Raw genomic sequence first — 72089 nt, forward strand, 5'->3', positions numbered from 1 at the left:
CATCGTGGTGCTGTGAAAAGAGAGAATGGCACCAGGGCACCATCTCCAGCTAATTGTTTCATCAACTTGGAGAGCAACAACTGCTTGCTAAATAAGGCTCTTCTTTTCTGCTTTGCAATTATGCTCTGGTGGCTGCCAAGAAAAGCTCTGACACTAAAGGCTTCTCAGGGCCTCTGCAAGTGTTGCCTTTGGTTTTAGTCCAGAAAGGCAAAAAGCAAAACCAAGGGCTGCAAATCAGAGGAAGAGGTGAAAGCTCAGAGGAGATTTGCCCTGCTCCCACCCACCTAACCAGTAAGAATTGGGTAAAAGGAAAAGAATTAATGAAACTTGTTTGGTGCATTTGCCTCAGAAAATGTTAATGCTCAGCTAAAGACAAGATATTTGAGCATTTCACCAAATAAGTTTATGTTTTCAGTTGCTTCTGGAAAAACAATCAAGTTTGCATATTTTTACCAAAATATTGAAAGTGCTTGAATCTTTCCTATTACAAACCAGGAAGCTGAACCCATTAATTCATTCCTAAAATAAGATTGGAGAAGAAATAAAGGGCTATTTAGAACTAGGTACTACTCTTCATAATGAACTGAACTGGCAAAGATCCTTCTATTTTTTCCAGTTCCTGAGTTATCCAGAAATTGAAACATGTTGCAGGCAACTATTAGTTAAAGTACAAGCTCATGCATGTTGATTTCCCTTGTTTCAGGCTCAGCTCATTTGCAATTGAAAGCATCAACAGTAAAATATTTCTGCACTTAGAGCTTTACCTTTTCACCAGTAAAGCTCCTTCCTGAACACATCTCCTTTCTGTTCTGGCACGACCATTTGTGGGCTGCCTTTAAACTTTGTGTCTTAATTTCTCCTTCCCTCTTCCCAAGCAGGTGACAAGAGAGCGAGCCAGGCCAAATGTCGCTGGGTGCCAAGCTTGGTGTCAGCATTATTGGTCTGTTATCAACAGCACAGGTTCACTGGGTTATGCAGAAGGCTCCAAATCTGGGATTTCAAATTTCTGGAGCAGTTCAGTCAATAAAGTTCACTTGAGGATCAAGGTCTCCTTGCAGACACGGGAGGGAATGAGTAGGCATTTCTCACTTTTGCAAAAATGATGGTTGGGGAGAGAGGCCAGGGCTGCCTCTGAACTGACCATTCTGCTTTAGCAGATCCACTGGTAAGGACAGATGTCCCCTACAGAGTGTGATCAGTGCCTGCATGCCAAGCCAAACCCACCTGCCAGATCAACCATGGGCATGGGACAAGCCAGCCATGGCAGGGAATTCCTCTGCTTCCTCTTGTGATTGACAAGAGAAGCAATAAGGAGATAGGAGCTGAAGAGCTGTTTGCAGTAACCTTTCCCTTTGTCAGAAATGTCAAAGCAATTCCTAACAGCTCACTTCAAAATGCATTTTCCATCCTCTTTTTGACATCTACCCGACCTCCCCAACATTGCCAGAAGATACAAATTCACCCTGACAGTCAGGAGAGGAAGGGAAAACAAGAAAGGAAATAAAATAAAAACCAATCTCTGAACTCTTTCTAACCATCATAGAGGACAAGAGTTAGTATCATGCACTTACTGACAGACCAAGCTTGAACCACCTTCTCCCCACAAAAAATCAGCATAATAAGGCAGGAATGAGGTTACTTATTCTAGCAGGACCCAGTGATTATTGTCTTATTTCCCTGATAAACATTGATAGCATTTGTAATATAGCTCTAACAGGTTCTTGGGTTTTTAATTTCTTTTCTCCTCTCACAAATTTTCCCCATTCCTTTTCTCTGTTTTGTTGACTTACAGAACCTGACATCTTTGCACAAGGAAAGGTTATTAATTGCTGCTGATGAAGATGCATATCACAAACAAAACAAACAAACAAAAAAACCCAAAAACAAGATAAAAACCCAAAACCAACCAAATAAACAAAACCAATAAAACATAATAAATAGGAAAATAAGAGGTTTTACTGACAAAACTCTCACATTTGGGAGTAAGACTCCCTCTTACAAAATTTATAGCTCTAAATAATTAGGTATCTGGTTTCATTAGCCATCCAGGCTTCTACTATCCACAGTGAGCAGAGAAAGGGGAAGTCAGGAGAATGATTCACCATACCTTCTTTAGAAAGCTATTTTGGGATTGACTAAATCATTCTTTGGAGATTGGACAATTAGTACAGACTGGATGTCCAACTCCTACACAGCTCCAGGGTAAGATGTGTGACTGTCAGCACACCAGGAAGGATGGGTCCAAAGACTAAAAGCTGCTCACAGACATCAGTGACAATTAGTTGGTTTTAAAACCCCTGGGAAGGAGCAGATCCAGGGAGAGAAAACATTTGTTCAAGGTCACAGAGAAGGTCACTAGAATCACTTGTGTCTCTTGAGTGCACTTCAATGTCCTGAATAAAACATTAATTTATCCTGCAAGGAATGGTGTTGAGGAAATGAAAGTTCAAATGCCAAATGCAAAGAAAAATAATCAGAAGAAAAAGCATGACCTTCCATTGCATATGTTTAACTGGAGTTTCATTTACATGAGCAGTAGCACACCAGTTCCCTCAAGCTTCTGAGGAAATTAGTAGCAGGAAAACACAATTCTGTGCATTTTCAGGAACTGCTTCCATTAACAAAAAGCCAAGGCACAGGAATATATCAACCACTGCATAACCTCACCAAACTAAACCAAAAGTGCAATCTAAATAGAACAGGGGCAAAAGCTGAAGGCAATAGAAGGACTTTGCACTGCACAAAGTTAATGAAGTTAATGCTGGCTCTGGACTAAATTATGTGAAATACCTTGAAAAGGAATTGGAGACAGCAGCTAGACACCCATCTGGGGGTGTCCAGTGATGTGGGACTGACATATGTGAAGCCAGTAGTGACCAGAATGTGGAAAAGAGGATTTGTCTCTCCCATGTTCAACCTACACCAATAGGAGACCACAGGAACCTGAGAGATCTAAGGATCTCTGGCTAAAAGGAAGCCATAAAATACTTGGAGTGACTGAAGTATGAAAAACAAATATCCCTGACAACGGACTGGCACATAAAATGCCCACTGCAGTGTGCTCAAGACAGCAGCCAGTGTTTAAAAATGCCTCTTGTAATGTCCGTGCAGAACAGCCTGCATAGGACTGGAGGATGACTTTTATCCTGATACCACTACATCCCTTTGGACTGTTCTTTCAGCCATAGCCACTTTCTTAGGACAAGCACTGCCTGCTGAACCAGCGCTTCCCCTCCTCCCTATCCTCCTCCTCCCAACACTTCATAACCACAAACCTCAGCTGCTCCTACTTGTTTCCTGTGTTTACCCAACAGATCACGGCAAAAAGGGAGAAGAGGAAGGAGTTTATAATAGGAAAATAATCAATAGTGACATGCCATCGCTGTCTGCAAGGCAATCATTAGCAGCTCAGGAGAGACCTCAGTGGCTTGTGTGTGTGATTGTGATTGCCTCCTGTGGAGAGCTAAGCTGTGTGAAAGACTTCAGCAGGTGCCTTTTCCTCCTCCAGCACAGGGAATTCAGTCTAAGTCAGGCATCTAAATTACACCTCTGGGTTATTATCAGCTGTATTAATTACTGTGTTCTCCCTAATTATCCTCTCTTAACACACTCGGTTGGTTTGTGGGAACAATGCAAGGTTGGCAAACAGCGGCATTTAAAATTGATTGGGCCAGAGGCTCAATGATGAGACACAGCACAGCAGGTTTATAAAAGGTCAGATTAGTGGTGAGGTTTATCCTGTGGTTTGTGAGGGTGTGAGCTGAGCTGCAGCAGGCTGGCATGCCCTGGCCAGCTGGCATGAAAGGACACACACAGTTTGGGGTCAGTTGTCCCCTGGTTTTACATCGTGACCCCATGCAAAGGGCTATTCCCTACCACAGCTCCAATGTGACTTTCTGACCGACATTAAAACAAACAACACAACATCATCAGCCAGAGGCAGGACATTCCATGTGTCCCCTGTTTCACCCTGCATGAACTGCAGGTAGGATTGGGAATCCCAGGCAGGCTCTGCTGTGTCCTGGCTGTTCATCCTTTTCTTCAAATAACCAGACTGAGTGACTTTCTGATCACTGACATGGAAAGTCACTTTTGCAACATAAAACAACCCAGTTTTGCACTTCCTAACCTTTGTTTTTCAAATGCATCATTTCCCCCAGGCTGGCTCGCTGCTTCTTGGAGGAGGATTTGTGTCTTGGGTACACAACTTGCCTCACCAGATTCAACCTGTCTCAGAAGTGGTTGAAAAGAAGAAGGTTCAGTGGCCTGACAGCCTGACATTGGAGCCTTGGCAGATTTGCTGCCTTGGGGGATGACAAACCTGCCCCCTCAAAATGTACACATGCCCCCATCAAATAGATCTGCTCCTGAAAAAGCTTTAACAGCAGAGAAAGTGTAGGAGAAAGGAAATCCTGTGATTTAAAACTCATCTTAGGCTGCAACATTTCAGCATGATCCTTTAATGCACATCTGCCCATAAGCTCAAACCAGCACCTCTAGCAATGGATCATTTTCCTCTATGTCCCTCAAAATGTGTTTTTCTTTTGTTCTCACTTGATACCTATGAAAACCACATCTAACTGGGCTTCTATGCTGCAAAAGACATGACATGAAATACAAGAGTGTTTGCAGGGATGGACTTCATAAACATCATCCCACTTTCTACTGAGAGCCAGCCAAAGTTCCATTGTTGTCCCTTTTTCAGCTATGGGGTCTGAAACACTTTCTGCCACTATCACCAGACTCCCCTGCTCTGCTCCCTCCAGAGTTCAGAGTTTAAATGAAGCTCTCAGAAAATATAGATCCAAACACACAGGACATATTTGCCAGTGGATAGAGAAGCAATAGAAACCCCATTTTAACAAACAGTTCTCCAGCTCAGAGAGTGAAACCAGTCTGGTGAAGGTCAGTTCTAACCCTGTGTGTATCATTTAAGTCCTTCTTAGGACTGTAGCTGTCACAGAGGCCATGCACTTTTGGAAATGTTTATCCTGACAGAAGATCCTGTGTTTTTCAAGAACAAATAGCAGCTGCTGCATTTTTAATACATTCCCTACAACATGACCATAACCAGTGCAAGAGAGACACCCTGCTCTAGGCACTTACTGAGTGGGCACCAGTTAAGAGAAATATGCCCATTTCTTGGCTAATTCCTGCTCCTGCAGGAATCCAAGGATGTCTACAGATCCACAGCACTGAAGAAGAAGGAGCAGAGATGTGTAGGTCCAGAGACAACCCCACAGAAGGATGAGACAGTGCCTCAATTCCAACTTCAAATTCCCTCAGATGTGATCATTTACTTCCATTACCATCTTCAGCAGGAGCTGGTGATACCAGAGACAGAACTGGGCTCCTTTCTGAAGGACATCAAGGGCTTTTCCTTCATTTTGATTGCAAGGATATACAAGGATAAGCTCAAGGATACGAGCTCCAACCATGACACATATGGAGGCACCCAGGGGAAACAGAGCATAAAGAGTCAAGGTGCAATCAGGAGAGGTGCATTACTTCACCTCTATAGCACAGAAGCCATCTCAACATGAATTCATTAATGTCAAAAAGAAATCTGCCCAACCATGCCTCCAAAAAGGAAACTGGGACATACATAAACCCCTTCTCTCTCAGCCAGCAAACCTCCATCCTGCAAGCCCCTGCCATGGCTGTGAGCTCTCTCTCTGCTGGTCTTGTTCCACCAGCAGTTTTGCATCCCAAAGGTGACCTTCTCCATGATGCTGCAAAATGTTCAGGATATAACTTGGGGACTGGTTGCCACCTGCACTGGGACATTTCAGGTGGTCCCACATCTCCCTTCTCTCAAAGGCAATCTTTCCAGCAAGCTTTGGACCAAGCCTGGCATAGATTAGAGCTTCCAAAAAGCCTCCTTAATTTGTTTTTTTTTTTTTTTTTCTGGAGGAGAGTGTGCAGGACAGTGTTTGCGCTGATGAATAGCTTGGCACTGTGGTAGCAAGGTGCAGGAGATCCAAAACCCTGCTGCTGTTAATATTGGTGAGTCACCACTGCTGCCTGTGCCAAACATGCTTCCAAACAGAGCTGCAGTTTGCCCTTGGTTGCTTCACTGGGCAAAGCTAAGTCTGAAAAACTTTTTTTTGGTTCAATCTTTCAGGATATCAACACAGCAGAGATGTTGGTCTCGATCTGCCTACTGGCAAACATCAAACAAAGAAGACTGTTGTATGTTTGCATTTTATTAATGGTTTACAACTCAAATTTTACTTCTCTTTTGTTCCTGCTGATCTCACAGAAAGCTATAAAAATATATAGAGATGTCTGCCAAATAGATTTCTTGGAGGAAAGCAGGAAAGTGTGAATAATGGGTTCTGAAGTACGGATAATTAGCAGATCAAATAACCCCAAGGATTGGGGAATTTTTTCATTCTCTGCAGATATTTAACATTCTTATATTGCTGTATAAATTATACACACTCTCCAGGTACACTTTTTCTTCTAGCTCTTACAGAAAAAAAAAATAGAGATGTCTACAGCGAGGTTATTTATTTATTAAATGCTTCTGACAGTGAGAAATGACAGCTCTGGCTGCAGTTAGGAGTCATAAAGGCAGCTCCTTTTCTTCCTGACCATAGCACCTCTACCCTGATCTTTCCACTCCCTCAAGAGGCTCTTCTTTGGTTTGGTTCAGCAATGCCAATCCACAGAAGTTTGCCAGTGTCAGCAGGATGGGCAGTGGGCAGCGGGCACACAACAAAAACTGGAGATCCATTTGTGTCTGCCTGAAGCTCTCCCTTAGGTTTCCCAGTCATATTCCAGTGGGTTTTTTCCTAAATACTGCCTTACTTCTCATCTACTCACACTTCTTATTATCCCTAAATAAATAAGGAACATATGAATCTCCAGACTCAGAAAATCAAAGAAATTTACTTCTCACATGCAGCAAGGCAAGGCCAGGACACAGGGAAGGGTCAGCAGCTGATGCATGTTCTGAAAGGTGTGTGCAGCTTTGCCCATACATTTTTGGAATTTTGGAAATAAATGAATAGATAAAGGAATGGCTGACCCCACTGAGATGTTCAGCTGCCAATTTGTGTAGAATGTCAAGGACTGATCTTTAAAAAACGGGTAAGAATCTGTTGCAACTTGGGGGTTCACAGGAAGAGGTTTTTCTCAGCAATTCTCCACTCAAAAAATAGAGCGCTAAACTCTGTATTCTCCTAAAGTCCCAAGAAAAATGATGCAACTCTTACTTATAAATAAACCTGATAAAGTGTCTCAAAGCCTGAGCTCTCAAACCTCATGTTTTTTTCCCCTAATGAAACACTGTCATCTGAGAGGCAAAATAAAAGTCTTCCCTTAGAGACAGTAATTTAATAGCAGGGACATTAATTAATTTCATCTTCACATCAATGCTCTGTTTTATTTAAACTCCCATCCTGCAGCCACTGGAGCATCTGCAGAGCCTGCAAGAGGCCTGGCCTGGGGCCAAGGGAGCTTTGGTGAAGGTGGCAGATGGCAGGCTAATGGAGACACGACAGAACCAGCCCTGAGCCACTCTGCCCCAGTGGCAGGAGTGCTTTACCAAGAGCAAGGTGCTGCCTGGCCCAGGGAAAGCAGGATGAGCTACAGCTGCTCACACCCAGCCCAGGCAATGGGGTGACCACGGGCCTTTGGGAGCAATAATGAGACAATGCCCATTAAACAGACTGTAGGCATTGAGATACCCTAAACCAATCTGTTCTTCATCTTGGTTGATCAAAGTTTGCCACAATCACTGACCGTGGGCCCAGAATGGTGTTGAGGAGCTGGCACAGGGTGCCCAGAGCAGCTGTGGCTGCCCCATCCCTGCAAGGATCCAGGCCAGGCTGGATGGGACCTGGAATAACCTGGGATAGTGGAAAGTGTCCCTTCCATGGGCAGGGGGGGTGGAAAGAGATGAGCTTTAAGGTCCTCTCAAAACCCAAGCATTCTATGACTCTGAAGTTCATTATACATGTGAGTGATGGTGTGACAGTGGTCACAGGGGTCTTCAGGTGAGGGAAGAGACAAGGATGTTGACTCCGTGTTCAGAAGGCTTGATTTATTATTTTATGATATATATATATTACATTATAATTAACTAAAAAGAATAGAAGGAAAGGTTTCCTCTCAGAAGGCTAGCTAAGCTAAGAATAGAATGGAAAAGAATGATAATAAAAGCAGCTGGCTCAGATGTAGAGCGAGAGTCAGCTCTGCCGTGACTGGTCACTAAATCCGAACATCCACACGAGACCAATCACAGATGCACCTGTTGCATTCCACAGCAGCAGATAGCCATTGTTTACATTTTGTTCCTGAGGCCTCAGGTTCTCAGAAGGGAAAAAAATCCTAAGACTGGATTTTCACAAAAAGATGTCTGCAACATGATGGCAGTTTCCTTCCTTAAAAATCTCCTCACTGGACTGCCAGGGTAAATTCAATAAATGCACCCAGCAGACATGGCACATCAAAACCAAATACCCAGAACAACAAAGGCAAGGTTTGACATGACCTAGAAGCTTGTTAAATCCTTAGCTACAGCCTGCTGAGACCTGAAAAATATAATTCAATGCCAAAGAAAGGGGTCATGAAACACTGTCAGGAAGACATCTCCATCAGCAGCCCCATTGAAAATCAAATTGATCTTTCCTTACCCCATGCAATTAACCTATGTAAATACGTGCTAATGACCACTTTGCTCCTAATTCCTTTCATTCACTCATCAAGCCACATGAAGACACAAGCAAGCACTGTTGATGGCAAACCCGTCTCATCTGAACTTCATAAGCAGGGAGATCTGCCCATGCTTCTGATTGTTGGACTTGTATTCCTTCCTGGACACATAAATGGTAAAGAAAAAAGAATGAAGTTAAGCTTTGCATGTTTTTCTGTATTCAATTCAGCAGAGCCCCACTGAAGCTTACTTTTCTAAAGTTGGATTTATGTTACCTGTTGTCTTCAAGATCTCAAAACTCTCCTGAACTTACTCCAGTGTCAGGTGTTGGAGGTCCCTGCCTCAGCCTGCTACTAATCAGTAAAACAGCAGTAGCAGCCTCATAACTTCAATTACAACTGTTGTGGTAGGTGCTCACTCTCCTGATAATGGCTGGGTGCAGGCTCAGCAGCACAAACCCCAATCTCAGAGTCCTTTTCCATTAGAAAGCAAACTTCATCACTTCACTGCATCCCTACAACTTCTGGAGGATGGAAATGTCACCCTGATTTTTTAGGATTTTCTAAGCCTTCTGATGTTTACATTCTTGTAACGAACTTTCTCACGCACTTTCTCACGCACTTTCTGTAAATAACTTATTGTTTTCCATTCTTTTACAGAGGAAGAGAAATTTGATGGACTGTTAGTTGGTTTGTCCAGTGTCATTGGAGAGGTGCCACTTTCACCCTCCAATCCACTGTCACTTTCGGAAAACTATACATGTTAGAGTCAAAAGATAACCTTCCCTTTTTTCCCCTTGAGAACAGCAGTGTGTACACTCATGTTTCGTGTCCTACAGCAGACATGGAAACACCCCCAGGATCTGTGCAGAACCTCTGCTGAACCTCTGTCCCAGCTCACAGCACAGCCCCGTGCCCCAGCACCACGAGCTGTAGCAGGTTTACGTTCTGGCAATAATTCTCTCCAGCAGCTCAGCAAGCCTGGCAAAGCCCAAGGCTACAGCCACCGTTTTTATGGGAGCAATAATCCCAGTTTATTTCCACACCACAGCCATAAACATTTCCAGAATCCCAGACACGTACGCAGGGCACCTGAGACACCAGCAGCTGTCTCCAGCTCCACTTGACCCCCTGAAAAAAGAGGCACGGAAAATGCTATCCCAGCAGGCATTAATGCAGGTTAATTAAACCTAAACTGCTCAGCAGGGCACGGAGAATTGAGAAGTGGTGCTTCTGCAGGCTGCCCAGTGCACCAGTCCCACCGTGGCATCATCATTAATGGTTTTCACACAAGCCTCAGGGCTCATTTGCTTGACAAGAGCAAAGCAGTAATTTTACTGTTGAACACTTGCAAAAATGATGCCCTGACTGTTATCAAAAGTGACAGGCAAGTTATGTGAGCAGTTAAGTGAAGGTTACTTTTTAGGGCCGAACCTCTGAATAGATCAGACGTCAATTAGTTCATGCATGGAAGGAGAAGGGGAAAGAAAACAAAGAGAAAAAGGAGGAAGGGAGAATATAGAAGAAGGGATAGAAACAGCAGGAAAGAGATGACCTAAAGTGTTTCCCTGGATCAGTGCTCTGAGGGACAGGAGTGGGAGAGCTCTCAGCATGGGCTGCAGTCCCCAGAGCTGTGACCCTGCCATCCCTGGCAGCTGTGCAGGGTGGGCTGGGCAGCTGGGCACAGGGAGGGGTGTGACCGTGTTCACAGGGGTCTGAGGATGAGGGAAGAGATGGAGAATGTTGACTCCATGTTTCAGAGGGCTTGATTTATTATTTTTTGATATATATTACATTAAAACTATACTAAAAGAATAGAAGAAAAGGTTTCACCAGAAGGCTGGCTAAGTTAAGAATAGAAAGGAAAGAATGATAACAAAGGCTCTGTCTCGGACTCCTTTCTGAGCCAGCTGACTGTGATTGGCCATTAATTATAAGCATCCAAGATGGGCCAATCACAGATGCACCTGTTGCATTCCACAGCAGCAGATAATCATTATTTACATTTTGTTCCTGAGGCCTCTCAGCTTCTCAGGAGGAAAAAATCCTAAGGAAAGGATTTTTCATAAAAAGAAGTCTGCGACAGAGGGGCTGAGCCTTCAGCACACCCAGGAGAAGCAGCCTTCCACCTGCATCCCCCATGAGCTTTGGGGACTTTCCTCCACATTCCTCAAGCAAAAACCTCACTAGAAAACTTTCAAGGTCCAACAATTTGCTTCTTTTATGCCACGGAGACTTGAAGAGGAACAAAATCATCCACAGAGTGAAGATACCTGGGCACCATTCCAGTTCCATATTTTTAGAAAAAAAAGATGAGCCTTTGACACCCAAGAAAGTTGTTAAAGAACAAACTTTCAGTTTTGACAAGTCTCTAATGAAAAGAAATAATTAGTGAAGTTATATGTCCCATTTGATTGGCTCTGAATTAAAAACTGTTTTCACCTTAAAATGACTTTTCAAAATGTTAGTCCTACCAGCCTACAAAAGCAAAAGCTGGGAGAAAATACAGAGTAAAAAGCTGCAATCAAAATGAAGCCCTTGTTTAGAAAATAATTCTGCTTTTATTTTCTCATACTCAAAACCAATTTGAAACACAAAAAAGTAGGTGGAGTCACTCCCCCACATCCCATCCATCCTGCTTCACCTGATGGCAAATGTGAGGAAAGGAGGAAAATGGAGCTCACAGCCTGAAAGCTGACTCATGAGGAAGGGCTTGGAGGAGCCACTGGCTCAGACAGAGGCAGTCACATCCCATCACCTGCACAGGGGTCTTGGCCCTGCCCTGGTGTGGGACACGGAGGGGTTTAGCTGCTAAAGCTGTTTCTGCTCCAGCTGTTTGCTGGGGAGACACTTGCTCTGTTTGGTTCCTTTAGGATGATGCAGCACAAGCCCAGAGGTTCTCTGACTTTTGTGGAGACTGGGAAGGAGGGTAAAGAATAAGATTCCCTAGGATTCAGACCTGCAAGAGTTGAGCCTGTAGACAACAGCTTGAATCTAAAGGTACAACTAGAGGTTCTCTTGCAGTTAATGGCTTTTGAACCCAATAGCTTGGGTTACAGCTTTAGAAACAATTTCTCTTATGATTATGAATAGGAAAAAGCAAAACAGGCTGTCGAGTCCCCTGAGTGCCTCCCAGAGCAGCTGCCGACCGTGCAGGACATTTGGTCTCAGCTGAGCTCACCCAGGTGGGGTGACAGCTGCCAGGGCCACCCAGGGACACCAAGACCAAGGCCAGGCCCTGCAGCCCCATGCCAGGCTCAGCCCTCAGCCCTCAGCCCTGAGCTGTGCCCTGCCAGGCTGCAGGCTCTGGGATGCACTGGCAGAGAGATTAAACACACCACTGTGTATTCCACATAAATTCAGGTCTGGGTCTGTCAGCCTTCACAGGGCCATAAATACTTCTAGGGCTGGGCTAAGGCTGGGTGAGTCTTGGGTTTGGGGTGGAAATATGGCAAATGGGAGCTTATTTGTCTGAATTCCCACTCTCCCCACTCTTTCTCTTGACACCACCTCCCACCTTTCTGTTCCTTATCTCCCAAAGACAGCTTTTGCCCACTGGTTTGCACTGGCTGGGTTGGTATAAGCAGACTTGAGGCAGGCAAGGAATAAACCCTACAGACAGTGCCTGTTGGTTTTCTGATCACATCCTGGGCTGGCTGTCAGGCTCCAAAGGCAACAGGATTTATTGCACTGAAACGCAGCAGCAGCAGCAGCCGCCCGTGAGGAGCCTACTGAGCTTCATGCACAGGAATAAAAATTTCAGGGCCGCTTGGAGATATGAAATATTTCTTAATTACTTTCTGTTCCAGCACAGCTTGAGGATTTTGCTGCTGCTGCTGTTGTTCTCGGAGCTTGTTTGGTAGTTTTGCCCCTTTTCTTTTTCTCTTTTTTTCTTTTTTTTTTTTAAGTGTAACTGGTAGCAAAGCAATATTAATGCCAGCATCTATGCTGCATTCCATAAAGAACTAGCCTTGGCTTTGCTTGGGGACTGGCTGCTTTGGTGGAGGCTGGCACAGAGAGGGTGCCAGCCTCTCTCAGCATGGGATCATTTACCTCATGCTGAAATACATTAAAATCTCCTCCCCTGAGACATTTCTCCATAATGGCTCTGCAGAGAGGTGCATCACTGAAATGCTTAAAAGGAGGCTGGACAGGCTCTCTCACTGCTTCCCCTCCAGCCCTGCCAGATCATGCACTGCACCAATGCCCCTGCTGCTCAGTGAGGTTTGTCCCTTGGACTGTGATTCCTAAGGCACAATTTTCCTAATCACCCTTGAAACAAGCCTTGCTTGGCTCCTGTTCTTCCTGCCCAATATCTGCCCCTCAAACAAAAACGTGATGCTTTTCACTGGCGAGGCCAACACCTGAGACACAACAGGTTTGACAGGTGCTAAATTAAATTTGTTTCTGAGCTGCTGCTTACAGGGTCCCGGGAGAGAAAAGGAGGAAATCCTCAGGGTAAATGAGAAAACTGAGAGACTGAAGGCTGTTCCTCCTTCTATTCCCAAATCCTCAGGGGAAATGAGAAAACTGAGAGACTGAAGGCTGCTCCTCCTTCCATTCCCAAATCCACAGGGGAAATGAGAAAACTGAGAGACTGAAGGCTGTTCCTCCTTCCATCCCCACATTCTCACACTTTGGTTAAATACATTAAGCCCTTGCAGCCAGGCTTGTGACAGCACAAGGAAACTGCCAGGGCACAGGGAGCTGCACCCTGTCATAGCTGCACCCTGTTCTCTCTCAAAAACACTGTGGAAAGCTCCTTTTTTTCACCCAGTCAGTAAATGCCCCTGGGCTGAACTGCCCAGGGGAATGGATGGTCCAGTTTCAGGGGATTTGGGTAGAGGGGTGCAGATGCCAGGGCTGTGATGCTGACTGGGAGCCTCCCCTGCAGCCCCAAGGCCAGGGGAAGGACAGACTACAGCAATGTGCTCCCATCCCCAGCTCAGCCCTCCCCAGAAATTCTCTGGGTTGTGCCCTGCACCAGCGCAGGACCCAGAAACAGAGCTAAAAACTCCAAATCCCCTCATTCTGTACAGGTGAAGAATAAAGGGAGAATGACTCTTCATCACATTTACACATCCCTTTAATTTCTATTTTACACTGAGAATTAGGCAGCATTAGCAGTTCAAAAGTCTTCCCCCCCTCCCACAGCACTGTGAGTGCATCAATTCTCAACCAGGAGATGTTGGTTCTGCATCATTGCAAAAGGTGAAACCCTGGACACGACCTTAGAGCTCTCAACCTCCAAACCAGAGAAGTGGCACAAGCAGGACTTGTTTCTCTGTTACCAGCCTTGCTCAGATCTTTATTCCTAAAAATGGCACTTTCCTTCCAGCACAGCAGGTTGGGGAGGACAGCAGGGGCGGCAGCTGGACAGAAAAGAGAATGACAATTTTGCCAGGACAGCCCAATGACCACGGTAGGACATGTTTTTTAATCTTTTCTAGGTTAAACACAGGCAGTTGTGTCTTGTTCTATTACATTATATAATATGATTTGCTGATATAGTTTGATAGGTTGAATCCAAGAACATCATGACTCATGTAGGAAATTGGAAGCCTCCTTGTCTCCAGAACAGTGTTTCCAGAAGCTAGAGTGAATCAAACTGATTGTATTTTTTTAGTTATTTTTGCTGTTTAATAAATAACTATTGAGTTAGTTATTTTTTTAAAGTCTGCAAGAAAAACCTCCACAGATTTGAGAGGGGGGAGGGAATCCAAAGCCTTGGGCACAACAGATTTTCAAAAATCAAATATTCTTAGAAAATGCTGCAAAAGAATGGAACAAGTGGAGCAGGGAACATCACCATAGGTGGGTGTCAGGACTCCAGGGCTGCAGTCCCTGTCTCCAGTACTGGCTTTATAGAAAGGCAAATTTCCCTGCAAAGCAGCCTGGCTGCCAAGGAGTTCCTTGCTTTGGGAGCTGAATGCTTCTGACAAAAAGCCTGAGCTTTTCTGAAACACTCCTCTCTAGCATCTGCTCTGCCCAGACATGAAGATCCACTTCACAACAGCGTTGTAAATCTTAATTAAGATCTGTAAACTATAGATAAAAAGGATTATATGAGTACACAAGTATCACTATCAGGTAGAGCCCCTGAGAACCAGCACTTTGATGCTGTACCATGCACAGTGGCATTGAGAAATGTATGAATGTCACAGCATTATTGATTCTGTAGCTACTAAAAAGCTCCAGGATCCCTGGCAATAAAAACACGATAATGAGAAGTAGCCAGGATAGCACTATTTCTGCAAACAGCATTTGCATTCCCAGGGACTAGAACATAAGCTGTATTTATCAATAGAGAGGTGAGGGCTGGTTTGAATACAAAGGATTAGCCCAGTTCATTTTGCAGAAAATGTGGTGGCTGTGGTTCACTTTTTCAGCATTGGCTGCAAGGTATTAGCAACAAAAGAGCAACTCACCCAAAAGCAAATGCTGCAAAACAGCACCAAGAGACACCAGAAGAGAATATATCTGCTTTTTAAATTTTTCTTCCCCTAGGTAAAGCCAAAATCTCAATAGCTAAAAAGCAAAAATCTTGGTTTATTTATACTCAGGATTTGCAGGAGCACAACCTCATTAGAAGGGGAAGGAAAAGAAGCCTGTTGTGTTGCCCTAACAAGTAGCTACTGTTTAATGAAAAAGATAAAGTATTACTTTATGAAAGCCCGAAGTGTGGGAGATTTCTCTGGAGAGGGCAATATAAGGTAATCAAGTGCAGTGATGAAAAGAGCCACCTCAGTGATGTATGCTGTCTGATCCTGCACCCCCAGTCCTGTGTAAGTGAGGACACAGCTTTAACAGGCTGCTTTCCATGATTTACCAGAGCAGGGCATTTCCAAAAGCAGAAGGAAAAAGACAGTTTGTAAACACCAATCACTCTCCCACCGAGAGAAAAGGGAAAGATGCTGCTGTGCTTTAGCAGGGGCTACTGAAACAAACGGCTGCTTTGTCTCTGCAAATCATTAGCATAGGTACAGCCATAAATCCTGGTGTTCCCTGCTGTGGAACAGCAGAAATGCTGCTGAAGCTGTCCTTGGAGCTCGTGGCACACTGGACAAAAGGCACCCTCACCTTCCACCTCTGCACTTGGTGACACACAGGTGGGAGCTGCATCCTCCATTTCTCTGCCTGAGGTCCCACATTTTCAGCCCCAGTGAGATGTTCAGTGTTCAGGCTTTGATGGAGATGGGGCAGTTTGCTCTGACATCTCAAAGCCTGCTGTTTGGGTTTTTCTATCATTCCTCTCATTAAGTGAGTTCTTCTCTCTTTATTTATCTCTTTTCCCAGTGAATCTCCTGGCTGACACACATGATCCACGTGGCAGGAAATAAAAGAAAATTTTCCTTTGGTAGCATTGTGCAGGCAGAGAACTTTTGTATTGGAAAGAAAAGGAAAGGCAGAAAGCAAATTCTTCCAACATTGCTTGCTTGGAAAAGCTTACAAATCCTGCTGGCAGAAAGTTTATAGCCCTCTGCAGAGATCTCAGCTGGGTGATTTTTTTTCTGTCTCTCAGACAAGAAATACCATGCAAATTCTCCTAAATTACTTGGTAACTACAGAAGATATGCTTGGCAAATACCCTGTCACTACACAACACAGTAATTACATATTCTGCATCCAGGTACCAATTATATTGCCTCTCAATTACTCAGTGATTACACTCCAAAGTAATTACACCTGGGTACTCTGGGTGATAAAGTAGCAACGGGTCCTGCGTCCATTCTAGGGGGAATTGGCTTCCTCTTACATAAACACATTTCCCAAACAATTTATAGCAAAAACAGATCCGGAGGAGTGCGAATGTGAGAAAGGGAATGTGAGAAAGGGAATGTGAGAAGGGAACGTGCCCTCCCTCCCAGAGTAGGGGTGGGCTGCTGGTCTTTCCTCAACCAATACTTGAGAACCTCTGAAAGCAAGAGACTCATTTAATGTTAAAAGGAGACAAAAGTCACCAGGGTAAAATGCATGGTGAGGAGCCAGGCTTTGAGGACATAAAAAAGGGGATGTGGTGGCTCCAGAAGAGGGGGAACAAGTGCTCAGCATGTGCCCAGCACAGCCCCACCCTGCAGCCCTCCTACAGGAGCATTAACACCCCAAGTGCAGCTGCACTGCCCCAGAGCCAGCAGAGTTTGTGCCACACGGCTGAGCTCCCCAGGGTGGCTCCCTAGGGTGCACAGATGTGCACAGCTGTGTCCCCAGACACCAAACCCGCCCTGTGCACTCCCAGGAGCACCAGGCTCAAAGTGCTCACACTTGCAAGCCACAGCTCATTGTCCTCCTGGGATCCAGCAGCCAAACCACACTGCTTGCACTTGCCCTGCAAGCAATTCCTTCAAACATGCTAAATAAGTCAGAGGGGAGAAGGGAGGAGAGGATTTTCTACAGCAAAGGCTCCTGCCACCTGCAGCTGCTGCCTGCCTTTCCCATCTCCTCCTGGAGCTCATTCCTGACCATATATCATTCCCATTCTCCCTGCATCCCAGAATGACACCTTTGAATGGCAGCAAACGTTAGAGATTCACTTCTGCCAACCTTTTCAGATCAGTCCTGAAAGCTCAGAAGCAACCTGGGCAGCATTTGGAGAGCTCAGAGTTCTGGCACTGTCCCTTAGCAATCCTTAAGAGGATGTTAATAGGTCAACATGTTAAATGTTGTCTCTTTCTTGCTGAACCAGATGAGAAACATTTCAATTACAGTATTCCCATGGAAGACCCCTACTCACTTGAGTTATTGTAAGCAAGACCACAATCATCACATATCTGCCTGCTCCAGGCCAGGATCACAGCTCTTGGGGGTGTTTGCTTTGGGGACACAGGACAGGAGACCCTGGGAGATCATGATGCCATTAATAAATAGTCTCCAAGCTTCTCCCCACCCCATCCTAGAACAGTGCTTGTCTCCCAGCCCATGCTACCATCTGAGTTCTTGTTTTTCCCTAATTACTCATAAGTCTTACCTACAGTATTTTTGAAGTAGATGTGAATTTTCCAGTGATTTCAGCATATACAGGGTCTGGTCCCTGGAGTAATTTCTGGCTAAATAAGGTACTCAAGGAAACCATGACAGTTCATTAATAAATCTTATGAAGAGTTTATTGCATACTGTTGAGGGGGAAGGATAAAAGAGAGAACTGCATACTGTCTGAAAAAAATTGCATTTCCCCATTAAAAGAACCCTTCCCTCAAGTGCCTCATAATTATCAATGAAAAGTGGTCCAGTGAGTGCTTCTGAGGAGCAAAATTATTCGCTACTCTGCAGAAAAACACAGTTCCTGAGCTTGCATTTCTGCACCTGATCACAGCTTTGGTCACCTGGCATTACCATGCCTGTAGGATGTGCTCCAGGTGGACAAGCCATAGCAAACCTCTGTCCAGGAACAACCAGTCCCACACCTCAGGGGCTTCATCCCTGCCCCTTTATACCAATGGAAGCAATAATCCTCTTGGATGATGGCACTATGGAGATAGATTATCAGGATTTTACCAGGAGTTGTGAAGGTGGAAAATTTGGTCAGTTCAGATCCCCCAGCCTTCGTTGCTCCAGGGGCAGTACCTTGTTTGCCTGCCCTCTCCTCAGATTTACATCTGCTCCTGTGGTTGGAGTGAGGCCAGTCCTGACTTAACAAGGGAAGTTGCCAAATACAAAATATAAAACACTTCTAGAATTTGCAGAGGAAGTTCTCAGTTAGGAACTTTAAAAGGAGACAATTCTCAGCCAGATGTGTTTCAGGCTGGAATTCCCCTGAAGAGAAACAATAGAAGCAATGCAATCCTGTCAGTCAAGATGCAGAGACACTCTCACCAGGGCTTAATTAAGAACATTCTCCTTCTGCTTTGCTGGCCACATCAAATGTAGGAAAACTTCTGACCTTCTGCTTTGGCAAGACCTGGAGAGACTTGGCTGGCTGAACCTGAGCAGCAGCTTCCTCCTGCCCCAAACTGTGCTGTGAGGAATGGTGGATCCTGACTCCTCTCCTGCACTTGGGCTGACCTCAGCCAACACTCAGCCTGCTGGGAAGCCTCAACGCTTACAAGTATGATCAGAGCTGAACAGAGACCACATTTTAACCTGCTTCAGATCTTCCCACATCCATTTCAGCTGTTCCAGCAAGAAGAATTCCAAACTTGTCCTTAACAAAATAATTCTCTCTTTGTGTACCCATCAGCAAGCAGGTGACATTGCTTAAGCTTCTTGCCACAAGAGAGCTTTAATCCCTGGCTTCTGTCAAACCTGAAAGCCCCTGGTCAGGTCCTCTTCAGCAAGGCAAAGTGAACTGGAAGGCTCCAGCCTGCGCAGCTGCTAAATGGATGGCAAGAGGCTCCGTGCCTGGAACTTGCAGGTTCACCCTCAGTGTCAAACACATTCGGCCCCATTAACATTTTATCTGCGTGCCAGAGCAAGAGCAGGAGACTTGGCAACCAGTCAAAAATAATCTTTCCTGGCACACAGAGCCCTGCTGCAACAACTCCCACGGGCTTAGGGACAGCTGGTTGGCAGGAGGGAAGAGACTGAAGATGGAGATGTGGAAGAAAGAGGGGGAGGAGGGAGCCACAGGCCCGGGATGGGAGTGTGAGGGGTGTGAGATTAAGAGATTTACGTGTGCATGACACAGCCTTGAAAAGTTCATTGCCAGAGGATGGGGAGGTGGTTTTCTTCAGACACTGGTTTAGCAAAGTCTATCTGCTATTCCCTTTGTGTCCCAGGTCTCTAAAATGGAAGGATTTAGCCTTTACCTGCACAAATGCCTGATCATTGGCCAGTGTTCACACAGCACTGTGAGAGAAAAAACATTCTCCCAGCTAAACATCCCCCAGCCCCAAGTGCAGCTGAGACAATGCAAATGCCCTGGGTCAGAGCTGATGACATGGTCTGTCCTGGACAAACCCAGGAGTGAAAGGGAGGGATTGGTCACACTTCATTGTGAGATTTGGCATGGCTTGGTCAAAGGAATCTGGATGAAAAAATGCCCCCCATCTTATTTACTTTCAACTGAGTGTCCACAGAATTTACTCTTGGGAATATTCACCCCAGTCAGAGCAACAGAAGGTGCAAGGGATTCAATTTGGGAAGTATCAGGAGTGAAAACAGGTTCCTCACATCAGCTGAGGAGCAGAGATTCAATTCCTCCATGGCCAGAAGAACAGGTTAAACATAAAAAGCACCCAGATATACGGGCTTCTCTAGGACCCATCTTCAGAAACTCATTCCAGGGCCTCTTACATATCCAAATGTGAAATTAAAATAGAAAATATACAATGAATGGTCTCCTGATACAGTCAAATGCCCTAGCACCAGGGTGAGATTAGTTAGTATAATTTATATTCACATTAATTAATTGGAACACCTAGAGTTTCAGAAAATAGCTCTGCAATTCCACTGCTTAAACAGCTTACAGTATTAGCAGCTAAGGCAAAAGGGAGAGATGAAGAACCTACTGATTAAAAGCTATACTTTAATGAGATAGCAGTCCAAATTTTACAGAATCCATCAGGAATGGGGGCAAAGAACACCCAAATTAGAGCAGGGAAAGCACACTACAAAGCCAGAGCGAGGCAAACCATCAGTGCCAGGCTGCCAGGCTGCCAGCAGAGCGGCTGGGTTTGTCAGGCTGGGGGACAGCAGCAGCATGGTGACAGGAGGGTCAGTACCTGCCACCAGCCACGTGACTGCCTGCATTCATTACTGCTGTAAACATCACACCAGGAAGCTGAAATAGAAGCCAAAATGTAGAAGGAGAAGAGGAAAAACAAAAGGGAGCTCGGGAGAGGATCCCGATGAGGGGAAAGAGGTCCATAAAACAAGGACAGCTGGAAGTCAAAGCAGAAGTTTTGGACGTTCACTGGACGTGAACCCTCATTTTGCCTGATTTCCTAACAAAACAACAATCCTGCAGTCCTGTTCCAGGTGTGTGTCTGCTCTGCCCATTCCACCCCAGCACCACACAGGGGCTCAGCCTCAGGGGCAAGGACACCCCACATCTTTCACAAAAGGCAGGGATGTGCCTGGAGCAGCTGGGCTGAGCATGGAGCCCCCAGAAATTCCTTGTCAGCCTTCAGAGAAGCCACAGAAAATGTCTGGCTCCCGTCTTTGGTTGCTTGTGGAAAAATAACATTTCTTTGCTCGGATTTCTGTGACATTGTGCTGGGCCCCTGTGGCCTCATGGAGGGTTTAAGAGACTCAGCTAATCTGCACCTTGAGGATCCTCAACAACACGAGGAGTCAGAGCACGCTGCTGCCAGAGGACTTGCTAAGCCAAGGAAATGTCACCATGTGAAGTTGAGGAAATTACCAGGATATCCCAAATGAATTTTTCCTGGTGAATTAATAATGTTCAGCATAAGGGAAGCAGAAAATATCTGTCTTTAATTTCTTTTTCTCTGTGATTTATTAACAGCATGGAAACATAAGCATGGCACAACACTATGGTCAACTCCCAAATCCCCATTCTTCTTATAAATCAGAGGAATTACAATTTTTTTCTAACCAAATGAAGCATCAGAATCAGTTCCAGCATGTGAATGTGTGCCCTAGAGATTCCAACCCCTTCAGAGCAATGTAAGTACATGCAACACCTAAATTACCTCTGATAGCATGCAAGGGAGCAGAGGGACAGATTCCACAAAGCTGAATCCTCCTTTCAACACAGCTAATTCAATCTGAACCCTGTAAAATAAGTTCACGAGAAAAAAAAAGACATAGTTCCTTACTCCATCCCTAAAAATCCTGCTTGCAAAATGAATATCTTTATCCCCTTGCCTGTTGTGCTTATCTCCTGCCTTGCAGCCCAGCAAGCTCCTGAGCTGTGTGCTTTGGCAGGAAGGTCCCAGATCAGCCAGGCTCAGGTGAGAGGCATCTCTGGAAACACTCAGGCCTGGCTTGCAGTGCTTTCCCCTCAGCAACCCTCTGGCTGCCCCTCCAGCCAGATTTCTGTGCTAATTTATTTGTCCTTGTCAGCTCTTCAAGATGCATCTTTGTCCCATCCAGCAATTTCCCTGTCTAGGCTGACTTGGAGAGGTCTGGAATAGCAGCAAAAGACAAGAAGCTGCAGAAAGGAGGATAGCAAGGAGCCAAATGCAGTTGGCCTGAAGCTTTTTTTCATACCTTACTCATGTGTAATGAATCTGCATCATGCCACTGCAACTGCTGGCTCGTAAAGATCCAGTTCAGTGTTTCCCTTTTATTCACACTGATGATAATATGACTAATTGTAGTCTTCTTGCCCACTGAAAATTGAATGAAGGAGGAAATCTGCATACTGACTGAACATGCTGCCAGGGAGAATAATAAATGAAAATCAAAGGCCCGGCTCCCAGATGACTGGATGCAAAGGAATCTGTTTGCATGAGAATTCACACTTTCAATCACCACTGGAAATCTGCCGTGGATAGCATTTTTCTGGTAAAAATGATCCAAGCATTTGATCTTCCTCAGAAGAAAATCTGTGATGTTCAAGAGAGCACAAAATCTCACCCTTCTCAAAGCGCCCAGGCAGCGAGGAGAGCCCGGCTTTGCACGCGTGAATTCCACATGCACCATCCCTCAGTATCAGCCTGATTTATGTGATGCCTCCCTGAGAAAGAGATAATTATGTAGATTGGGATTATTTATTTACACAGCCCTGTCACATTTGGAATGGAGCTGGAGCCCCTGATCTGCTCGGATTCCCTGGCACGGCTGATGTTGAGGTTCCCTGTCGGAAGGGATGGAGAGTGTGCCTGTCAAGCCACCTCTCTCTGGAAGTGAAAGGACATTACTAAGGCATGAATCACCCACATCAGGGCAATGTCTGTCCCAGAAGTCTGCTCAGCTCCCAGCCACGGTGCTCTGCTCTTGTTGATCACAGCAGCAGCAGCAGTGGTTTTATGGGAGCGCAGCTCCTGCAGCAGCAGCAGCACTGTGGATGTGCTGGAGGTGCATCATGCCAGCCCAAGGAGCCCGGCAGCAGCCTGGTGTTTGCCTGGTATCCCAGGAGAAATGCAGAATAAACAATAGCACAGCTCAGATGAGGTTTCACAATGAATTGCAGGAGCCATGCCTGTACCTCACTGCCACATCCTAAAAGCAATGTGAGCAAATGCTGGTGCTGCATTTTTCCATCTGAACTTGTTTCTCAAGTGCTTCTCTGCTTTTGTCAAAAGGGCACATCAATAGCCTTCCCAAAAACCCTCTGGAGGCACCTTCCTGATGGAATGATCCATGTCTTTCCATGGAATGGTTCAGAGGTGAAGAGGGCACTTCATTTGTGACGCTATAGGATTTCCCCATTAGCACCATTGCACCAGAGTTACCAACTTCTCTCCTTCTGAAGAATCAGGGAGGCAGCTAGAGGTGAAAGTCCTCATCCAACAAAATTCAATGATTTTCTATCTTAAATAGGAAGGGTGCTCTATAGTGAGACTTGGGTCATTATCTTTACACCCTCCCCATACCTTTGCCCATCATGCAGGGCAGAGCAGCTACCAGGCCGTTGTGGTTTGTGCTGCTCACAACCAGCTCTTTGTGATTTTGACATGCAGGTTTATTGGATTGCAGACTGGCCTGCATCCAGTGGATGCTCCCTTCCACATTTCTGTTCATTATGCAGGAAGACCTCTCTTTAACTCTTTAGATCAGCTCTCTCTCCTTTTGGCATCACTGGAGCAGAGCCAAGGGGGCAGAGTTGAGGTGACAGTCTGAACTTACATATTGAACACAAGTCACATGAGTCAGTAAATCATTTGCTCCTACAGGGGGCCTGCACCTGCCAGAGAGGAATAATTAAATTATCAAGTGTCCAGAGAGCTACAGAGGCAGAGGACACTGGATATGTTTGAGGTGATGGAGCAGCCTCCTTCACAAAGTGCATGACTGTTACATTCCTCATTAGCTTTGCTTCCCTCCCATCAGCCCCAGAACCCAGTGAAGCAAAAGGGTCAAAAGCAGAGCAAGAGCAAGGCTGAAGCAGAAGAATCCCAGCAGGGAAGAGGTGTTGATCTCACACACAACCTGCCTGAGCTCAGAAGGACAACTTCACCTTGGGAGCTGGGCTCTGCATCCATGGAGCTGCCTCCCCGTCCCCTGGGGTGCTCACTGCCCCTGGGCATCCTTCCAGCCTGTTACTAATTTGGATCTGTCTCTTCAGTTCATTCAATTGCTGTGGGGTGAGATTAAAAAAAAAAAAAAAAAAAAAAAAAAAAACAGAAGACGAAAAATAAATCTAGAAGGGAATGCCTTTTTTACTTGGTGCTGGCCAGTCAGGAATGGGACATTATTTGAACATACATTTTCCTGGAACATGAAGAATTCCCTATTCTCTATCCAGGTAGAAACAAGGGTGGGGAGAGGAGGATCACACTTTCTAATAGCTGAGGGTTCTCCTTTGGGCTTAAGGCCAGCACCAGGGCTATAATCAAGGTCAGAAAATGGCCAGTGTGGGTAGCCACACGTGGAGGACAGGCTTCCATCTGCCAGAGAAAGCAGCACCTCCCTGGCACTCTTTCAGCCATACTCCTTTCCCCTCACCGAGGGATTCCTGTCAGTTCCATGAAATTCTCATCAGGACAGATTTTGGGCAGCCTGTTGTGACAAGATCACTTTGAGTGCTGTGTGCCCAGAGGCAGCAATGCTCCAGGTCAGGGCTGGCTCTGCCTCCTGCCTCCCTCCATCCTCCCTGGGTACAGAAACATTTCAGCCACCCATGGAAATAACAATGCAAACTCTCCTGGGAGCGGATGGGGCAAAACCACTCAGCTGCTGCAAAATCTATGCCTAAAACTAGCTCCCCTGAAGAGGGAAGTGCATAATTTATGATGGTTCCTGGCAGACTCAAAGAATGATTTTCAGTGAATGGGAAAAAAAGGTCGTTTATTTCTCCATTGTTGTAGTATTTTAATTCACTATTTATCACCCCGAAAAAGTATTGTTTAGAAATTTGTGGTGCGATTCAATTCTATATTATATAAATATATTTGGTGTTATTTTGGAACCAGAGGACAGGAGCATTAATAAAAATTGTAATTGCTTTCAAAGACCTAAAATAAAATGTAGCCTTTCATTTTGGATGAAATCGAATCTTTCAGATAGACCAAACTGAGCATTTCTGAAGGGGTTTCACCATCAGCTCCAAAAACATTATGTTAATTTATCAGCATAAGATTCTCCTTCATACTCAAAACAAAATGTTCCTCCTACCATTCCTTGTTAGTTAGAGTCTTATCTTCCCCTTTCCATAAATGCCTAATTGAAAGAGGCATCAATTTTTTGGTAGCACAGCAGTTTGGAAACAAGAAAAGCTATGAAACACTGATGCAGAAACAACCCTGCAGGAAGACTTTCTGAGCTGATACCACCACAGGATGGTAGAAAAATGGTGAATGTGCAATTAAAAAAAAAAAGCATAAAATAAAGAAATCATTAAATAGCATGATAAAAATTCACAGAAAAAATAACCCCAAACTGTGCAAGAGCTTTAAAAATTCAAAACATTTCAACTATATGCTTGGACCCAAGGGGATGTTCTAAGAAGAAATGCATTGGAATGGGACATTCAGAATGTCCCCATGAGAGCAATTCCACACTGCAGAACATTTTGTATTCTTTTGCCAGAATGCTGATCTGTATGTGACCTGTACACTGAGCAGCAAAACTTTCACACCTCCTTTCATTTTATTCCAAGACAGGAGTGGATAGCAAGCTTGAATTGTTAGCTGTAAGGTTAACATATTTTACATAAATATTCCTGTCCTCATGACACTACATCATCACAGTTCCATTAGCCTAAACCACTTGTAATAAACTAATATGCAGAATGATTTGTAGGTACTAGCAGCTAAAGAAATAATAAGCAGTTCCTCTTTCTTTATTTCTTTCTCCCTCTCTTTCTTTCTTTCCCTCTCTAAATGACAGACAAACAGACATCCACCCTGGAATTTCCTCAGCATATCAAAGCAGGTCTCACCACAACTGGCAAGATGGCTACAGTACGCAGGATATAATTGGATGGCTACAGTATTCAGGATATAATTGTGCTTATGCATTGTGCAAATAGAAACTCTAGACTGATCTGGTCATCTGGAAAGGAGTTTTGTCGAGGGTTTCTTTCCTCCATAGTGAGAGCCTTGTCCTAAGCTCAGAGGACAGCCATAAAGGAGAGTCTCCATGCAGGGTGCTCATGATGTTGATGCAGCTCCCAGAGGGTGTTATTGCCTTGTTCTCCAGGGCTGGATGAGCAACTGGATTATTTTACTTGTGGGTCAGCCCTGAAGTTGCCATCACAAGCCCTTATAACTGGACAGTTCTCTAGCCACGAGGGAAGGAATGATTTTCACTCTAACAGCCCTGGGCTGCAGCTGCGCTGAGAGCAAAGGCACTGGGAACGTGCAACCTAACAGGCAACCAGCCACTCCCTCTGCCTCCCTCCCTGGAGATGGCACAAAGTCATCTTGGCAGGCTGGAGGCTGCTGCAAGCAAAGAACTATTTGTGCGAGCACTGCAGAGATCAGATGTCATGACCAAAATGCCAGGGGGAAGAGCGGACTGCATCCAAAGTGCCCAACCCAGCCATGGACCAGCTCTGGGATAACAAAAGGGTGCTGCATGCTTCTTCTGAGCACAGGAAAAACCCTGAGCAGCATCTCCCTGATGTTCAGGTGCCTCTGGGCAGCCCTGTGTGCCTGGAGCCAAGTAGCCACTGATGCTTGCGGCTCCTTTGGCTGCTCTGCCGTGTCCCACTCCGATGACGCAGAATGCGCCAGGCAAGAGTGGAGAAGCATCATGGTTGCCTAGGCAATGCCTTTGCCATGGACAATAAATCAAATAAAGGCAATGCCTTGGGTTAGCAGCCCCCAGGGGTCTGTGTAACTCTCCCCAGTGCAATATCTCCCTATGGAAAAGCCGGCTCCTTGCTCCACACATGGACACGTAGGCACTGGCGCATTCCTTCAGCCTTTCACTGCGGGAAACTCCTCCTGCTCCCCCCATGTCACAAAGCACAGAGGGAGAAGAAAACCCATCCAAAAACCCATCCTAAACCACATTCAACAGAGCTCACTCCTTCCTACCTCTTCACAAACGACTGCCAAAGCGTGGGAGGAATCCAAGACCCTAAGAGACACGGAGTTCAAGCCCGCGGCATTGTGAACCGCTGCAGTGAAACCTCTTATTTAAATGCCATGGGAAATAGTGTTATAGACAGAAAGGGAAACAAAAAGCCGGACAGCAGCCCAGCACCCCGATCGCAGCAGGTTTCTGTCAAAGGAAGGCACTGCGGGCTGGCACTCGCTGCGGGCAGGCAGCCACCGCCTGGCCAAGCGTGATGGCGTGGCTCGTTTTTCACTCTGACACCACTGCAGGCTCCACAAGGCTCCTTGACTCGCAAGGTGATCAGAATATTGAGTACGGTACTGCAGCAGCCAGCCTGGCGCCCAGCGCGGCAGAGGAGCCGCTCCCGCCCTCCCTCTCCGCCCCTTTCCCTCTCGCCTGCGAGGGAAGGAGGAAAAAGAAGGGAGAACAAAACAACGGGATTCCAACGCCCCCTCATACATCTTCGGGAATGGACCTTGGCTCCATTGTCTGCCGTCCTTCAACTCATTTCCCAAAAGCCAGAGTGTCCCTGGGTCCCGTCCCCCCTTTTTAACATGCATATTTCTGCCATGGGAGCGTAACCCGGCAGTAATTGCCATGATGGTCCCGCTGCAGGGGCACTGCGGTGCTCCTCTGCCTCTTGCTATGCAAATAAAATTCCTGGAAGGAGCAATAAATCACTGTGCACCTCCCAGGGTGCAGCCCATGGCTTGGAACTGCTGCCAGGGTCAGCTCGTGTGGTGGGACCCAGCCTTGACCTGCTCACACCATGCAAGCCCAGACGCTCAGAATACATCTTGGAGATGGGAACAGCACTGGCAGCCCGATGTCCCACCTTCAACCTGAAGCCACTCCTAACTGGTACCAACAGAAACCCACAAAGGCTGAGTTTTAGGCAGGGAAATGCTGCAGACTTGAACCTCCACTTAATCCGTTGCCACCAAACACACCTGACAGGAACAGCATCTGTGAACTTGTGGCTTGCCATACTCCTACTGATCTGTGCTCTGCTGCATCTCCCCCAGCTCTGTCCTTGGGTTTCTTGGATAATTCCTCCTGTCCCATCTTCCCAGCTTCGTTCCTGCCTCTATCTTTCCTGCAATGAGGAGTGAGTCATCAAAAACACCTTCAGAAAACTTCACTTTCACTCGTGAGCTTCTTTACCTCATCCAGCTGGGCAGGTTGCACGCAGAACAAATTACTGTTGTTATTTATGAGAGCACTTAAGAACTCATGTCATAGACTGAGGGTGGGAGAGTCAGTCCTACAAGGGTTAAAGGGCCAACTGCATTGTTTCATTGTATATCTGAGATGCAGAAGCATCCCTTGTGATCAAACATCTACAGGATGCTTAGGCATAGTCCCCATTCATCTTAGTTCTTTTTATTTATTTATTTAAATGAAATAAGATATCTCTGAAAAGCATTTAAATTCCCATAAATATTGTGGAGAAGGAAATTTCATGCTGCTATCTGACTGATTGGTTACATGCTTAGCAAAACCAGAAGTAACAGTACAGCTGAGGTGGGGTTCTCTCTCTCTCCCACTTGTATTACTTCTTCTGGATAACTCCTTATTGATCAGCTGAATGACACAGCAGAAATTTCCATTTCAAATTGAAAAAAAAGAAAATTCATTTGCTGATTCAGTTTTAGAAAATGTTTGCAATAGGGCTCAGTGTCATAAAGGCACCGTTTCATTGACCAGATCTGACTCAAGAATACAAAACTAATGCATCCTGTTGTTATTCCTTCCAGTGGCAAATGAGTTTTGCAATAATTAAGCCAGGGAAAATAGATTATTGTTATAAATATCTGATAGCAGATATTCTGAACTCATAAAGATCTCTCTGATGTGAGATGGGGATTGACAACATAATCATCTCTCTTGCCACTCTGCCTTTCTGTGTGCACTCCTGCTCTCCTTCCTCCCCCAGTCCTCCCCACCTTTGGAGCTGCTCAGGAGAGCTCATTGCTGCCTGTGGTGAATCAAAATGTGTTATCATTAGGCTGAACGTGTTACTGAGTTAATTAAATGTCACACTTTTGATAACATTAATTAGAAGCATTTCAGACTCATCTGAACACGCACCCATCACAATACCTGAGGAATAAGTGCTGATGTTTTCATCTCAGTAGATTTTATTGATGGAAGCCCTTCATCCATTCATTCATTACTAATATTCAATACATATTTTACTCTGTCAGGCAACAAGTACTTTTCTCTTTTTCATTCTGTACCAGACTGTAAAAAACACTTGTAGCACTCAGCTGTGGCCCATTTTGGAAGCTCAGGTTCCCAGCATGAGGTTGGACCCATATTTCTAGGATATGGTTTCAGCAAGTTGAAGTCTGCAGGTCAATGACAGCGACTTTAGGCTGTGCCTGTCCATGGCCTGAGAGCTTCACAAAGTCATCAGGGAGGCTGAGGATGTCCAAGTTTGCACAGCTCAATCCTTTCCCTACTTAGCATGAATTCTCCACACCTTGGATTTGAAATGAAAGCCCTAAACCAAAGCAAATCTCAGCTCAAAAAATCCACCCCTGATTAAGTATGGGCAAGGCAATTTTCCAAGCCAGGTACCACACTGCCCCTAAATTCCTGTATCACTGCAGACCTTTTCCCACACAAAATTGCATTTCCCTTTGGCCCATCAATCATCTCTTATTTCACCTCACCCATGGCAGGTTAATGCTCACCAGCACAGCCACCATCCCTGTCTCAGAAGCAATCTCAATAAACACAACTCCAAAACTTATTTACCAGGCTTCACTTCAGGATGTCTCACGCTCCTTTGAGCCCCTGACACTGCTGTTTCCCTATTACAGATTGAAACAACACTTTGCACCTTATCAGAAATGTATTTAACCATTTATGACTGTGTAAGGGACATGAAATAGCAGCTAAAGGACATCCTTCACCACACAGGATATGTGGGCACTCTAAATGTGAGCTCTTGGTAATTTGTTTACTGGTAACTGCTGGGCTGCCTCTCTATGCACTCCACTTAAATGAGGTTTTCCTTGGTTTTTGAAACCTGCCTGGGTGAAGAACAGACACAAGTCACAACTCATTAAGTTTTTCAGTCTGTGAAACAGAAATAAGGATAGTAAAATTAGACAGAAACAACCTTCATTCTCTTCTCCATTCCAGCTGGCTGGAGCCTGAACTGCAATGCACACTGGCAGTGGATTTTTTTCACCAGAGCCCATCATCTTTTGTTTCTTCATGACCATGACATTGTTACTTGGTTGTGGACCCTTTGTACTCTGCTTTATTGCTTTGTCTCAAAGCTCTGTCATATGTCTGACACCTGAGGTGTCCCACAGCATCTTTCACTTGGCTTCACCTTGGCCTCAAAAAGATGTGGGGGAAATTGGTGTCCCTGAAAGCTCTGAAGGCAGAGGAAGAAAGAATAAAACCCTAAAGAGATGCTTATGGGAACTTTTATCAGGCAACTGTATAAAACACTCCATTTGCTATTAAAATGATAAACTGGAGTAGCTCCCAGAGATAAAGACGATGACAAAATTCTGTTATTAAGTGCTACAGCTTTGCTCTTGGCAGTGGCACACACCAAAAGCAGTGTAGCTGCAATGAGGAACAGAAGTAAATTTTCACTGAACTTGCTGCAAACAGGAACAAGAAAGCAATGCAGACAATAATACCACAAGTTCAGCAGATTCCTAAAACGTTTATATGAGATTTTAGATCACATGATGAATTTGCAATAAACAGTAGCATAAAAGAATTTTTGCATTATATTTGACAAAAATATAATGAGTGGGAGACCATCAGAAAGATTCATTCAGCCTGAAAATACATCCAAACACTCAAGGATGAGGATTTCATTGTTCCTACATGTCTTCAGAGCACCTCTGGCTCTAGAGAAAGATAAAAAGATCTTTTTCTTAAACAAGAGATAATTACCAGGGAAGGGACCTAAAAATTTAAATTCTTATCAGAGAAAGAATAGCCATAGGGGCCAAGTCAAACCAGCTTACTGAAGTGTTTTTTGGCCAGCAGTTTCCATTAGGAAATACTGAGAAAGAGTTCAACAGCCCTAGCTCTGTACACATGGGCTTATTTAAATTAAGAGAAGGAAGAACTTGTTAGGAAAAAATAGTTACAGCAAGTTTTTTTTACCTAGAAAACACTAAATTTGTTCAAAAATATTTTCATTAATATATTCTATATCAGGACTACTTCACATATTTGAAATGAAGGAAAAAAAAAAGTCAAACAGCAACTTGAAAGGAGGTCCGTGCCCAAGGTATAAATATATTCAAAGAATAAAAAGGTAAAGTAGCACATACAACAAACATCAGATTTGCTATTTACAAGAGCAATTACCCACTAAAATTGTTTGTCTAGAGCTTTGTGCAGGTTCCTCTCACTCAGTCCTTAAAGCAAGGGGGGATGATCACACAAAGGTTATGGGTCATGTGCAGATGTAATGGACTGCAAGTCTGCACTCTGTAAGCTGACAAGATGAAAGAGTTGAGAGGAAATGATTCATGATCACCTTCTAGCCTTAAAATATGTGATTCCCTGACCCTCTGCATTATAGGTTTTGTTATCTTCCTGTTTTCTGGGTGGAGTGGAGTCACCTGAGCCACAAAAACATCACCAAGAGGGCAGGGACATCTTAAAGTCACTGCACTGCAGCTTCCTCCTGGTTATTGCTTTTTGCTTTGGTGTTTCTGCAGGGACTGGCTGCTCCTTTGCTACTTTTCTCCACATTAGAGGAAAAAGAACGAGGAATCTTTGGTGATCATAAACTTGCTTTTGTTTTCACTATAAGGTGTTTTCCCATAACTATTTTGCATTTAGAAATATCCCAGCATATCTGACATTCTTTAGACAAACCAAAAACTGAGAAATAGTCTAGCAAATCAGAGGGACAGCCTGGTGGCACAGGTGTAAAAGGAGCAGTGAGGAATGATGGGCACTTCTGGTGAAGGAGGGTGAGCAGTAAATCCACAGGTATCAGGATTAGGGCCAGTATTAGTCAATACTGCCTTATTCAATGCATTTGGTGATGGGTTTAGGAGCTCTTCCTGCTCTTCCTTCAGTCTTCACAAAAAAAAAAAAAAATTGTATTTGAAGTGGGAATATGAACAGCAAGCTGTGTCCTTCTTCTGGAAGGTCTTGACACCTTTGCAAAAAGCCACAACTGGACTTTTCTGCTTCCCTCTAAGTTAGCTCTCCATTCTCAAAATGCTTGCACCAGTGGCTAGAGAAAGAGCAACTCTTCAAACACCAAGGAGTAAATAATGTTGTCAACATCAGCATCATTTAGCTGCTGGTAGAAGACAGATTTATAGAAGTAGCAAAAATTGCTGGCATTAAGTAATGTGACTGCAGGCTGTTTTTGTTTGTGTTGTTTATGATCACAGAGCAGCCTTTCTCTGTGGGGCCTATAGCAGAAGAGATGATCACAGTTCTCCAAAAAATATTGGATTCTCACCTTGGTAATACTCTGTCTCAGGAGAGGCAAACTCACAGGCCTCCAGCAGCTTTGTACTGAGCAGGATTTGCAACAAAGGGGATTTTTTAAAGGGACTGAAAAGACAGTAGTGGTGTATGTTTGAGAGTGAGTGCAGGGAGTGCTCTTCAATAAAATCAGGTGAGGAAGGTGTCAATTAAAATGCAGTGGGGAGGACAAAGAAGATATTTCTCAAAGCCTGGTCACAGGAACAGGCACCACTGGGTGACACTTTTTGACAGATCCTGCCCCATTGCCTTTCTTGTGTTGCTCAGAGTCATTCATACTAGAGCAGGGCAAAAATCAATGTTCAAAAGAAGATCATGCCAAACCCGATCCATTTTTTCACCTCACACCAGCCCTGCAGGGCCACAGCACCAGAAACCTTTGAAATCTCTGTGAAAATTGTAAGGGATTATTTGGCTCAGAGCACACTGTGCAGGAGTTGAGGCAGGAATTGCAGCATGTGGAGCTAATGTTTTACCTGGCCAACACAGACCGGATTTGTTTAGAACTAGGTTTACTGGAAAGTTCACAAACCTTTCAACAAGCCTGGCCCGAATCAGACTCCCACAGCAGAAACTGCCACTGCCCTCTCTGCTCTGGGTTATTTGAGGATCAGCCAGCCTTGGACTGGCACTGCCTGACTGAAAGCAGGGTTTAATTGGCAGTTAAACACTTTTAGAAAAGAGGAGACGATTACAACAATCAGGACAAGAAAAGGGTTGCCCTCTGAGGTGGCACAGTCCCCTCAGCATCAGTCAAGGAAGATTCTGGGCCAAGACACAGCCACTGCTCACAGTGCTGGGGTTCCTGGCAGCTCAGAAAGGTAAGGGATGTGTCTGAAAGAAGAGACTGATGTGCTTGAGAAGCCTCATTTTGACATTGTCCTCCCATGCCTGTCCTGCTAAAGCTTTTTTTTTTTTTTTGTATTATTATTACAGTTCTTCACTGCCTCCCTCAAACAAATGGCAGGAAAGACAAATGTCCAAGCTGGTATCTGGAACCAGAAAAGATTCAGAATGGCAGTAATAGAAATGGATGTTCTCACATCCCTCAGCACAGATAGCAAGGAAACCTAAGCAAGCTGCTGCCATTACTGTCACCCTGTCAAGGCCAGACTCCACTGGTCAAGCTGCAAACGCATTATTTGCACTGACAAATAGTGAGCTTGGGCAATAAGTTTCTCTGAAATCACCAGCATGATTCACAACAACTTCACAGTCTGGCCTCAGAAGATCAGTTGAAATGGCCTGTCCTATCCTTAATGTCTTCTGCAGCCTCTGAAAAAAAAAATAACTACAGGGAAATGGCCTTTCAAGAACACTTCCCAGCTGTACAAATACCTCCAATCTACTCTGACCTTCACTGAAATCTTCCTCTCAGGGAAGGAAAATTATATCTTTTAATTTTTTTCTAATGTTCTGGTTTATTGTTTTTGCTCCTTCTCATGCAATATAATTAAAATGATGTCCTCAGAGTTGGAGGATACTTACAATAAACAGCTTCTGTGGAAGCTGAACAACTCAGCTATGGTGCTTAATCAACTGGAGATGATGTTTATTGCTGCATATGCTCTGCTGCTGTGAAAACTAGCCCTTAAATACTCAGTTTCCAAACAAGAGAAAATAAAAATCCAATAAGAGCAAGTTAAGGTCCTTGACACACTGTAGGGAAGTGAAGGCAAGAAAGAAGGATTGTCTCTTGCACAATAGGAATAGGCTTAGGTCAGTTAATGCATTGTAAAATGAATTACTAGTGATAGATGCACCACAGGACACATAAAATGCTGATATTCCTCCAATAAGTGCCCATGTATAGAGTTCCTTAAAGCTGCAAATTTCACTCTCATTCAGCTCTCCCAGCCTGGCTGCTCCAGACAAAAACCTGTGGGCTGCAACACAGCTCAGGAGCCTCCCCATGGGCACTCCCAAGAGAGCCATTCCAGGGGCTGAAGAACACATTTTAAATAAACATCGGGGGCAAAGGAGCAGCTGTTAGCAGCAGTGATAAATAATTGGGAAATATGCTGAGGGCCAAATGTTCAAGAGCCCTCAAGCACAAAATGAAGCTGTCACTGTAATGAGCCTCTCACTTTGAAACGAGAAAAGGAGACAGGCAAAGGGTTGATGCCCAGATGCCTTAAGTGTAGAGAATCCTTTGCCTCTGAACCTTCTGGGGTCCCTCCTGCTGTGTGCAAACAATGCAGTGCAATTTCCTGAGCTCCTTGGATTAGTCAGGATTACACAAAGCCATCAGTGCTGCTGTGGGCAAAGCACCTGGCTGCAGGGAGGAGGGCAAGAAAGGGTCCCTGGAGCACAGAACTGCAGAGCTGCCACCAGGACCAGCACCAGGGCTGTGTCCCCCTCCCAGGGCACCTTCTGAGCCATTCAGTTAAAGCATCTCTGAATCAGCAGCTCAGTTCTGAGCATCCAAGACTGCCTGGAAAAATCCTGCAAGGCTCACCTGATCCACCAGCCCAGCAAGGCTCCTGTGTAATCAGCCAAGTTTTACTGCATGTATCATCCCAGTTTTAATTTCTCCTCTCTCATATATTTCTGTAGGAGCCCTTTAGCTGAATAAATTACATTATTAACAGCACTAATAGGAGCAAAGTGAGTGATTGGTAGGAATTTCATTTGCCTTGCTAGAAATTACAGTTAGAGATGTGTTTTAAATGTTGATAAATACAAGCAGAAAACTTCTCTGCTTCATTGGAGAAATAGATTCTTCCATTGCCTCCTCTTGTGACTGAGAGTGAAATATTGCAAAATTATTTCTCTCTGCAATTTGCAGCCCAGTCCATGCACCTTGTCTCTTCCTTCAGCTTTGAAATACAAACATAAAGCTTTTGTACTTGGACTTATCTCGCCTCTACCAAGCTCCTGCACACCTAGATATAGTGACCCACTGTAAATCCTCTGGAGCAAATTGTTCTGCATTAGAAAAATATAATACAAAGCAAAAAAGAACATTTGATACTTTTGGGAGGAATTAAATCATTTATATATCATTTATATATATATATTATTTTTTTTAAGCACATGGTTAAGGATTGTCTGTTGTAAAGCAGCAATATAAACCTGCCAGAAGAATCAAAGCACTAATCATCAGATTTCATTTTCCCTAGCTGTGTGAAGGAACCAGTACAGTCCTTCAAAAATCACACAAAAAAATTAGTGGAACATTCTTAAGGACTCAGGCATTAAGGACAAGTAAAAGGAACACACACAGAGACACCCCTTATCTTCTTTCTTCTTCCCTTTTTTTTAATAAGGCAAATTAAGAGAGGTGAAAAAACCTGCCCGAGACCAAAACTCAGCACTCACAGAGGTGAAAAGTATCTGTATAACATGAAAAGAAACAGCAGCATCAAACTGTCTGCAGTTTTCCTACCAAACCACCTAAAACATGGCAGAAAATGGTTTCTCTTTGTTTCTTTCCTTTTTATTTTTTCAGAATTCATTAAAATCTTCTTTGTATCCTGTCATATTTGAGGGTTCTCTGAGTCAGGAAATGTATAGGCAGGCATGATTTTTGGGACAGACACCTCTCAGAGAGAGCAAAGCGAGCTCGCAGACAGCGCTTTCTGAACTTGTCAGCAGAAACATTTGCAGCGGAAATTTTATTCCAAGAGCTGTCTGCATTCAATTAGGGAGCAGAGGCAGAGCTGTGAGAGCTGAGGCCAGGAATGCAGCCCAACATTTTCGGCACTAAGTAGACAATGAGGCAGACTCGAGCACCAAAACTGTAAACAGTTTGTGAACCACAAATAACCACAAGGGCAACGTGATTGTTTGTGGATAAATCATGACTGAAAGCTTGCACCAACAGCAAGGCAGAGATCTCTGCTCCTGAAAAATAACGCAAAAAAATTTCTTCCTCTCCCAAGCATCCTCGTCCTGCCAACCCAAGCAAGTTCCCTGTTGCATATTATTTAAACTAGGAGTGCCAAAGCTGTAAGGAATAGAGTTCTCTGACTCCCATCAATCAGATCATGCCAGCACAGGAATGTATTTAATCAATTTGAGTGATCACAGGGGACTGGTCCATCAGACCCTCAAGATTGAGCCTCCTCTGAGTTTTTATTTTGAGTCATATCCTGGTCCTGGTGGATGGAGCTGGAAACATCCCAACAGCTCTGATACTGGGTTTTCATTGGCTTATTCAGACATCATAACTCCCTGGCAAATCTGAAGTGCTTGCTGCCTTCCCAAACAAAATCACTTCCACCACATTATTGTGCTGTAATCCCCTGGGATGCCCACCACAAGTGAAAATCCATTCCAAGAATTTTCACTGGGACATGAAAGAGTTTCCTCAAACTCACCCCATGCTCCTTCACCTCCAGGCAGGCACTGAAGAACTCTGAGCAGGATTTTGTGTGGAATGAAAGGAGAAAAAGATGTAAAAAGCCTGATGGTTCTCTCTGAGGAAGAGTCACATAGGAAAACAAAGACATGAAATAATAGACAAGAGAGAGAAATTATAAGAGAAAAAGGCTTTATGATCCTAATAACAAAAGTTCATAATCCACCTAGTCTTTTGTTCTGGCTCAGAAGGACATTTCTCCTGAGGGACATCCATCAGGAAAAAAAAAAAAGAGATGCAGAAACAGAAAGTGAGGGGGAAAATTACTGAAGAATAAGGAAAACAAAACCTCCTTTTGGTCTGCAGTTTTCAGCAGAACACATTTCACCTGTTACTAATTGTCATAGTATCAGGAAGCGTTTTGGAAATGTTTTTCAGTGAACAGCAGCCTCTCTTCTGACCAATCTTCTGCAAATCCTGTGGGTTCTGTAGGACTCCCATGGCCACCAAGCCACTGTAAATCTTGGCATTCCCTTTAGTGTCCACTTGCTTCTCTCCATCAAACGAATATCAACGTTTTCCAGCAAGGATGGGGGCAAACCCACTCTACTTTTCAACTATGATGTCATATTTTCTTCAGACAAATTATCCATTTTCTGTTATCCATGCCAAACAAACACATCCCTGATCTTACAAACCAGCCTGATTGCACCTGAACTTTACCACCCACCAGGATGGCAGGTTTGTATCTACTGGAATTTTTTGGCCAAAGGCTTGGAAATTACATCTGTGATAACCAACAAAAGGTCCTGCAAGACTGGAAGGTTTAAAAGCAATTCACAGACTTTGTCCACAACTGCTCTACTCAGCCTTTCCCTCTCATTTCTTTCAAACTGCTTTACCTCCGTTCCTCAAAGCTGCGCTAAATAGGTGCCTTCTGAGGGTTTTTACTTGAGAGCTGATTTCCCTGAAGATTTCTCCCTGTGAAAGCCAGACACTCCCCTCTGAGCATCCCAAATTCCACTGTCAGGGCACACAACCCACCCACCATGCCCTGCTGCCGGCAGGAGCGCTGAGAACCGAGTGTGTCATTCAGAGTGAAAGTGGAAGGACTGCTGTACAAGCCAACACCTTTGGCCAGTAGCCACAGCCAGCTGAAGCACACCAATGCTGCCTCTATTGTTGAGTGATCCTCTGTTTATCCTCAGGGCCACGGGAAGCTGAAGAGGCCAAAAGTGAAATGACCTAAGACAGCCATGCCTGCTTTTTGTCAATATTGGCTTTTCCATGTTGGCTTTTGTTCAGGTGCAGTGGATGGAAAGGTTTGAAGAGACACACACAGAATGAAATTCATTTTCTCAATGAAAGCCTGGCTCTGTTGAAGTTGCTGGGAATTTTGAAATTAAATTTATTGGGACCAGGATTTTGCTTTTCAATTTCAAACATGAGCCAGGTATGTCAGCATGTCTTCTGCATTCCCTTCAGTGTGTCTAAAGATGGACAAGGCAGTGAAAGATTTAATGCTTGGTTCAAATAGAAAGACACACATCTGAGTGTTCCTCCAATCCCCCCAACCTGCCTGACACAAATGCATAGAATTTGACTCACAACTGTATAAACTTAATGCAAATTGTATTAAAAGATAAAATTCTACAATAGGAATATTAATTTGTTGTTTTAAGATGCCAGTGTAAAGCTGTGCACAAGCTCTGATTACTTATTAAATTTTAATAAAATTATGCTACTTAAAACACTGCCTCAAGCCCTCTGAAATTCCTGCCTTTCAGCCCCACCTGCTCTGATCTGTGTCCTACCCCAAATCAGCCCCTGATGCAGGTCTAGTAAGGACCACAAGGCATGATGAGCCCATTCTGATTTGTGATTGCAGCTAAAATGAGAGTATTATGGGCTGTCAAGCCTTGTTAATTTTCTCAGGATGCTGAAGAAAGGAGAGAAGTGAGGTCAGAGTTCTCAAAAGTCTCAAGGAAATGGGAGCACAGCATCCTCTGTGGTCCCTGCTGGTGCAGTCCAGGACTGCATTCCTGGATCATGAACTCCAACAGTCCAGCTGCCCTGAATGGCACCAGCTGACATCTTCTGCACTGATGAGCCCTTCAATACTTTACTTCGATATTCAATGTGTGGATTCACATAATGATGATGGCCAGAATTGTCTGGGTCTTACATTGAGCCCTAAAAGATGCAATCATCTCCCTTAACGTAATCATCCAATTTCAGCTCAAACCTTTCTCCTCATCCTGCCAGTCAAAAAGAGCCCCTGAACCTCCATCCAGAAGGATCACATCCAGAAGAATCATGTTGGAGTGGGAACATGCCCATGGCATTGATTTTCTCCCTCCCACAATGCACTTGCTCAGATCCTCTGATCCAACTAAATTTAACAAATGCTTCAGGGCACAACTGGTGCCAGCAAAAGAGGCCCATCAGCTATAAATGTTCTTGGGAATTCACACTCCTGCTTATTCACTAATTGCACAGCTGGATCCAACCCAGAGATGTTTCCACCACAACTCAGAGAGCCAGTAAAGCCTGATGTTTTCCAACTGGAATTTTGGATGCATGGTCCAAGACTTCCAAAGATACGGTGGGGAAAGAAAAGTCTGCCTGGTTTTGGTACCAGCAATCCCTGGTTTTATCAGGGAATGAGCATGATGAGGAAAAGGGGGAGAGGGACATGGATTGTCTGGCTGGAGCCAGGGTTGGGAGCATCCATAGCTGGACATGCTCCTCTCCCATCTTCACTCTCTGACAGCAGCACAATCTGCCTCGTGAATCTGACACAACTCTGTTCCAAGCTGTTCCTTCACATGGATTCATCTTCAGCCCTCAGTTTTCAGTCCCTTGTCTTTGTCCACAGGTGCTTATTTCACCAAAGACAGGATAAATTCCCTGCTTGTAGGACAGCAAATGTGAGTATCAGGTAAATTAGTAAACTGGCTCTACATGAGCTAACTAACCAAACATATACTGAAGTCTTAGAAAAGCAACATCATGCTGAGGACTCCAAGATGTCACCCGAACTGTTCTCTGTTGGCAAAATCTCTTAAAACTGAAGATTTCTTCTCCACAGAATGAGAATGTCAGTAATGTTAGAAAAAGGAAAATCTAAGGATCCATTCAATGGACTGTAATGAAGAGGAACCAAGTGCAATCACTGTGATTGCACAAACTCCATCTTTGCCTCCTCAGAAAAAGCACTTAGAGATGAAAATATCCACAAGGATACGTATTTTTATCTATGGAGCAAAGCACAGCTCTACCCAGAGAGCCACAAAACAAACAGAGCATTGAATCCCTACCTGAGAATGCAACACCACACCCAACTGCAAGCTCATGACTTTGCTGCCAAAATAGTTTCATGTTCTGTTGTCTTTGCAGAGGAGGAAGGAGGGAATGGTGTTGCTAGAGCAGCACGGACTGTGCTCCCAGAAAATCCATGCAACAGTGAATGGAGAGCAGGAATGAAAGGAAAACCCATAAAATATTGTGCTCACAAGGATCTTAGTCTTGCCCCAAAAGTGTAAAAGGGGCCTGCAATGAGTATGAGGGAGGACTTCTCAGAGCAGTCACCTTCCAGCAACAAAGGGACACAAAACTCTGCTGAAAGATATTTTTAAAACCATAAGAAAGACCATGAAAACTGCAGCAGGGGAATGCTGCAAGAGGCGTGCAAGAAAAGGAATTTGTAGAGTCTCAGGGTACATTTTGTCTGCTTTAGACCTTTCCAAAAAGGAGAACAAGACATTAATCTAATTTATTCAGCCAGTTATATGAGGTTTATGCCTTCTTCATATCACCAGCCTGGCATAAAGCAACTTGAAGTGCGCAGGTAAATCAATCCCATAATTTCCATTTTAGCTTTAACAAGTGATTTTACTGTTTCTAGGTGCTAAACATGTGTATCTGATGACTGCAATAGACATTATGCAGCGATGCATCCTGAATAGATACATGAATATTAAAGGTTGCTCTGTTCTGACAGCTCACTCTGGAGTTTGCCTTATGCTGGCTGAGACTTTCAGCTCTTCTTACATGTAACTTGCATATCACTGTAAGCTCCCTCCCTCCTTTTGACAGGGTGCCCTTGCAGATGGTAATTTCCTTAGTAGGGAAGAGGAGGCTCACAATTCAACTCAGATTGGGTAAACTATGGCAAGACATTTTTGCAGAACATAAATACGTATCACCAGATCTAAAGTTGAGGCCTCATTCTCATGGTATGTTGTGAAAAATATGGGTGAATGTTATGATGTCTTCTTGGCCACAGGAGTGTGAGACTGGTACCAAGGAAGCTGAAATCAGGGGTATTCAGGAGTCCAGCACAGAGAGATACCATTCGCAGAGAAAATACAATATAGTGAGAGAAAAGAATCTGCTGTGGTGTTCTCTAGGCAATATCATAATACTCAGAGTGGGTGGAATAGCCAAAGCAAGTAACTCAATGAAATGAACTATAAAATAGCATTAATTTTATCTGCACACAGTTACATCAACACTCCTCAAACAGTGGACTCATCTGACTCCAGTCTGCAAGAAAATTCCACTTGGATCTCATATCTGGCATTTTTTGTCTTTCACATTCCTTTAGAGAGCATCTCCTCCTTATTAATCTGCCAGTTCTCCTGGGAATCACTGCACCCCCCAGTCCACCACAGTGCTTCATGAACAGCACAGCCTGCAAACCACAGCTGTCTTCCCTCCACAGACCTCCAAACAACACACTGTTCTTTGATTCAAGTTATAAATGCTTCCAGTTTACCTCACATGAAGATGTATACAGGGACATAAAGTCAGCACCACACAAGGCACAGCTGCACATGGTGAGATAAAGCCCTGCTCTTATTTTACCACCAAGTCTGAGCATAGATGGATGTATTTAATAAATTAATGAACTAGAAGAGATGAGAGGGGAGACAGAGGAGAGCCCAACCTCTGCCAGCTCATTTCTCATCCATCACACAGACAAATTGTCCTGAGTGCAAATTCATCCAGAGCCCCCTTCTCCAGCACTTCCTCCAACCATGCTGGCAGCAAATCTGCTCTCCACACTACATTTAAATCCTGGATCCTTTTAGAGGAGTGCAGAGACATGGAAACAGGTACAGATGAACATGGGCTGCTGCCTGCCCTGCTTTCCCTGCTGAAGGAGGCAAAGGTCCTCTCCATCCTAAGTGCTGGATTTGTCCCTGTGGCAGCATGGTGGGGGCATGCAATCCCTGTCACTCTGCCACCACACCAGGAACCCTCCCTCCTGCTCAATCCAGGGGGATAGAAAGCTCCCAGGCAACTCTAAGAGAGATTTGCTCATGGTGGTACCAGGCACTCACCTGCTTTACCCTGGGGGAATTTTCAGTCTTTTCAGGCAAAGCCACCAGTACAAAATTCCCAAGATGAGCCCCACGGTGTATTTAAAATTTTGGTTCTCAGTAATGTGCAAGAAATGCAGCCTATCTTCCCTGAGCTCATGACACTGTCTCTCTAGAGATGAGCACAAATTTCCTGAGATATTATGGGTAAATCCATTAATTGTTTCAGAAGCTGGAATTAATTAAAATACAGCCCTTAAAAGAAACTTAGCGTCTGCATGTGCTCTCTTTGTTCTGGATGATCTTAGGAGTGAAATAACAGACTCACAGATTTTCCATGTAATGAACCTTAATTGGAATCTTTTACATTAGAAGAAAACCTGTAATTAAGGCAGGTTATTAATGATTATATACCTAATTATAACAACTAGATAAGCTATCATTAGACTCAAGCTAACTTTTCTGGGAGGGTCTGAGATAGGAGAGGTAACCCAGGAGTGATCACAGAGTGAGCTCTGCAGTCACAGCTCTGCTGCAGAGGGGAGCAGGCTGCAGAGATCACTGCTGGCTGGTGTGCACCACTGCTGGGGCTGTGCGAGCATCCTGCAGTGCTGCTCCTCACCCTGGGTACCTCTGGATTCCCTCTTTGCCTGTACATGTGGTGCTCCCCATCATGATTTTGGTAGCTGCAGCTCAAACCTTCCCCAGCTCTCTTCAGGGGAGTTTTTAGGCTGGTACCGAAACCCCTGCAATTCCCATGGACACACAAGTGGCCCAGGGAGTGTCACTTGGTGTTTTCCACTTGGTTTGTTTCTGTTGAGTCACTCGTTCAACAAGGCTTGGTGATCTCTTTGTTGAGGTTGGCATCCCTCATTTGTGCTCTGCTGAGAGGAGAGGTCAGGACAGGTCACAGGGATCCTCCCCAGAGGAAGCCACAGGAAGCTCAAAGATGGGAATGAATTTAGGAAAACTTCTCTGGAAACAGAGTCACAATGAGGCAGCTCTGCAACAGCACTTGGAGGGCACAGTGGAACCAGGGCTTTGTGATGGCCCAGGAAAACAGAAAATCTCTGTATGGCTTCCCTGCAACGAAAGCAAACAACCAAACCCTGAACTTAAAATTCAGAGCACGTAAATTCTTCAGTAGTGGGAGAATTTAAAACTCTTATTCCCTTCAGGGGATTTTCTTCATTTTAAACACAAGCAAACAAATTTAGCAAAAACTTTTCAATTAAATCTTAGGACAGATCCCCGAACCTCAGAGCACCTGTCTGATTTTCCATTTAACGGTGGCAGTGAACGAAGTACTCACAAGAAGAAAGGCCAAATGGCAGATTAAAGGACACATTTTGGGGTAGGTGTCCTGGGCCATGGCAGAGGTGCAGAGGAGATGCTGCAGCTGCATCCTGATCTAAGAGTCCTCAGCATACTGGAACCTCATATCACTCCAGGCTGAATTATGGCTAAGAATGGCCAACTGTTAATCTCTTTGGGAGCTCCTTTTTTGGTCAGTAGTTCATGAAAATTATAGCCTTTCTTTTTTTTTTAAGCTGACTGTTGAAGAAGTTTGCATCCCTAACTCAGGTTACAGAGTCCCTGTATGGTGCAGTTCAGTGTCAGGGTTCACTGTGTTGTATTTACAACAAACCAGATGGAGATAGCCTTGCTTCACTGGGATAAAGCTCTGTACTTTTCCCAGATGGACACTGCTCCTCCTCTGCCTCACACTCCACTTCCCAATTCAAGAAAAGCACCAGGAGGGGATGATCAAGAAATTCCCTTAAAAACAGGCCCCTAAAACTTCAATGAGGGCACACCCTGAAAGGGCTTTTGCAAGGTAAATTGGCCTCAGGTCCCTTGGTCTCCAGTACTAAAGAGCTGTGAAACATAAAGAAAAATCATTTTTCCCTCAGGAGAAACAGGGTAGGCTGCTCTGTGTTGAAACAGCAGCACTGTGGGCTTAAACAAACACCCAGCCAGCAGCAGCACACACTCACCAAACAGTATTTTACCATGTCTCTCTGGGTTGTGTAAATCTGCCATACATTTTCAACAGGCCTCAGCAAACACCTTGGTTAAATGGATGGGAAAAGCCACACATCACCCGATGTGCTTTGCTCCTGGCTTGCAGGACCTCTTTTCTGCCAAAACAGAGCATCATTTTCCACAGCAGCTCTAGTGCACAAGACAGCCTGCAGGTTTCTATGACAGCTGCAGACACTGTTACAGGCTCAGCCATAAAGCACACAGCCCTAGGCTGTGCAGTCAGGGTTAGCCAGGGTACAAAAATGCTTTTTTCCTCGCTAGCAAACAGCAGAAAAGCTCTCCCTGTAACAGCCTGTCTCCCAGCCACATGTGGCCACAGGGGCTGCAGGCTGAGCCCCAGAACCCAAAGCAGGTGAAGTCAGTAGCTGCCTTCACAGCCAGATTACACCCAGGGGGATTCTATCAAAGTCCAGGTCTGTGTCTCCCCAGTGCAGAACACTCTGCCGTGGTTTTTCTCATCCTTCTTGGCCTCTTTAGTTCACCTGGGCTCCTGCAGTGTTGGAGTGGAGAGGGAGACAGCAAGTGACAAAAACATGAGCTGCCTCTACAGACTCCAGCATTCAGATCCCAAACAGGAGCTGGATGAAATAAATTTGAAGCACTTCACTGGCACTTGACCTCAGCCCACAGTGGGTGAGGATGTGCCTCCAGGATGTGCTGAGGGAGGGTTTCAGCAGGAGAGATGCTCTCCATGTTTGTCTGTCTGTATCAGCTTCCCTCATATCCCATTTTCACAGGCACGTCTCTGGTGCATAAACACAACCCCTAAACCTCAGAGATAAAGCTTCCCTTCTCAGGTGCTTTCATCATTCCCAATCCCTTTAGGAAAAAGCATGAAGGATTCATTTTACCCATCAATTTGGATTACATTCTCCTTTTATCAGCATCTTTTCCTTAACAACTTTGGCCACTCGCTTTGCAGGTCTGCTCAGGTACTGAGCTTGCCTCACTGAAAACTTGAAAACATTGTTGAGAGGAAGGGAAAATCACCAGTTGTGTGTGCTGGACTATTGCAAGGGAGTCATCAATTATGCAGGTTTTGGAATATGTTAAGCTACCCACGGCTGTTTGATAGCTGGGTGATATGATTTATGGGAACAGCCAAGATTCAATTACTGATTTCCCATAAATTATCTACACAGCCCTTTCATCCTATGCCAGGTTATGAAGGGCTCTGATGAACAGAGGGGACCAAAGACGGGGTTCTCTGACCATGAAACGAACTGGGATTTTCAAAGAGAAATCAAAAGGAAAGAAACAACAAGTGAAGTAGCACCTGTGGGAGGTGTCAGACTTCAGATTCATGAAATTGGACTGTCATTTCCAGGCAGGAGCAGGAACATTTAGTACAGATGCACTGATCAAGCCAGTCTTCAGACTATCTGTCTATTTGTCCTTGACTCCTTATCATATGCTGTGGGAGAGGCAGATATGGCTGGAAGGAAACAGCACTTCTTGCTGCATCTTACAAACCTGTAAATATTATTGACAGGAATCATTTAATAAGTGCCTGGGAAATTTTAAGTACATGAACTGACTTTAACAAGGGTTTTTTTCAGAATAGAGAAAGCAGAACTGGCCCTTAGGAATAACAACACCAATTTAAGAGAGGCTAGCATTGCAGAGGAGTGAAATGACTGTCAATCTTGTATGAGGCAATACTGACCATAAAATCCCAGCATATCTTGGGTTTAGGAAGCATCTGGGAATCTCACCCAGAAGCTGCAAATGAAATGTAAGCAGAGGGGAAGGAGCTGCAGGAGTAAATCTTCTTGTCACCCCACCAAGCCAATGGTCCTGGCTCTTTCCTCTCAGCTATTCAAGGACATCACAATGTTGCTGTTTATATTTATTTTCCTTTTGACTTTTCCAGTCAGCCTGAAAGGCAGCAAGCCCAGTCTCTGTTATCACCACTCTCATTTCAAATCTGAGGTTTGTAACCTGGTCTGTGGCAGCTGAAAGGACAAAACTGCTTAATTAGAGATTAAACACACCAACCAGAGGAGAGGAAAACAATCCTTCCACCACACTCTGAAGGATTGAAAGAGGAATTAAAGGCAGACAAAAGAAAAGCCAAACAGGAGACTCCAGTAGGACTTCTCTGGGCTCTTGGGAGTTATAAGCAATAATCTTTGCCTCTCTCTATACTACAGGGGAAAAACTCTGCTCTCAAATCAGGACAACTGCACATGAAGCCTGGGCTCCTGGGTGGGGCACACTGCTGCATTCCCTAAATTAGGATGCTTGATTTCTCCCTATTCACACCATTGACTTTTCTCCCACCAAAGAAAAGTCACACTAATCCTCATCAGGAGTACACTGTACCTAACAAGTTATGGACAGGGAAGGAAGAAGAGCACTGAAAAATATTTTTATAGGGATTTTAAGTTTTCTAGCTCTCTTCTTATTTCCTCTGGATTTGTCTTTTTTCCCCTTCTTTTTTTAATTTTGTACCACTCTGTGCCACCCCCTCCCATTTTCACAAGTGAGTGGGAGGAGAAGACTGAAACAAGCAGAGTTGTTTGTCTGCTTGTTTTAAAATAACAGAGTGAAAATTAATGTGGTTCCTTCTTTGTGAAGCAAAAGCCCAGTCTGGGGCACTGCTATAATGGAGCAGCTGAGGGAAATGTATTCTATTAGCCTGGTTACAATCCCTTTACTTAGGGCTGGCTGTTACAGACCTCTCCCCTTAATTGTGCAACCTCCTCTACACACAAATAACAGGTGAGGCCCTAATGATGGGTTGTTCCACGCCAGAGCACTCAGCTGGCAAAGTGATTCTCACAGAAAATTGTCTCTGCTCACCTGAGCAAACCCTGCAAGGTGCTCAGGGAGCCAGGCTGCTGCTCTACACCAGGGATGCAGCAGCCATTGCAAGGATTGCTCTTGGCACTGAACATCACCACAGCACCAGTGAGGGACAAACCTGCCCCAAAAGAGGCTCTGCTCTCTGGGAAAGGTCACAGAAGGTTTAAACTGTGGCAAACTCTCATCTGGACTCCAGCAGCTTCACCACCACAGGGCCCATGAGGTACAAGCTGCAGAGAGACTTGAGCAGTGGTCGGAGTCACTGGGATATAGCAAAGAAGAGAGGCTGTGGGTTTTGGATGCACAGGCATCGTCCTGAGGAGCTTTTTACTAACTGAGGAGACTCTAGCCAGCACACCACAATGATTAAGAAAGGTCCAGGATTTGCTGATCCAGCACCCCAGTTCTCCCAGGGGAACAGCACACAGCAGTGGAGCCCTTCCTTGGGGTGACCAGTCCATGGACTGCTTGAATCTCCCTTATTTGCCAGCCCTTTGTTTTCTTCCTGTAAATGTCTGAAATGATTAATTTAAGATTTAAAGACCAAAGTTACTGTAGTGTGCCCAAAATAATAAACATCAGAGATTTTCAATTCCCCTAAATGCAGAAGTGCTGGATCCCGTTTCTGGAATGCGTCACACAGAACCATTACCCCATTCATTACCACAAGGTCAGCACATTCTCTGGTGCCTCTTCATGACTGCACAATGAACAAGCACTGCCTCTGCTGTGGACAGGCTCCAGTTGTGGATGGACAGACAGACTCTGGCTACCCAAAATTATCAGTGCTGGGCTTTGGGGATAAGCATGTGTGGGTAGGACAGGAGAGGAGGAAGACTAAGCTGCCTGTGTAATGAGCCTAAACAACAAACAAAAAACCTCACTGCTCTGGGGAGATGTGCAAAAAAACCTGAACTCCACCAAAGAACAGCTCTATAAACAGAAAATGAAAGATTGCTTTCATCCACAAAAGATTTCAAGAAATAGGAGGAAGGGAACAGTGGGAAACAAAATAGCAGGGAAAACTGAAAAAGAGAGTTCAGGCTAGGTCTAGTCCCCATCTGCTCACACCTCCCACCATCACAGCCCACATCTGCTGCCAGCTATACCATGGTGGGCTCTTGATGCGAAAAATATTTGAGCTCTTTGCTCAAATCCACCACAGCCCCTCCTACAAGGAAGAATTTGCTGGACAAAGGTGTGAAGGAGATGGGGAGAGGCACAGTCTCACCCTGAGCCCCAGATATTGCCCCAGACCCTTCCCAGGTTTGGGTGCATCAATCCAGCGAACCAATCCATGCCATCTTCTCCACTCCTCTCCAAGCTTTGTCTGCTTCTGTCTGACCCCATTGCTGCAAAGACTCTCAAGATCTTTGTGTGATTCCCCAGGCTCCACCTGCAATATTGACCTCAAATATGTAAAATGCCCATTCTCTACTCCTGCCCTTGCTTCTCCCAACTTTCTCTGAGCTTTCCTCTGCACGCCTTTCATTTTCAAAGATTCTAGAGGTAATATTTTATTGTAATGGGTTTTATTACGATGATGTACAACACCCTTAAGTGCTTTGGTGAAGGAAGAAAGAAAGGTTGTGCTATAAATAAAATTCTCATCTGCAGTCAGAGGCACACAGGTGATGGATGTGTGGGGGTGACTGCACACATGTCCCCACAGGCCAGCCCTGATCTGGATGGGAGCTGCTCTGGAAGGAGCCAGGGTCACAGGGAAAAGGAGGCATTTGGCAGAGGCTTCCTTCCACAAGGAGTGAGCCAGCTGCTCTGGGAGCCAACAAGTGAGCAGGGAGAACCAGCCACAAACAAACTGGCTGCTTGTGTTGCCTTTTCTGCTGTGGATCAACACAAACCTTTCTGTTTCTGTGGCATCTTTGAGTCTGGGTTAATTGACTCCTGTCCCCCATCCTGCCAATTCAAACTGGTCAATACACGGGCTGGAATCATTCCCCAGTGTAACTTCTCTCAATATGTCTCAGCTGGGTTGTTTAATTTTGTTGTTGTTGTTTCGGTTTGGGGGGTTTTTGTTTGTTTGTTTTTTGGGTTTTTTTGTTGTTTTTTTTTTTTGGGTTTTTTTTTTGTTTTTTTTTTAATAGGGTTAACTGGTTTAAGAGATGGAATAAATTCCTACAGCAGGAGAAGGAGAGAACAAAGAAAGTTTCCAGCTCCTGAAACCATTCTCCTTTGAGCTACACTATGAATGAAGGGAGCCAGGGGAAGATGATGACATGGAGAAGAAACAAAACAAAGGAAAGCAAAAATAGATATCTAATAAAGAAAAAAGGCACAGAGAAGAACAGAGGAGGGGGGTTATCTATCCTGCAGCTTTACAGGCAGTATTAGCATCTTGTTGCCTAATGAGCCATAGAGGTAATAGACACACCATGAAAATAAAAGTGGGAGGGAAAAGCAAGCATCAATAACACAGAAAAACAACCACAGAGGCTGCTGCTAAGCAAATGTCACTCCTCTCACCTTCTCTGAGCCTTCCCAGCCTGCTGCCCTGCTCCCTTCCCAGATGTTTGTTCTCTCTCTTCTGGCACTTTATCTCTGCAGCCATTTGGTTTTCATTATGTCCTGGGGTTTTTAGCTGGCAACAGCCAAGGGGCAGGATTCAAGAACAGCTCCCAGGGGTCCTTTGCAAGTGTTGGCATCTCCTTCTCATGGTGCAGAGATGGTCTGGCCTCACTAAAGCTAAGGAGGGACCAGAGTGCAAGGACACAGTGATGTCACCTCTCAGTGTGCCACAGGTTGGATTTCATGCTCAGGAAAAGCAAAAAGAGCCAGCCGGGCCTGCCAGCTTGGCTCAGCACAGCTGGGGTTGGTGAGACAACCCTCTGCTCTGAAAACCCTCTGCTTGTTCACAGGAGCACAACCAAAGCTCACAGAACAGCATCCACCATCCTTAGCAGCTATTTTACTGGCACAGCTCTTAGGCAGGGAGCTGGGGCAAGGACAGGAGTGACAGCCAGTGACAGAGGAATGTCACTGCCCCATCTCCTCACTGAGAAACCTCTGCCAGCAACTTGGACATTAAATGCAGCTGATTCTCACTTAAACTACCTTTGTTTTCTTTTTGGACGCAAAAGAATATGCCCTAGCCTGTTTCTCCCCCTTCCCTATTTATTTTTCGTTTTTTAACTCATCAGTCCCTCCCTTCTCCTGTCTTCTTTTTCATGCACAGCTCCTGCAGCTGCCTTCAAGGTTTATTCCTTCCCTGCAGGATTATTTGGAAGTTTGCTTGTGCAGGGCGAAGAGCATTTCTGTAATAAAGCCTCAGCCACATTCCATTAGTGTCATTTCCATCTGCAGAAGTGAAGTGTCAGCTAATAAAAGGTAGCACAGACCCCTTGGGCAAGATAAAAATGAGAGAGCAAGAGAGGGAGGGGAAATCTACCATCAGAGATGGAGAAATGATAAATGTCTTTCCAGAAGCAGGAGCACCTGGAATGGGAAGAAGGGAGCACTGGGGGACGGGGAGGGGAAACAAAGAAGGGGGGAATATTATCTCTGCTAAGAAAGGTTTGTTTTTGGAAGGTCTCATTAACTCAAAAATGACCTTCTGCCCATCTTCTCTGTACAGTAAGGGCAACATCCAGCCTGGCTGCACCTCTGCAGGGAGAGGATAACGTGCAATTATTGCACATTATTGTTTGTGCAAATATGTGCAAATTATTGTTTATAAGCAGAGTGGCCTGGGGGAGCCATGGGAGCTGCAAGGCAGGGCCCAGCAAGGCAGGGCCTAGCAAAGTGGAGCTCAGCAAGGCAGGGCCCAGCAAGGGAGGGCTCAGCAAGGCAGGGCCCAGCAAAGTGGAGCACAGCAAGGCAGGGCCCAGCAAGGGAGGGCTCAGCAAGGGAGGGCCCAGCAAGGCAGAGCTCAGCAAGGCAGGGCCTAGCAAAGTGGAGCACAGCAAGGCAGGGCCCAGCAAGGCAGAGCTCAGCAGGGCAGGGCCCAGCAAGGCAATGCTTAACAAGGCAGAGCTCGCAAGGCAGGGCCCAGCACAGCACAAACCACACTCAGGCCATGTGCAGGTGGCTCTGCTGAGCCCTGTCCCTCCAGAGGGATGACAGCAGACTGGGTGTCACTGGCTGTGTCTGAGCTGTGAGACCCAAAGGCATTTCTGAGACAATTTTGTCTGTCTCAGCCTTTCCCTGACCCCGTCCAGCAGGCTCCCCCGTCCAGATGATGTCAGGACAAGCCTGCAGGGTCCATCACAGGGTGCACTCCCCTGCAGCTCAAGGGCACATTTATGACCCATTTGGTCCCTGTCTGCTCCCATTAATCAGGAGGGAGGTGACTGCAATGCTGCTGTGGCCTCAGTGCTGCCCACCAGTCGCCACCAGCTCCACATGCTGTGCTGCAAAGCAGGAGCATCACCTCTCTCTCCAGAGCACCCTTCCCTCTGGACAAGGACAGAAAGGCTCAAATGCCACAAGAGAAAAAATTTTAAAAATAATCATCAGTTAAATGGGCCCATTTTTCCTCCTGCTACTAGAATTTATCTCCCTAAGCTCAGATGATCTTTCTCTGGACTAAGGATCCAACTCTGGAGAAGTCTCAGTTCTCTGCTGATTTTATCCATGACATTCAAGATTTCCAGGACCAAATTAATTACAACTCAGTGCAAACAGCTCCCGGCTCCATTAGAGAAGCACAACCATAAAAGAGCATCTCTGATCAGATTTGTGCCAATGTGGCAGCTCTTAATGCCCTAATCATGTTAACACAGGCAAACATCATCCCATGAAAGGAGTCAGGTGTGCCCTAGCCCAGAGTTTCCAGCTCCCCAGCTGGCAGAGGATGACAACCTTCAGGCTTTTCCATTTCCCTGAGGAATATGATCAGCCCTGACTAAGCCCAAAGGTTGTGTCCATGAGATCTGTGGGAGCAGTGATGTGCACCTCAGCCACAGGTGTTTCTTCTAAAATATTCAATACACATGTACAGTTTTCCTCCCAGTAATGGCCAAACCCTTCTTCACTTCTGCCCTCAGAAACAAGGCTGTTGCTCAATTCCCTCCTATCAGTAGCACATTACTGTCAATATTTTGGAAAGCAATCATGTCAAACAAAACCATCATATAGGTAAATACAGAAAGCTGCAGTCTTTATAGGCCTCGGATTCTCTTAGCTGTCCACCCAAAAGTACCTAATGATAAATTAAGAACATTCCATTTCATTTTAAATGGAAATATTATCACCTGCTAGCCATGCTACCCTCCTCATTGCTTGGAGTGCATTTGGATTTCTCCCTGTATCTGTACAGAAGCATCACCCTGGGGGCACTGGCAGGGATTTTAAGCCTGTGACAGATAACCATGTCCCTCCAATTTCCTGGCTAAAAGCTCCCTAAATTCACATAGCTGAGCACTCCAGGGAGCCAACTGGATAGCAGTTTGCTTAATAAAAGTTGCCTTTATACAAAGATGTAAATCCCATTTTCCAAGAACTGGCAGGGGATTTTCAGGGTGTAATCCACCTGCTGCTGACCCTCCACTGCAAATAAACTTCTCACTTGCTGGGTGGGATTTTTTTGTCACTGGAGAACAACACAGGGTTTTTCTGGTGGTGCTGGGAGGGGGAATGTGGGAGCACCTGAGGATTGCCCCAGGCAGAGGAAAAAGGTTGGGCAGTTTTTTTCTATGTCTGCTGAACAGCCTGTTATCAAAAACGACAGGATAGAGAAGGGATTGCTGAAGAGGCTGTAATTCTCTGAAATTTTGCTCAGGGAAATGATTACCATGTTCAGTGTGGAAGTCTGAATCAACAGACAGGTCTCTGAAGGACCTTGGAAAGCCCTTTTTGTTGTTTCAGAAGCAAATTCTCCTATGATCCTATCGCTGCTCAGAGGACCTGAATCACTCCCAGGTAAGCCCTGGGGATTCCCAGCAGTGCTAAGACATCTCCATTCTGATGTGAAAGTGCCACTGTGTCACCCTCCTGGCACAAGGAAAGTCACCTGGGTGAAAATGAGGCTGGTATGACAGGAGTGATTAAAGCTTGGAACAAACACCCATCAGTGATTCAAAATATTTGAGGAAGATTTGCTCGTCTCTAGGGCCTAAAAACTCATCTTGTGCAAGGCTCCTTTTCCCAGGAAAGAATTCACAGTGGTCCTTTAAGCCTCTGAAACATATGCAATGGATTATTAACAAATGTGAGTGGAAGGGTAGCTCAGTTTAATGTCACCTTTGTATAGACACAGGCTTCCATCCTTCCTCCACAGAAAGATTATCCTCCCCACAGATAGATGCTGGAAGTCATCCAAGAATTTAAGAACATTCTTTCATTCACAGGTGTTTTTGGAGCTTACAGCAGCAGTGCTTATTCTGGAAGATGATGAGGGAGAGAATTGCCTTGGCCCTTCAATCAGCTTTTGCCCATTTCACATCAAATTGCTATCTGATAATACTCAGTGAAAACTGGAACACTCTAATGCAAACAGAAATGGCTCCAGCAGCCAGAAGAAACACTAATGACACAAATTAAATGGAAACACACTGAAGCATGCAGTGCACCTCAGTGTCCTGGTGGACAAGCTAAATGTGAGCCAGACAATGTGCCCCTGTGGCGAGGCAGCCAGCAGGAGCCCAGGCTGTGCCAGCTGGACAGTGCCAGCAGGGCAGGGCAGATGTGGTCACTCCCTTCTGGTCAGCACTGGTGACACACATCTGGAGCCCTGTGTCAGGGCTGGGCTACCCAGAAAAGGAAAGATGTGGATGTTCTGGAGGGTGTCCAGCAAATGTCCAAGGGATTTTATGCACAAGGCTGAGGGAGCTGGGGTGGTTTAGCCTGGAGAAGAGAACACTCAGGGAGAGCTCATCCATGTGTATTGATACCTGAAGGAGGGAATACAGATGGCTAAACTCTCCTCAGTGGGGCCCAGAGTCAGCAGAAGAGGAAAAGAGCACAAACCAAAATACAGTACAGGAGAGCCTGCCTTGGCTCTCACCTCCTCCCAAAGCAAAATCCCACATGACAGCATGACCGTGGCATTGATACTGGAGAAAACATCTCCATTTCTCACCAGGCCATTTCCCTGGGCTTAGAGACAGCCATGAGAAAGTTCTCATTCACCTTGCTCAGACATCCAGGGTGTGAGGCTGAATTCACCAACAAAGCCTCAGCAACAGCAGAGAGAGGGGGAGAATTTCAGAAAATGCATTCAGCTGCTGACAGCAGCCCAACAAAGGATCACTACAAAGGCATGCAGAGCTTGTGACAGGGATACAGGGATTTAGTGTGGGACTGAGGGACCTTACTTACAACAGCAGAGTGGAGAAGTGGAGCTGGAATCTACAGAAGAAGAAATTTTGACCTGACTGAGTGATATCTATTCCAGAGAGACTGAGGGAGGAAAAGAAACTACAAAACTGCTTAAGACTCTATCAAATACACAGAATGAAGACCATGAAGTTAAAGATGTGGAAAGGTCATGCCACAAAGGAGTAGAGGTGGAAATCAAGAGAAGCAAAAATAAAACAATTGCAGTGGAGAGTGCAACGAGAGCAGGATAAAAAACGCTGGACAAGAATATTGACAAGTCAAAAATATCAATTCTGTGCTTCCTTCGCCACCATGGGATCTGGGGAGGATGGAGGAAGTTCAGAGATGCAATCCCCTGCTCCCTCTCATAACCAAGCAAAGGCCAGGTATAGCTCACAGCTGTACAAATATTGCAATGACTCTGCAAACCTACACAGTTTTTGCTGTCATTAGGGTTTTTTAATGGCAAAAAAGACAGTCTGTGCCACCAAGATTTTCTTTTTTTCCTTCACTTATCTATCCCCAGCAGAGCCCCAGTCAGCCCAGATATGCCTCAACACCTCTTGCAGCCCAAGTGAGTGCCTACATCAAAGAGAGAAAAGGGAGAAGAATCTCATCACATTTTCTTCTCTGGGACAGCCAGATTGTCTTAAACCCAGCGTTGACCAAATGACATAAGCTGCCTTTTCCAGCCTGAGACATGACCTCTCTCTTTCCTCCCCATATATTTCATTAGCTCTAAATTTTTCCTGCTGCCAAGACATTTGAAAGCCAATTGCCAAAAAGCTTCAATCGGTACCCCCAGTATTTGATTTCCCAACAGGACTCAGTGCCCTGTCTGAATCTCATCAAGACATGACTTGAAGGCACAACATCCTAACCAAGAAACACTGAGAGGGAGAGGCAGAACATAAGGCAGGAGATGCTTCACAAAAAAACCCCAGCAAGACTTAGTAGAGTCTATTTTTCTTTCATTCAGGGGCCATTTCCATATTCATCTGGGCCAAGGAAAAATAGATTCAAATAGACCAAGGAACAGGAAGATGGGGTGGAAGCAGAGGGTGAAAACAGGGATGCTATCAGCCTGTGTCAGTGTCTTTGACAGGACAAAGCTTTGGAGAGGGTTTTAGTTGGAGAAAATGCTGTCCCAGTGAATCACAACACTGGGAAAATTAATTAGCTACTGTTAAGTCAGCTGTAAGCATGCACAGCTCCATGAACACCCAACGTTTTCTCATTATTACTGAATCACAACACAATCTGCCACCAGAGCCTTCCCAGACCCAGGCCAGGACTGAAATAGCAGGGCCCCTGGCTGTGGTGACAGAGCTGCCACTATGGATGTGCACAGGAGGCTGCACTGCCAGAGGAACAGCTCCAGAGTCTGCTCAGGGCATCCCTGCATCCAGAGCAGCTTCTGGCTGGAGCAGGTGCAGTGCAGGACTGAGGCTGAGAGGAGTCCAGGGTGGAAGAGGGAGAAGGAAAGGATGGATGTTGCTCTACATGGAATCATTAAGGATGAAAAAGACCTCCAAGTGCATTGAGTCCAGCCTTTGACCAAACCCTACCACAACACTCAGTGCCACATCCAGTCATTTCCTGAACACTTGCAGGGATGGTGACTCCACCACCTCCCTGGACAGCCCATCGCAATGCTCAACCACCCTTGCAGTGATGAAATTCTTCCTGATGTCCAACCTGAACCTCCCCTGGCACAGACTGACACACATCAGAAACAGACACAGGATGTTATTACTAGGTCTGGAGCAGGATCCCCAAACTTCCAACTTTTTCTTGTCATGCTACTGAGGGCAGCTAGTTGAAAGGGTTTCTTAACACTTGCTTGGCAGGCAAAGATGTAACACAGACATGTTTTATGAAAAATCCTTTCCTTAGGATTTTTCCTCCTGAGAAGCTGAGAGGCCTCAGGAAAAAAATGTAAACAATGGTTATCTGCTGCTGTGGAATGCAACAGGTGGATCTGTGATTGGTCTCATGTGGTTGTTTCTAATTAATGGCCAATCACAGTCAGCTGGCTTGGACTCTCTGTCCGAGCCACAAGCCTTTGTTATCATTCCTTCTTTTTCTATTCTTAGCTAGCCTTCTGATGAAATCCTTTCTTCTATTTTTTAGTATAGTTTTAATATAATATATATCATAAAATAATAAATCAAGCCTTCTGAAACATGGAGTCAGATCCTCCTCTCTTCCCTCATCCTTGGACTCCTGTGAACACCGTCACAAAGATTGGCTTCAGTTGCCTGTTTCCCTCAGCCTGCCCTGCCCCTCTCCTCCCCTTGCTGCCTCTCTCTGGGTCCTGCAGCAGCCTGCAAATGTGCTGAGATGCAGAGAGCACTTTGCCCAGTGGCAGGAATGGTGCTGGGCCATCAGAGACTCTCCCAGCAGGAGCTCCAGCCCCTGCCAACCACCTTGGCACACACCACGGGCTCCAGCAGGGCAGGAGCAAAGCGGGAGGCACAGCAGAGCCGAGCTGCCCTGCCAGCCCCTGGTAATGAAGTCGTTTTGGCCAGCAGGACAGGCAGCAGATGGGCTGTCACTCTGTCACTCAGGGTGCACCAGCAGCTCCTGGGGGTGAGAGCTTATTAAGGTCGGTGTTGTACAAACGCAATCAAGGGAGAGAGCTGGAGCCATGTTATGACAGCAATAAAAGTGTGTCCTGCTTCGTCAGCACTTTGGAAAAATTAGTTTAAACGTCCTCAGTGGCAAACAGCATTTAGTGCTGCTCAGCACGGGAGGGAGAGGCAGGGAAAAGAGACTACACAGGCTTTTTAAAAATAAAACTCAAAGCGAGTTTGGCACGAGTAAATCACAAGCAACCATCTCCCTACAGTGCCCCGCTGCATGAGCCTCCTTCCTGAGATAAATCAGTGCCACATCTAGCCAAACACAAAAGCAGTGCCAGCTCTTGCTGCATAGTGCTCCTTCCTCCAAGATACTGGAATTAGCACCTGCACCTCCTCAGAGAATTGCAGTATCTCACCTTCCCCTGCACCACCAGGTTCTACAGTGCTCACTGTCTCATCGTGCCCACTGTGCCTCTTCTCTCCTTGCTCTCAAGTCTACACTGCAGTGCAAACTCCATGATGAACCTCAAAAATCAATTGCAATTATAGAACTTGATTTTCCCTCTGCCAAAATATTTTTTTTTCCAAGACAGATTCTCAAATTCTGATCCAAAATGTGTTTTCTCTTCCTTTCCTCTTTCAAAAAAACTGAATTACATAAATTACAAATTTGTGTAGGGGTCTAGGGAAACAGAAGACAGGAACAATAGATATCCTCGCCACTTTTCTTAAAAATAACCACAGAGACAAAAAAACCCAATAAACTAAATAGCATCACACAGAAAGAAAAATGCCTCGAGGCTTGAAACTAAGCAGTGCAGCCCCAAAATACCAGTTTGATTTAGCTGGAAAAAAAGGGCAGCTGAAACAAAACACAAACAATTCTGCATCAGCTCTCCAGAGCATCCTTCCACAGCCACTGATGCAGCTCCCTTTCTTCTGGGAGGAGAAATCACAGCCCCTTATTGACCTCCCTGCACACTCTCCTGCCAGCCCTTATAAGTTCATGGTCTGCTGTCCCTGGGCTGCTGCTGGGCCAATTTGCATGAGGGAAACTGTAAATGTCACACCAAAACACAGTGGTATTCTCCCAAAGCTAATAAAGCTTAGGACCAGCAAGCAGAGAAAATTACACCCACAAAGCAGCCATAAGGCAGCCACATTCCAGACAATTTGCAAGTTTTGTTGTCTCACAAGTATTTGGCAGATTCAAAGGTTTTTATTTAGACAAAATGTAGAGTTTTCTTACTTCTCCACTGTGAAGTTAAAAAGCTTATGGTACAAAGGGTGTTGTCACCCTGATAACACAGGGCAAGGGACACCTCCCTTTTGAGGTGGGGAATATGAGGTTCCCCTTCCCACTCATGGCAGTAAAAGGCTGGAAACTCCACAAAGAATTATAGGTTCATTCAGAATCATAGAATCATTTGGGCTGGAGAAAATCTTCAAGTTCATTAAGTTCAACCATCGGTTCAGCACTGCTAAACCCATCACTAAACCATGTCCCCAAGTGTCACATGCACATCTTTTAAATCTGAAGCCTCAGCCCTGTGCAGGTGCCTATCAGGCTCTCAGACTGAAATGGGAGGTTGTCTGGAGGGTACCATAGATGCTTTGGAATCAAAATTTGGTGGGCTGAACTTGGGGTGGAAGATACCAGCTTTGGATGTGAAGTTTCCAAGGAGTGGGGAACTCTTCCTGTCCATGGGGAACAGCTCCTAGTGCACCCCCCAACTAAAACCAATCATATTTTTAATGGAAATTAACCAAAACTTGCCTACATGCAAGTCCATTGAGATTCAGACATTGCAGGTGAGGAGCCAGAGCAGATTCTCCACATCAGACTGAGAAATAAATAATTCCTACTAAAATTGCCACAAACCACTTGGCCCCCTCTACAACAGCAGAGCACACCATATTTCTGTGTATTTCCTTTCCTCTTAACTTAAATCAACACATTTTCAAAAACTGAAACTCTCTCACTGTGGCTCAGATAAAGGAGAATAAGATGGGAAAAACATATATCAACATACCCAGTCTCTCCAGCCAGCCAGAAAGAAAGAGGGTGTTTAATACAGCCCTGGCAAGGGTCAAAACTACCTTTGATAAATCATTCATTCTCCTGGTTCCTGTGAATTGTTCTTCCAGATCAGTGATGTTCTGGGTGAGGTTTACAGCGGATATTTTTCCCCTCTCAGAGCTAGATCACCCAGCTTTGGCAGACACAGCCCGTGCTGGATCCAGACCAGAGACAGAGCTGGAGATGTGGCTGCACTGCCAGTCTCAGCCTGGAGGTCTCAGGAACAGGCAGGGACAGGGCAGGATCAGGAACCTGCAGTGGGGCAGGATGGACCCACCCCATCCCTCACCAGAGGGAATTTCTCTCTGTCTGTCTGAGCAAGCCCAGAATGTTAAATAGCTTCTCTTTCCTCCCATTTCTTCATCAGTTTTTTCCAAAAAACTCAATTGTCTCTCATGCCAGCCTTCCTTACACTGCTGTCCCAGGGCTCTGTGTGTACCTCAGCTAAAAGCTCCTGAGACCAGGTGAAAGCACAGGAAATTGTTAGATTTCAGCAAGCAGCGAACTGAGATTGTGACCAAGATGCTCCACTTTGTGCAATACTCAGTGCTGGATAGTGACTGACACATAATCAGTCCCAAACTACAGCACATCTCACAGCTGTGCCATTCAGGCAATGCCATGCTCTGCTTTTATGGCCCTTCCCTCCACAGCATTCTGCTGCCCAAGCTGAAGAAACAACCCAGATCATAGAAAAGTGAATTTCAGGGTAACAAGATAGGTAAACAAATAAGGAGGGGAAATATGTATGTGTGGCCTGGAAGCTGCTCACCAAACGTCCAACCTTTTTCCAGTGTGCCTGAGGGTCCCAAATGTTTTTTTTTGGGAGAGGTAAAAAACCACAACAAGCAATGACAAAAAAGTAAAACAATATAAAAGAAAACCTAAAAAAAAAAAAAAAAAACCAAAAAAAACAAACAAACTACACACAACCCCCCCCCCAAAAAAAAAAACCACAAGCAAAGCCAGAGAGCCATGAATCTATTCCATTTTGCCCAAAAGTTCCCACCCTATAACACTTGGCACAAACCCCTTCATGGAGCTCATGGAGCTCCTGCACTGCCTTCAGCAACCTCCTCCCAACTCCAGGGACATACAGCTGCACCACGGCTCTTGTAGCACAAGAGCCTCTGCCAAGGAAAAAACAATTTCCTCGTGTCCTTCCTGTCCCTCCCTGTCACATTCCAAGCAGGGCAGAGCCTGGCCCAGAAGATGCTGCTGTGAGGAAGGAGCTCAGGTAAAACCAGACTGATTCAGCAGCTTGGCTGCTCACACAGGAGCACTGGGCAAACATGACTTGTACTCACTGGAGAGAGGAGACTCAGGGGTGACCAAGGGAAAAGATAACTCTAAAGAGAATTCATGAGATGATATGAAACTGTTTAGGGCCATGGCAAATGTGGGAAGCAGGTGGAATAAATGAAAAAGCTCAGAAAAGGTCAAGCCTTGGAGGAATTGAGCGAGGATCTCCCTGCACAGGGAAGAACTGATCTGAAACACTCCTGCCAGAGGCAGCAGGGAAGAAAAATCAAATAAATAGTTTTGAAGGAATTGGAGAATGGAATTCATCTCATTGCAAGCATCTAGAAATGAAATGTGTAACCTGGGCCTGTCATCCAGGCTCCGTCAACGCCAGAGAAACACATTTTAGAGGGCAAGTAATCCTGGCTAACTGTGAAAATGTCTGTTAGCATGGACCCAGGAACTGGCTCAGAGATGAGGTGAGGAAAATCCCAACCTTCATCACTGCAGAGCTCCTGAGAAGGTGACAAACATTTGCCAACACGAATTTAATGAGGTGTCTCCTTGGAGTGGCACCCCACCAAGTTCTAACAGAGACTATGTGGATGTGACCCTGGCCATGTGCCAGCTCCAGCCTAACCAACAAAACTCAGCAAAAACAAAACAAAATGGTCTTTATTTGCCTTTAAATACCTGGGGGATTTATTTAAGAAAAAAGAAAAGAAAAAGAAAAAAAAAAAAGAAAAAAAGAGAAAAATACAAGGAAATATGATAAATGCTAATGCAATAAATGAAGAAAATATATTATCTTCAATCCCTTTTTGCCTGGATCTATAGTTATTTTAGAAGGAGATTGCGTTATGAGGTAAATTTCATTTATTCCTAATAAAAGAAGAATGCTACATTTTTTTTGACAAGTGTTCTTCAATAAGCCACCTGGATAGTTCTAGTAGCAGGTAATAAAAATGAAATATGGTAGGATTTCCAAGAAGATCCCAGCAGTTAACAAGGGAAACGATTTCACAGCTCTTCCCTAGGAGGCCCCAGACTTCCCAGGGATAACAAGAAAGCTTTAATCAGTCCCTTTGCAAGGTGTGCAGGGGAGGTTTCCAAGTTGTGGCTTTATACCTGTGCTAGCTGTAGCTGTTACTTAAGAAGCAGCAAAGTAAAATCAGAGGCTTGGCTGGATGAAAGCCAGGCCTGTGCAGCTGAGCAGCACTGGGGTGTGCTGGGCATCTCAGAAGGAAAGACAGGGTGAGTTTTATTGGGAGCATCACAGTTGTCCTGGATCTAATTCTTGTTTTACCCATATAGACAAACATGGTTTTAGCTCTTCTTCACCCATGGACGGAGCCTGGTTGCAGACCCACTCTGTTCCAAAGGCAGCCTGGCCTTGCACAGCCCTATTTCACAGTTTGTTCTCCCCATACTTACATTTACAGGGCCTTTACTGGATGGCATGGAAGCTGGCTGTGAAGAAGGAACATACTTGAGATGCTTAAACAAATCATTCTTCTATGTTTTGACTTTACATTAAGGCATTATTCACCAAGTGAATAAAATGCATCAGTTTCTTCTCCTGTGCCAGCTTCTGTTGGCCCTTGCATTTTGTGTGAGTTTCTCCTTGCTTTTCAAACACATTTCCCCATCCTAGCAGAGCTGCCCCACCACTAAACCCCCAGCACAAGGAGACTACAGAGGAGCCAGGGGGACCTTCTCTTTGCTTGTCTGCAGCCAAGAGAGCAGGAATTCTGGAGAAAGTGGCAGTGACTGCAATGCATAAATCACAGGGACAATATTGTGTCTCTTCCCTTTGCACAGATCCCATATATCACCATGACTCAGTGCAGATCTCCCAGTGGGGACTAATTCCAACTTTTAATGCACTTTCCATCTGATTCCTCCGTGACAACAGATGGGGCTCTGTCCTGAGATATTGCATTTTGCACACAATATATTAAGCACCTCTGTGTTTCAGTACAATTTGGTTTGGGGACCCACTACTAATCCCATTTCAGTGGTTTGAATTGTGCATTTTACCACTGACAAGACAAAACCCCTCCAGTCCAATGGCCATCATCTCTTCCCCTCTGCTCTACTTTTTCTTGTTGTTTCACCAGTCTTCCTGGATGTGATAAATCATGTAAATTTAATTTAGAGATTATACCCCTGGCTTTAGAGGCAGACAAGGTTAGCTCTCTGCTTGCAGCCTGTAGCCCACTAATCTTATAAAATTCCTCCATTCCCACTTGGCTGGAGCTGCTGTTGGGGAGTGGAGGGAGGGCAATATCTATTCTATAAAGTGTTTTGGATTTTTGTTGGACACTTGCAGATGGCATCCTGGCCCCTGTCCAAACTCATACTGCTGCATAACGATAAATCCTGAAGGTTTTCACAAGCCCACTGTATTACAAGCTTTATCTCAGCAGCATGAAGTTGGTGCTACCATTTCCAAGCTCTTCCCAGTCTCTCCAATCAGCTATAAATTTCTTTCAGCTACATTTTTCCAAAGACAGCTCCAAAGCAGCTCCTAAATCCATAGCACCTCCTCCCTGTGCATGTTTTCTGTGTCCTTTCTGTATGACTGGAGGCCAACACTCCTTCCCTAAAGAACTATCAGATCTGCAGAGGACATGCAAGAAATAGGGGAATTCCTGATATCTACAGAAAAAAGCATCATTCTTTGCCTTTCAGGATTTTTTGGCCCCAGGCTGAGGGTTACAAGCACTGACCAAGCACATTATCCATGCAGTCTTTCCTTCATCTATAAATTCCCTTTCTCAGGAAACATGTAGCACCAGCAGGGGATTAAAATCAGTTGTTTCATGGGCATCCCAGGTGGTTGTCTTTCATCTCCTTTCCTAATATTTCTGTTAGGCTTGGATAGGTTTTATTGGCTTTTTTTCTCTTTGCTCTTTCTCACGCCTGAGCAGCTCTTGGCTTTGGCAGGCACAGAAACAGCAGTTTTATGACATGCATTTTTTAATGTATCAAAACATGTTCTTTTGATCCATTTTTCAAAAAGCAAACTCTGCTCAGCAAAGGTTAATAAGTCTCCCACACCAGCTGGATGTAAGAGAGGTCCAGATGTTGCTGAGAATCAAAACTCTCATCTTCAGAAGTCAGCAGGGCAAAACCAGAACCTTCCCAGGTACTGCCTAAGCCATAAGAAATTGCTGGACCCTCTAAGAGCTGACAGTTTGGCACATCTGAGAGAAGTTTATATGAAGTTATGACACTTATATGAGCTCCACAGCAGCTGCCCAGACAATCCACATGGGCAGGTTTCTGTAGCTTTGAGTATCACACACACAGGGAATGTAAACAGCTCAGACAAGCAGCACATCACACCCTCCCTGTGTAGCAGCTCAGTATTTGCACATCCAGCACTAAAAAGAAATTGTCTCCAGCCCAAAGGCTGTGTTCTCTTTGCTGAGTGACCCTTGTGACACACAAAAGGTAGGGAAGGAATCAGTGCTTCAGCCAGCACTGACCCCAGGCTCCCCCAGGTGCTGGGCAGGGCGGTGCCCACTGCAGCTTTGCCAGGACAGCTGAGGTGTGAATGTGGCAAGTTCTCTTTGCCCTTTTACACAAAACAAGTCATGTCACTAATATTTTTATCGAATTCTTTAGGGCTTTAGTCCACACTGAAGTTAACCATCTCAGCTTGTTCCAAACTTTACAGACAAGAAGCTAAAACTTCTTTTATTTTACTTCTTTCCCTTCAATTCAGTGAAGAAAATGCTGAATGCACAAAATACATTTTGTTTTACTACTCCCAAAGTGGATTTCCCTGGGATCTACCTATCTACTTGCAGAGGTATTGTGACTTTTTAAAGAATTATTTGAATGTGAAAGGCAGGAGACTCACCAGACAGAACTGGAGGGAGCATACCACGGGTGGGAGAAGGCTGGGATTGGAGGCAGGAGATAATTTTGCAAATTTTGCACCTTGGCAGATCACAGAGGAGCACCCAAGGAACTCAGGTCAAGAGCATCAGTCAGAAAAGAAGGAGAAGGGGCCTGGAAAGCAGAGGAGGACATTTTCATTTAAATAACCCCACAGCAGATAGGAACTGGACACATAGACGAAGCTTAGTCAGGGTTTTAAACCAAGCCCAGAACACCAGTTTAGAAACGTAGAATTGTCCAAGTTGGAAAAGATCTTAAATATCCTCAAGTCCAACTATTAACCCAGTACTGCCAAGCCAGCCACTAAAACATCTCCATGTCCTCCAAACACCTCCAAGGATGGTGACTCCACCACCTCCTTCAACAGCCAGGGCATGACAAGGACAGCTCCTGGCATCTTCCCAGTGCACAGGGCACAGCACCACTGATCCAGATGTTCCCTGAACTAGGCTAATCCCAGATTTGCTTCAGAAAATTTTTATGGATGTCACAGTTCATTTATTAACATGGGAAGGATGATGCAAAAATCCTAAAGCAAGAGAGACTGGCCAGACAATGGTGCATGACTGGCCAAGCTTGCCCAGAAACCAACAGGACAACTTTTATCACAGCACATCACAATTCTTCATGGTAGGGATCAGAAATAAGGCAGTTTCACAGCAGGGTTGTTCTCAGCTGCTGCTTTTTCAGAGCAGCTGATGTCTCACAGAATCCCATGGAAAACCACTCAGCCTCGCGCTGCTCCTCTCTCCCTCACTCCTCCATTTTCCAGGAAGGAAAGGCAGGCAATCCAGGTGTGTTCTCAGCTCCCAGCAGCTGCAGATGGTGGCACCTGGAGGGAGGCTGGGAGGCGGCAGCAGACTGGAAGGACAGGGCTGGGACAGCCCTGGGATCAAGGGAGGACACCAGAATTCTCTCAGAATGACGCCAGTATTGTTTCACAAGGAAAATAATCTCTCTTCTCCTAACATTGAGTCTTTTTATTAGCTTCAGTGTCAATAAAAGCAGAGAAATGTTTAGAATCAAACCAAACCAGCCCTGCTGCAAAACCCTATGTTTTCTAACACAGAGCACAAATCAAAGGAGAGGTTTCTACAAAGAAAATAACAAAAAACTGTGAAACCATCCTTTACCAAAATATTGAAAATAATAAAATTAATCACATTAAACATCAAAAATTACTTTTAGATCCCTCACAGAGAGGCTACCATGACATCAGCTCTGAAGATATCCACAAAGCAAAGTTAATGTTATCCTGCCACGTTGGATTCCAAGGGATACTTGCACAGAATGATATAGAAGGAGGGGGAATAACATAAGCAAAAAAGAAATTCCTTGCCTAAAAGCTACTTCATATAAAAATATCATCTTAAAACTAACCTATATTAATTTTTAAAGTAGAATTTTAAATAGATAACTCTAAAAATCTGGCATAAGTCTGCCTCCTTCCAGATCAGCATTTAGAGACTTGCACCTATGGAAAAGGTTCTATTTTGAGGAGCAGCCCTGACAGCAATGAAGCTGAATAAGGATAAATTTAAATTAGTCAGAAAAGCATCATGCTTAGATGAGAACAAGGTCCTCCCAGGAGGTGGTGTTTAACAGCCTCTGTGATTGCTGCAGGAAGGACACTGCTCTGCATTGTTCTCTACAGGAGAGTCAATAGCCTGGAGAAAGATATATTATTGTTCCTTACATCTAGAAGAGCTTTTATTAAAAAAAAAAAATCATATTCACAGGGCATTTGAGGGTAATCTGATAGTTTTAATTTCCCCTCCAGCTCATTTCCAATTTTTGGGGAAGCTGGTCAGAGAACAGAGCTGTCTATGTGGATGCATGAAAGTCACAGAGCAAAGGAAAGGGAGCAGCAACTCTCCCACACCAGGTCTTGAAATCACTCAGCCTTCCCAAAAACAGCCTCAGCCAGAGCCCTGCACACAGCCATGGCTCCTCCACGGGTGGGAACAGAGCCTGTTTTAGGGCAAAACCCTCCAAAGTCAAGCTCACTTTAGAACTGGGTGCCCAATGATTCACAGAAGTTGAAGGTGCCAATCCTTCATGCTACTCATCCCTTTCCAAGAGCAGCCTGTGACCTTCAATTCCCCTCCAAAGGCACACCAGAGGGTTTGTTTTAGCACTCCTCTCCCAGCACAGCATTTTCTCCTGAGCCTGAAGCCCTCCTGAGAACCCAGAGTGATGCTCTGGACCAGGGGCAGGGGAGGACAAAGAGCCAGGCAGGGGCTCAGTACAACAGCAATGCGCAGGTGCTGGGCAAGGAAAGGCAGGAAAGCTACATAAAGAAGAAATCACCTTCATTTCAATTATGTTTTTCACCCAAGCTTGCTGAATTTAATTATTTGCACCATTACAGAGTGCACTGTCCAGGCACAAGCTTCCTGGAGAAGAACTTGTACTGTTAAGATGCTCAACTCTATGTGAGGTTATTTAGAAGGCAGTAAAAATTGTCACCCCAATCTGTTTTGTACCCTAAACAAAAACACTGGTGTAAGAAAACAGTGCTTAAGGTGTCTGTAGAGGTTTTATTCACAGGAAAAACAAATTGCTGTAGGAAATGTGGGACAAACATGGATGTATAGCAAAACCCAGCTCAGAGCTGTGATAATTCTTAAAGCTACTAATTGACTGAACACTCAAAAAAATCCATTTCTATAGCAGCTTCTGCCCTTATGCACAGTCACAAAATGAACCTTAAATTTTAATGGAGGAGAATATTTTACATATTTTTATTGCTAGGGATGCTGAGGCACAGAGCCGTGAAATGCTCACCATCTTATCTTGGCATTCTCTCCCTTCCTTCCTCTCCACACAACATGGTGAGGGGACAGGAAAACCCTTCCCAGGTCTGGACCAGTGCAGAATCAGTGAGGCAGAGATGTGATGCACTGAGCAAGGCCAGGAGTCCCACAGGGGAGCACTGAGAGGGACACAGATGCCAGCAGTTGTCAGGGACAAAGCTCTGCATATGGGAACACACAGAAATTATGCACAAGGCAATAAATACAAGGCATTCTCTGCCCTGGAACAACCTGGAGACTCAGTGTCTCAGGAGGAACATGTCCTGTTCCTGATTTACATGTTGGATAACTTGGGAGCAGCTCTGAGAACACAATTTCCTGATTTCCTGAGTGAGACTCCATGGGTGATATCTGCCCCCCCAGCCAAGCACTGCTTTGGAGTTCTTCTGCTTAAGCAGAGTAAGGAGTAAATATTTTCATTTAAATTATTGTATATTCTCCTCTCTCTGTGAGTGAGTCCTCACCTCCAGGTTCCCTGACAGCCTCCCAAAAGGAATGCTGCAGCTGTGGCAGCAACACCACACCTCTGTGCAGGTAAGAATGAATTCCTACAGTGCTCACTCCCGAGACAAAATAATCCTCCCTAACTCCATTTTCCTCCACTCCAGGAGCAATTCATTTGGCTGGCCTTTTCCTAGCAAATATTTAGCATCCCGTGTGCACATATTTAGAAAGAATTCCTCCCAAATCACTCAGCTGAAAGTGATTTCCCCCGAGGAGGGACAGAGAACAAACACGTGCCAGCTGTGAGCTGCACTGTTCCCTGCTCTCCTGGAAGGCACTGGGTCCCACCGAGCTGCAAGAGGCTCAGCAGTTGAGGTGGGACACAATTACCCACCCACATTTAATTAATTTTCACTCTGTTTTCCTATCAGGCTCACTGCTGCAAAAACAGGAGGGATGAGGGATGATTTACAAGGTGAGAGAGGATGGCAGAACAAGGTAAAGAGAAGTGCTAAATACCAGGTTTGTTATTTAACGTTCATCTTTGCTCTGTTCCACAACTTCTGTACAGCAGTGGCTTTGCAGGAGAATTTCTGGTTCTGGCTGTGAAAATATTCCTGCTACTTTTCTGGATCTACTTTGTGAGAGTTTAGTTAGTCTCAGACAACATTGGCTGCAATCTTTTCATCTCAACAGATTGACTGTGGGAAAGCTACTGGCACAAAACTGATTTCTATGTTACAGTTATATTATACCAATTTAAATGAAGAAAACTACTGGATATTTTGAGAACTTGTACTTCTGGATTTTTTATTTTATCTTGGAATGCTGACAGTTCCTCTGATATTACTTCTATTTTTCTATTTTCACATGGACATATTGTGAAATCAGTCACTTTTTTTTTTTTTTGAAGATGATGATTTGGGACAAATCATGAGGTTGGATTAAAATATTGGTTTATTGCAAATCCAAATTAAAATGAAACAAATTCAGAATTGGAAATAGCATGGATTAATATAGAAACAGTGAGAAAATCTTGTTAAAAAAAATTGAAACTCCAAAATACCTAATTTACTACAAGAAAGAATTTCAGAAATTATTTAATAGGAATACAGGAGAAAATAATGAAATGTCAACACTCCCTATGAAAATGACATACTGAAATCATCCATGTCTCCCTTAATGCATGATAACAAGGGAGGAAAGATGCATGTTAGGGCACTGGCCTGGAATATAGAACATTTCTATTCAAATTCCCAAATGGACAGAGATTTCTGGTCAGACTGTTGATTTTTCTGTATCTCAGTCACCAAAGTGGTGAAATGCAGCAAGAGAACACCCCATCTCTTCCCTGACACAGTTACTATGATAATAAGGTGGCAAATAAATTCCTTGGGTTTAAGCCAGCTCCTTCCAGCCGCTCTCACCTGCTCCCAACAGCAGAATGTCTGCTGATAATAATTACAGGCTGAGATTGCAGGGCTGCCTGGGGGATTTGGGTGCCCAGGGGAGCTGGCAGCTCTGGAGATCTCCACCCTTGGGTTTTGCTGGTGCTCTGATTGATTTCTGCCACCAGCCCAGCAACGCTGCAGGTGCAGGCATGCAGAACAGCAGGAATATTTACAGTGATAACATCTTCATGTCAGCAAGGCAGGGAATCCCATTGGGCCAGAGGCTTCACAAGCAGCAGTAGATAAGAACATCCTGTCCAAAACAACAAACACTCTGCACTTCTGGTACACAACTTTGAGTAGGGACAATTCCCCAGCACCACTGTGCAGAAAATCTGACATTTGAAACATCTCAAGGGTCACACAAATCCAAGAGTCTGCTCACAGGACCTTCCTCTGCACCTACAAAAGCGACTTCTTCCTGCTCCTTTCCAAAAATCAAACCTCAATCAAAATTCTCTGTGCAGAAATATCCCATTCTAGGTTATCACCTTCCTAGAGCAGCATCTTCCCCTCCTCAACCACAGAATTGTTGATGTTGCTTTTGTAGCTGGTGAATAAATCAGCTGCTGTCAGGTCAGATAAGATTTTCTATCAGGTGGAGGTACAGAGTTTTCTAGTGAAGAGCATCAGAGTGGGAGAGGAAAGGACTCACAGCACTTTCATTTGTTGTGTTTCTGTTGCATTTGCTATATTTCTATTGAATTTCCTACAATAAAGGTTTCCCTTGGGAATGAGGGAAAGGGATCCAGAGGTCAAGTGCAGAAAGTATTGTGCCTGTGCCTTGGGTTTTATTCTGACCCTTCAGTCCTCCTTGCCTAAACTCAGAGGCTGCAGGCAGAGCAGAATTCCTCCCAGCAGCATAAAGGGAGGTGCTGAGGGGGACCAGCAGCACATTCCCAGCTGAGACAGAGATTTTTCACTTTTCAAGCACCTGGGACCTGGCTCAATTTTTCAGTGGGCTTTATTCTGTATTTCCTTTCACACTGCAGCACTGAATAAACCTGATTTTCAATATACAGCAGAAATGGCCTCAGTCCTGTACAAGGAGATGAAATGGCTTTGTTGTTGTGTCCAGGATTCCTTTGTTCCAGTAAAGAAGAAACAGTAAGCTTAATTAAATGCATTAATAATCACAAGGCAGTTAAATATCAATTGGCCATTAAAATACAGAATGCAACAGAAGCCTAAATAATTGCTGAATTATAAACATAAATGTATGCAGCAGAATAGGTAAAGCATTTACTGTTAAAAGGTGGCAATTTTCTTCTGGGAAATTGCCCCTGCTTCATATTTTTCTGGGTTTTTTCTTTTCATCCGGATTTCTATAGACTCTGGCCAAAACAATTTTCAAGGTTCTGGTTTTGAATTATTATTGCTATTATGCTGTGTTTCATACATCTCATTTCTGAAAACAATCCCTGTTAAAACAGCATTTGTTTTGCTCAAAATTTTGCAGAATATTTCGCCAGAATCTAATTCTGACAATTCATATAATTTTTAAATTAAAAAAAAAAAAAAAAAAAAAAAAAAAACAAAAAAACACCACAAAACAAAACAGCCCCAAAACCCCAACCAACCAGCACATTGGCATTTTAAGTGATTTTTAGGACAGAGAAAAAAAAAAATACTGGCCTAGGATTGACCTCTTCCAGCTATCTGCAAGCAAGCACATGTCCCCAGGTCTCCCCAGAGAGAGCTCTCCATCCTTGGGTGGGTTTGGACAAGATGGAGCTGGAGCAGAGGTTTAACAGCACCAGTCCATGCAGAAATCCTATTCATCCCCTTTCATATTTGTGCTTTAAATTACTTATTATCTTTTACTGCTTTTTGGTGAATTTGGCATTTGTGAGGATTCATTTTCATTTTAAAGCAGAGTATAAATAACAGCCTATCAGAAGGGGTTAATAAGGCAAAAGAATATTTAAAAGACTTGATAAAAGCTACACAAAATGTTGTGATTTCTGATCCACTATCAGCTGATCTAACCACTCATGTTCACTGCCTCTGAAATACCAAACAAACCATGAAATTAAAAATCCCCTGTGCCCTACCTTTTGTACACTGAAGAAATCAAAGGATCACAACAGGGGCTAATTTCTAACTGATAAAGGAAAATTGCTTTTATTAAAAAATTCTTTTTGAAGGAAAAAAAATTCTGTATTTGGTACGAGAAATTAAAAAAAAAAAAAAAAGCATAGCATAGATGCTGTGATTTAGCTAAAAATATACTGGCTCATAAAAGGTACAAGCTTGGCATTGCTCCTTCAAAAGTTAAATATTTTTGTCCCAGAGAGGGGAAAAAAAAGAAAATCTAAGAACATTTTGATCCCAAGGTTAGTTCTAAAGCAGTTTGAAATTTAAGCCATATAATGGCAATAAATTTCCAAGGCTGTAAAGCATCTAAAATGGAAACTTGAATTATGACTAAATTTCCCATCACCTGGGTAGTCCAGCCTCTTTTTGACATTGTGGCTTCTCCACTTCCATCAGGCTGGCCAGTTCTGGACCAGGCATGAAGAACACAGACCCACCCTCACACAGTGATGCTGTGTCCCTGCACCTCACTTCATGCAGGACACCCACGTGGGGATTGCTGTAGCCAAACCTGGGTGATTTTAGGGCTGACCCTTACTGAGATGCACTGAACTTGGGCAGGATGCTCAGGTAAACAAAAATAGCCTGTTTTACACAGAAATCCCCTCACTGGTATCCTCTTGAATCAAGGGGAATGGAAAATTTTTATTAAAAATAAAATTAACAAGGTAAATAATGTGAATCCTTTGTGTAAGATGGCAACCAAGGGAGATCTCCAGCATCCACCTCCTGATGTCCAAATGAAATCAGCACCATCAGAATCTGCTCTGTAAGCTCCACCTTCCATGCCCCCACTGATGGCTAAAAGGCAGAATTTTATCTGCCCACACTTCCCCTAACTTTCCCTCATTCATATCTTGGAGTGAGGCAGGACTCCTCAATTCCCTGAGCTGCTTTTCAGGGCTGCTGCACCACTGTGAGCCTTCAGTTCCATCAGTCTGAGTCACAGGGGCTGGGCTTGGTGCACCTGAGTGCCAGAGACCTGGCAAGGACAGCGCTGCAGAAACATCAGATCAACCTGAATTTATTGGGAGGGAAAGGGAACACCACTAAGCTGAGAAAATTCAGGCAAGGAACTCAGAGGCTGGCAGTACAACGAGCTAGGAATAAGCAAGCAGAATGGTGAAAGTGATGTTTCACAGGTGCCAAAGAAAGAGAATTATCAGCCCTGACACAGCCCTTCCACAGCCCTGTGGGATTCAGCATGAACTCTCAGCTGTTCTAAGAGCAGCTCTGGGATCTCCTAAGAATCTTGCATGATACCAAAGGTTATTGAAAGAACTACTCAGCACTTCTACACACCTCAAGGCTGCACAGCAAAATGCCCAGCTGAACTCTAGACAAGGGAAGGAAACTTACTACAAAATTTAGTGTATTTTTTAATCAGCATGGATATATAAATAGCATGTAAATTTGTATGAAGACATGGGCAACAACTTTCCAAGTTATGATTCCCCCATCCAAGTTCAGGAGATCT

Source organism: Melospiza georgiana, chromosome 15 (assembly GCF_028018845.1).
Source record: "Melospiza georgiana isolate bMelGeo1 chromosome 15, bMelGeo1.pri, whole genome shotgun sequence".
In the NCBI taxonomy this organism is placed as follows: Eukaryota; Metazoa; Chordata; class Aves; order Passeriformes; family Passerellidae; genus Melospiza; species Melospiza georgiana.